Source organism: Phoenix dactylifera, chromosome 1 (genome assembly GCF_051530095.1).
Source record: "Phoenix dactylifera cultivar Ajwa chromosome 1, Ajwa_hap1_PhDact_Kaust_v1.1, whole genome shotgun sequence".
Classification (NCBI taxonomy): Eukaryota; Viridiplantae; Streptophyta; class Magnoliopsida; order Arecales; family Arecaceae; genus Phoenix; species Phoenix dactylifera.
The window spans coordinates 41,243,510-41,315,598 of NC_143190.1; the positions used below are offsets into that span (position 1 = coordinate 41,243,510).

General features: G+C 42.7%; 1 protein-coding gene and 2 pseudogenes across 12 annotated transcripts; 2 read left to right on the forward strand and 1 right to left on the reverse strand.

Moving 5' to 3' along the window:
* Window positions 1-7,687: 7,687 nt before the first annotated feature.
* LOC103699904 (G-type lectin S-receptor-like serine/threonine-protein kinase At2g19130 pseudogene) lies at window positions 7,688-43,616 on the forward strand (annotated as a pseudogene). 9 transcript variants are annotated; one of them, XR_015967354.2, is made up of 4 exons: window positions 7,688-10,261; window positions 11,156-13,372; window positions 13,540-13,780; window positions 15,147-26,559. The product of XR_015967354.2 is annotated as a G-type lectin S-receptor-like serine/threonine-protein kinase At2g19130 pseudogene, transcript variant X6 (transcript). The 9 variants fall into 9 exon arrangements; XR_005509338.3 differs by lacking the exons at window positions 13,540-13,780; window positions 15,147-26,559 and adding an exon at window positions 41,897-43,616; XR_015967356.2 differs by lacking the exons at window positions 13,540-13,780; window positions 15,147-26,559 and adding an exon at window positions 42,641-43,616.
* On the reverse strand, window positions 24,864-25,343 carry LOC148715274 (uncharacterized). Its single transcript, XM_088702672.1, has one exon. It carries the CDS (start codon window positions 25,341-25,343, stop codon window positions 24,864-24,866), a length of 480 nt encoding a protein of 159 aa, XP_088558798.1.
* LOC103710727 (G-type lectin S-receptor-like serine/threonine-protein kinase At2g19130 pseudogene) lies at window positions 28,491-43,161 on the forward strand (annotated as a pseudogene). 2 transcript variants are annotated; one of them, XR_015967347.2, is made up of 2 exons: window positions 28,491-41,470; window positions 41,616-43,161. The product of XR_015967347.2 is annotated as a G-type lectin S-receptor-like serine/threonine-protein kinase At2g19130 pseudogene, transcript variant X1 (transcript). The 2 variants fall into 2 exon arrangements; XR_015967348.2 differs by having other exon boundaries at window positions 42,641-43,161.
* Window positions 43,617-72,089: the final 28,473 nt, after the last annotated feature.

The window sequence follows — 72,089 nt, forward strand, 5'->3', positions numbered from 1 at the left end:
AACGTGCAAAACAAGGTCGCGATTCAAAGACTCTATCCTCCAAAGGAAAGAGGCAAGCTCAAGCTCCGGCCAACAGTCACCAGTGATGAGGCAGGAACAGCTACAGACTTCTCCAGTTGCACCAAAGAAGCTCTAGACACCATCTTCTCTTCCGCCATCCTAGGGCTCTGAGGAAGTTTGCCAAACAATTATTCCCTGCCCTTCTCATCCACCAGTGGAGCAACTGTATTAGATTGGAGAGCGAGCAGGTTCTCAAGCCATTGGGTATTATTGTATTAATTTTAATGGATCCAGAACTTGACAGTTTCAATCTATCCATTTAGTTGGTTATTTAATTATGACCAATAATTATCATTTTGGCTTCATCATAGACTTCCACTTCAATTGTTAAATTCCAAATTTAAGTAGATCGATTGTTGGTGCTTTATTTCTAAGTTGATGGCCACCACCAGGAGTTGGTTCTCTCTCCATGTCTTTTCTTCTTCTCTCTCAGTAACCACCTCTCTATTGTTGATGATACTCTCTCTTGCGGCCAATTCCTTTCATAAAACCAAATCATAATCTCCACTGAAGGCATCTGTGTGGGAGGACCCATGCAGGCATATATTTATTCTCACATCAACTAGATTCTGGATACTTATACAAGACCAAAAAACCTAAATAATACTTTCTGGCTAGTCTTTTTGGGTGAGGTCCTGATCATTACAAATAGTATCAGAGCGTATCTAGCTTGTAGCCCATGTGGACTAGAAAACACTGCAGCATGGGTCCATTGGAATTCGTAATGATTTAGAGCCTCATCCAAAAAAGCTAAACAGGATATATTATTTAAGTTCCTTGATCCTGTATAAATACTCATGATCTATCCATTAAATAGCCGATGTAGGACTAAACATATGGCTGCATGAGTCCTCACATACTACCCTTGTTTAAGCCCTAGCGAGGACTGTGAGCTAGATTTCTTCACACCAATAAGCCACAAAACTTCTATATAGGCATGTGTTATAAAAGGAGGCTTGAAAGAATGGTCTTTTGGGTAGAGACCGATCTTAAGCTCTTCACTTTTAGAGCTAAAGGTATCCCAAGATGGAAATTTTGTCCTCTTGAATGAGGTACAAACTGTAATCTGGTCATCAAATTTAAACTCCATTGCTATAGACTTAACAACTGCAATGCTGCTTGACTCTTTGAAACTTTGCTCTGATGAAACCGGTTAGACTCCACTTCTGTAGTTTGGCAGAGCTTCGATCACCAACTGACACATGGCTCCCTGGAGGACAAATTGGTTGGAACAAGCTTACCGGGGAGTGCATAACGTCACTTCATGAAATAATCCAGAAGATCCAGCTCCTGGGCCTTACTCTTATGGCTTCGACCCTAATGGAAAAAATCAGTTGGTTCAGTTATGGAATGGTTCTAAAATGTACCGGATTAGTAGAGAATGGAATGGCCATTCTTCAGCTTAGTCCCTGAAATGACGAGGAACAAAGTCTTCTTGAGCTTAGTATTCTTTTTAAGGAATGAAGTCTTCAACTACATCTATTTTGAGAGTGAGATCTGCATAACTTGCATCCTTTTTGATACTAAGCACCATCACCAGATTTGTGGTGGATGTATCAGGGCAAGGATTACAGTGGTCGTGGTTGAATAATAATAGTGCAGGCTAGGTTCTCATTTGGTCTCAACCAAAACTCCATGGTGATGTTTATTCTCTTAGTGGTTTCTTCAGTATCGGTGATGATAATGATGTGCTCCTCTATAGATGTCTACAAGGTTTTGAGCCTGCATCTCTAGAAGACTGGAATTCAGGATAATGAAATAGAGAGTGTCAGAAAAACCAAATTGTGATGTTGTGATCATAAGTTTATGATGAGTTAACTCAAAAAAAAAGAAGAGAAAGAGAGAAAGAGATTGTGATGATTTTGATCTACCACACAATGGCCCAAGAACTGGAAGCTTGCGGTAATGGGAGCGCCGAGGCTTTCCAATTAGCTCGTTTTTTTTTTTTTTGGTGAAATCCAATTAACTTGCTTGAACAGCTCCTTTTGCACTTCTTATGCTTATAATAGACATGGGTGTTCAACTTGGAATGAAGATCTCCAGAGTCTGCGCAGCCATCAGATATAGCAATAGCATGGTGGACTGTATTTATCCTAGCCTTGCAGCTTCTGAGCTACCAAGTTCTAAGAATAGGAAGGGAACAATTACAGGCGAAGTTATTGGTGCAGGACTTGTCATTGTTTTGAGCATTGTTTTGGTGCTAATTTGGAGCTACCAAAGCAGAGGACTAATTGGAGTATCTAAGGCAGTTGAAGATGGTTCTATGATGGTCTTTAGATACAGAGCCTTACAGACAATGACCAAGAACTTCTCTGAGAGATCGGGGGGAGAAAGTTTCGGTTTTGTCTATAAAGGAGCATTGCCTGATTCTACTGCCATTGCTGTAAAAAAGCTCACAGGCCTTATTATTGGAAGATAGAAGAAAAATTTACAAGAGTGAGAAGGGGGAGGGAGAGAAGAGGAGAATGAAAGCAAGTATATGCATCACATTTCCCTGGGAACTCAGTTTCAACAAGGGAGATAGACTACTCGTAAGTCTTCTATGACTATCCACAATTCTTTCTGACCAAAGATTTCCCCCATGAGCAAGGAGAAACCAATTCTGACTGAAGTTGGCACAATGAGAAAACAATTCAAACATAGCATCACTTTATATCATGATGTGGCTTTGTATGCATGACTTTGACATGGTAAAGATGATGTGTAAGGGAGGGATCTAAAGTAGCTCCTTGTTTTCATTAGCCCTTTGTGCAGGTGTATATTAGCAATCGAGTCATGGTGAGCTTCCTTAATCGTTGTAGAATTACAACCGTATATTATCTATTTTGTAAGTCTGGATATGGAAGGTTGAACTATTTTAGAGATATCAATATCTGCTATTATAAGGACTATTCTTGTTGAAATAAGCTTGTTTTAAGCACAAATACTTAGTGCGGTACTTGTTCTATAATTAATAACAAAAGAGCATCCTAAGTTACAGTTAGAGATGCACCATCCATGTTGTTACTGTTAATCATCATAAAAGTTCAAAAAAAAAAAGGCATGTCATGCCTCACTCAAGAAAATTCAATTGAATGCTGACCATTTGTAGAGTTGACCTGTTTGTCATAAACTCTACACAGTCAGCTCGCACTAGATGAGACTGGACTATTATTTTTGTGGTTGATATTCCATTTCCTTGCATTCTTTTGAGGAAATTTTTTCTTGAAATATTTATGTTATAGTTTTGAACCGTATTTACCTCTATCTTCAGTCAAAACTTTGATTCAATTGTAGTGAAATTTTAAATATATTCGTTAAAGCTTTTTTTTTTTAATGCATTTCAGTTTGGACTATCATACAAAATCCATTGATTTTAGCAACAGGCACAAAAGAAATGAAATACTTCAAAGCATAAAGGAAACAACACACCTCTTGAAACTTTCTGGACCCGTGAGCGTGAATTTAACGCCTGAATTCAGTCAGGCAATTCGTCGAACGGCCAATGCTCGTCTTTAAAACAGTTCCCTCTTGAGCTTTGCTTTGTTGAGCTGGTTCTTGGGCGGTCGCTGACAAGACGCCTTGCGGCTCTGAAAACAAGGCTCTGGACTGCCCCGAAGTCATAAAGAACGGAACCAGACCATAAAATCCCGATTGGTTCGAGCCTGTTAGGAAATCAAGAGCCTGTTAGGAAATCAAGACCGCTGATACCCTCCTCGGTTAATCCCCCCATAATAATAATAATAATAATATATTGGATAACTGAAAAGTTTATTTCATTTCCATAAAAAGGTAAGTGATGATAATGTCAATATTTTTAGACTCTAATAAGTGTCTGTAATATAGGTTTAAATTTGTAGTAACATTTATATAATATTTGTAAAAGATAAACTGCACCATACGCAAGGAGTAAATATAAAAATATTAATTGCATTAATAGTAAAAGAAAAATAATAAAAGATCAGTTATTGAGTATTAATAAAGACTCAAAACCATGACTGACTATTCCTAATGCTTCTAATGCACATAGCATATACTAAGCCCTAAAATATGAACCAGTAGAGGGTGCTTCTTGGGCTCCTTTCATGAGGACTCCCATTCTCATTTTATAAAGCGCACATCAAAGTTGACTTCATGGCATTCCAGCATATAATTCGCTATTTTAATTTTTTATACCAAGTGTTATTCTTTTAACACACGAGGTCAGAACTCTTCCACATGCGCAGGCCTCACTTCCAAGATTCCCTAGTGTAGCTTTCTTTTTTTTTTCTTTTTTAATTGTGCATCCTCGAATGCACTAGCTAATGTTATATTTTTTGTTATTTTAAGCGGAGGAAAGTCATCAATAAGTTTTTGAAAGATATCTTCGTTTTAAAAAAATTAACAAAAACTGAAAAAGACAAAATATCCTAGCTATTTCAACCACCAAGAGTAGCTTTTCACAGACTTCCATGCACCCACTTTTTGGTTGGGCCTAGCATCTAAATCTCTCAAATGATCAATAGTTACTTGGGAGACTCCTCAAAGGTTCATATCTCTATGATGTTTTTCCTTGGGCTAGGGCTTTAGAGGGCCTATTTTTCAGGTCAAGTTATGTTAATTAGAAGTTCCCTTTTTGCAGCATAAAATTCCTGTTTTAAATCATAAAAATACACAAATGATAGCTCCATCAATTTTTTTTTTCTTTTTTTCAGTAAGATGGCCTGAATGCATTGTCCTAGAATAAATACAGCTAGCATCCATATGAGTATTGACTCATAGAAGTTGGCTCTACAGTGATTAGCCAAAAAAAGACCATCCAATCTATCGTTGTATTTATCTTTCTAGCAATCATCCTCCTCATATCCTACAGTACAAAGTGAGAGAACTCAGAATCTGTCTGTAGGTTGGACAACCAGCTGATGACATCCTTGATTTCGCCATTAGGACTATGTGAAGGGCTCATCCATCAGATCCTCCATGAATTCCAAGGGTCCACACACTTTAAGTCTCGACAAAGATAAATATACATTATTAACATTTTCATGCACTTACGTGTCCTGTGGTTGGCCGTGTGCAGAAAATATCTTGCTAAAGTATACGTCTGAGAACAGTGTGCATTAATTTTCATAATCAATAGCTTCACCTGCTAAGAAATCCTTTGTAATAAATAGATATCTTTCAAATCATAAATTTGGATCTACCATTATCGTAACAGCTATGAGTTGTCACCACGAGAAAAGGTGGTGGCCGTAGATCTTTTCTCTGCCCTCGTGGGAGTATGACCAAAATCACAAGTTTGTTTTTTGATACAGCCGAACTTTATTTTGGTGTGTCCAAGGACCAAGGCTTTGGCCTAGATAAAGAGAGGCGAATATAAAATTCTCTTTTTTAAAAAAATATATATATATATTCATAAAAAAATTAATTAGAAGGAAAGATATGGAGTTTTTCGACAAACATATAAATGGAAAATTTTATAAAGAATTTGAATGACTGAAAATGGCAAAATATTTGATAAATAAAAGTTATGGATGATCAAGATTTTTGTAATAATTTTCAGAAAACATTATACTGCTGTAGCTCTTCATTTTTTTGACCCAGAGTGATGCCGACGTCTCACCAACAAGAAATGCTAGGCGCTGTCCGATCACCATCCAACGGTCCTTACTGGACAAGACTTCCGTACTCCGCGGTTCCCACGTCGTGATCACCGTCAAACTGAGAGCTGTCCAATGTTCTCACCTTTGCCTCCTCGGCGTCCATAAATGCGGCATTTACGACACGCCAAGACCGGTAACTGACCAAACTCTAAAAGACCCAAGGAAAAGGTGCGCTGAAAGAACCACGAGCGGATCCCGGGCTGCTGGTGCTGGTCGCGGTCACGGGTTTTGTTTTGTGTTTACTATGGCCAGTCCATGGAGGAGAAATTTTATATTTGTTGGAAGATCTCTTAATATGCGGTGAGGTGGATGTCTTTGTCGGCATCGGTGTCTTTCCACTTACCGTTTCCTTCGCGAACCTTTTTCTTTTACCAGATGTAAAGTTACAAAAATGTCCTCATCATTGGCAAGGTCGTTGGAAGGTACTGATTTCTCCACGTCTGGGCGCCGTTTGCCTACGTTCTTTTCTCGCTCACAAAAATTAAAGTTTTATAGTCTACTAAAAATCAGTGGAAGTAGTGCATTTTTCTTTTTTCAGCTTCTAGGTCGCTGGATCTACTGTTTGGTATCCATCGCTCTCCCAAAAGAGATCCAAGTTTCAATTCTAGAGCAAGATAGCTACTGCATTTCTCAGGAAAGAAAAAGAATGTACGTCTCTTTTTATAAATTAAATTTTAGTTTTAATACTTAACATCTCCTACAAAAAATTCAATGGTAAAAATTAGACAATTTGAATTTGTATTGTACATGATTGCTCATCATTATCGCAGATACATGTATGATTGAAGGAGAAATTTCAAGCATAATTTTTCCAATATGCTATCTTTTTTCAGATTATACATTATTTAGTTATTCATGTTTATTGATTTTCTCTACTCGAGCCGTCTTATCTTGTATTTTTCATATTCCACTCTAATACTATTAAAATATATAAAAAAATAAAATTGGTGGATCCTATTATATGTGGTAGCACTATAAATATTATAGCTGCCATGGACATCTAGAAAATTAAGAGATCGATTTGGATTTGCACAAGCAACGGTTATAGATGTCTAGAATATGATTTATTTCATTGCAAACAATGATAAATCTTTAGTTCAATAAAAACCATTTATATAACTTACTTGCCAAGTGGGTGCTAAATAATTAAAGATTTCATTTACCTACGTACACCATTTGATGATTTTCTACATCCAAACATTTACAATTTATAAAAATTAAGATAGATATATGCAACAATTACTATTTTGGTGCCTTCCATAAAGAATTTTGTTATAATAACTAAATACAGTAGTAATTTATATGAATAACCAATGACACTATAATTTTAGTTGCTCAATAATCCCAAACAAAATTATTAAGATTTTAGGTATTTTCTTCTAACGGGTTTGTCTCTCAAATTAACGCATACAAATATTTATAAATAGAAAGAATTGAATGGTAATGGGTTATTTTGGCTCGTTGGGATATACCTGCATGATGTTTGCATTGCTAACATATCTCAAGAGGCCATTTTTTTTTGTTAACTATTAAGCAGTAAATTTCACTCATAATCTTAATCTCTTAGCATTGCTAAATTTAACATGATTTCAAAAGAACTTCCAATTATGTTCTCGCACATAGTGGATTTGAAATCATTAGTTTAGGTCACTTCAATATGGAATTGTTGAAATCCTTTAAAACCAACTCTCACGGAGTACAATGTTATTCAGGCACTAAGCTTCAACTCTTGCTCCAATTCACTTTGTGGACATCTTTTTCGAATTTATTTTTATTTGAGAAATTATTCACTCAGTACATTACTCCGTCGGAGATGCTCTCATCCTCCGAACTCCTGCAACTTAATCGGGTGGGTATTCAGGTCAAAACACTTAAAACAACCAAAAACAAAGCGTCATCTTTAGTACTTTGGCACCATGACTCGGTCATATTCTAAGTCGTGACGTAAATTAAATCATTTATCAAATTAAAATAAAAAATATCATTTTTCCTAAGTATTTCTACTTCCTCCCTGCATCCTTTCAGTTCTATGCCTGTTTTCCATCTCATAGCGTTGCAGCCATGGCTCTTCCCAAAACTCCGTCTCCCTTTCCTTCCCCTTCCTCCTCTCTCCTCATGTTTCTCCCCTTCTTAGCTCTCCAAACCCCTCTCTCCTTCTCAGCTGACACCATCTCTGCCAACTCCCCCATCTCAGGGGAGCAGCAGCTAACCTCCAAAGGAGGCAACTTTGTTCTGGGCTTCTTCTCTCCAAGTAGCTCCTCCAAATACTACATAGGCATCTGGTACAAAAAAGTCTCACAGCAAACCCCCGTCTGGGTAGCCAACAGAGAAACCCCTGTCTCAGACAAGACCAAATCCGAGCTCAGGCTCTCTGCCGATGGAAACTTGGTTCTCCTCAACCAGTCCAAAGCCCAAATCTGGTCCACTAACGCCAGCATCTCTGCCAAATCCACTGTAGCGGTTCTCCGAGACACTGGAAACCTTGTGCTTGCAGATGGCTCCAACTCCTCCAGGATCTTGTGGCAGAGCATCGACCACCCCACCGATACCTGGCTCCCCGGAGGCAAGCTCGGCCTGAACAAGGTGACTAAACAGAACCAGCGCCTCATCTCCTGGAGGAGCTCAGCTGACCCAGCTCCTGGGATCTTCTCCCTTGAGCTCGACCCCAATGGAAGCAGCCAGTACTTCATTCAGTGGAATAAGTCTGTCCAGTACTGGACTAGCGGGACTTGGAATGGAAATATCTTTAGTAAGGTGCCGGAGATGACGGCGAATTATATCTACGACTTCAAATACGTTACCGATAGTGACGAAAGCTACTTCACTTACTCTGTTAAAGATCCCTCGATCATCTCGAGGTTTATAATGGACACCTCGGGGCAGATCAAGCAGTTGACATGGGTGGAAGAATCCCAGGAATGGATACTGTTCTGGTCCCAGCCGAGGGCGCAGTGCGAAGTGTACTCCCTCTGCGGGCCGTTCGGGAGCTGCAGCGAGAGCAGCGGGACATTCTGCAAATGCGTCAAGGGTTTTGTGGCGCGAAACCAGACCGAATGGGATTTGCTGGATCGAACAGGGGGTTGCGTGAGGACGACTCCATTGCAGTGCAGTAGCAACAGCTCGACGAATGTCGAGAAAGATAAGTTTTATCCGATGGATGGTATGAAGTTGCCAGATAATGCTCAGAATTTAGATGCTGGGAGTGCTGAAGATTGTGAATCAGCCTGTTTGAACAATTGCTCTTGTACTGCTTACACATTTAATGGTGGGTGCTCCGTGTGGCACGGGGATTTGATCAATCTACAGGAGCAATACAATGGAACGAATGGAGGAACTCTTTACCTTCGGCTGGCTGCTTCGGAGCTGCCGGACTCCACGAGCAAGAAGGGAACGGTCGTCGGGGCCGTCGCCGGTGCGGTTGCGGGCTTGGTAGTTTGTGTGGTTATCGTATGGGTGCTGATCTGGAGGCGCCGGAAGACGCGGATGATTCGTGCTGCGAAAGCAGTAGGGAGAGTTCTGGTGCCATTCAGATACAGCGACCTGCAGCATTTCACCAAGAACTTCTCGGAGAAATTGGGAGGAGGAGGTTTCGGTTCGGTGTTCAAGGGGTTCTTGCCAGATTCGACCGCCATAGCTGTAAAGAAGCTTGAAGGCCTTCGTCAGGGAGAGAAGCAGTTCCGGTCCGAGGTGAGCACGATTGGAACGGTGCAGCATGTGAACCTGGTTCGACTTCTTGGGTTTTGCTCCGAAGGCGCCAAAAGGTTGCTGGTTTATGAGTTCATGTTAAAGGGTTCTCTGGATACCCAGCTGTTCAAGAACAATTCCATGGTCTTGGACTGGAACACGAGGTACCGAATTGCTCTTGGAACTGCTAGAGGATTGGCTTATCTCCACGAGAAGTGCAGGGACTGCATTATACACTGCGATATAAAGCCAGAAAACATTCTACTGGATGCATCCTTTGTTCCAAAAGTGGCAGACTTCGGTCTGGCAAAGCTTGTAGGCCGGGATTTCAGCCGAGTATTGACTACGATGAGAGGAACGAGAGGCTATCTCGCACCTGAATGGATAACTGGGGTAGCCATCACTGCCAAAGCTGATGTCTACAGCTACGGGATGATGCTTTTGGAAATTATATCTGGCAGGAGAAACTCAGAGCAGACAGAGGAGGGGAAAGCTGCATTTTTTCCTGCATTAGCTGCGAACAGTCTCGCGCAAGGGGATGTCGGAAGCTTGGCAGATCATAGATTGGGCGATGATGTGAGCATTGAAGAGCTTGAAAGAGCTTGCAAAGTTGCTTATTGGTGCATTCAGGATGATGAAAGTGCCAGGCCAACGATGGGCCAGGTTGTTCAAATTTTAGAGGGATTTCTAGAAATTAACATACCTCCTATTCCAAGATCACTTAAAGTTCTTGCGGAAAGCCCGGAGAACATAAATTTCTTCTCAGACTTGTCATCGAATCAAAGTTCCCAGACACGGAGTACCACTTCTATCGGCTCTCAAGTTAAAAGCACAGCATCAAGGAGTTCTAATGTATGAAGATGCCCAAGACTTTCCTAGCTCCGCATACCATCTAAGTGAGTCCATTTTGTATTTTTCCAGTAGTATCGCAAAGTAGTAGCTTCATGCCGCGTCTATAAAGTGATGAATGTTCTTTTAACATAGGTAATTGGTATACTAATAATGGTCACAGTGTCATCTACTCAGATGTGAAGTTCAACACCCTTCATGTCCTCGTGTAATTGAGTGAAGAATAACTTAAATCCTCGTATTTTGCATATAATTGAAGTCGGAGTATTGCCCATGCATATTCCATTATCTTTCATTTACCATAGCTTGGCATATGTTATCTGGTTTTGATTGCTGTAGGCAGTCTTGGCTGATTTATGGAAGCTGGAAATTGCAGGATGGCATGCACAAATTCTTTTGATAAATCATTTTAGTATTTGTATGCATTTATCTCTCTCATTTCATTCATTGAATAGTCAGCCACCATCATTTCCATGTTCTTTGCAAATTTACAATAAAATGCTACTGAATGTTGTAGACTGCATGCATAATTGCCCTCGGGAGCTATGCTATGTTTGCTTAATTTGCTTGTTAGCTTTGCTGGATTGCTATCAGTGAATTTAGACTTGCTATGTTCGTATGAGATACATTCAGAGTTTTTTTTGAACTTCTGCTCTCAGAATCGTAATAATCTAACCTGCTCATACAACTTCCTACTAATATTATGTTTCCATCTAACGCTATTGGAACTGGAGAAAATAAGTGAAGCATCTGGGCTATTTGAAGAGAGCGCAGCAGCATAATTTTGCAAAAATAGATCCACTATCTGGACTATTGCTCTCTGCAATGCTCTTCCCCTGATCTCTTCTTGGAATGTTTTATACTCCTCCAAAAATAGATCAGAGTTTCTGAATCTTTTTGCTGCCCTGCAAACCTTGATGTAACATTTTTCTGTTTTTTAGGTCATTGTTGCTCTCAATGAACCTTAAAACCTGTTTCTCCAGCAACTTGTGTTTCTTCTTTGGTGCTTGTAAATCGTTCTTAATTTACCTAATGAAGTAAAAGAAAAGGTGAAGGATAAGATGAAGCAGTTGGCATGGGTGGAAGAATACCAGACATGGATACTGTTCTGGTCCCAGCGGAGAATGCAATGCCAAATTTTACGCTCTCCGTGGGCCGTTGGAGAGCTGCGATGAGTTCATCTTGCTATTATGCAACTGTATCAAGGAGTTCAGAATCAGTGTTGCGACAATAGCTTTGCCAATGTGGAGAAAGATAAGTTCCAGGGAAGTTGATAGCCGGTCCCCCCCGTTGGTCGGACTCTTTAACTTTCAATCTCCGTAGGCTCGGACCTTATATCCAGTTCAAGTTTCAATATTTCTGTAACTCCCAGTCCCTCATCTCATAGTACCTCTCCACCTAGTTTTCAAGAAGGCAACGACGATGGGTTCTCAAGCTCCGCCCCTCTACCTGGTCTTCTTGCCATTCCTTGTGAGTGGTCAAAATTTAGATGTTGAAAGTGTTGTTGATTGTGCTTATTTGAAGGTGTAATAATTTAGAACTTCACCCAAGAAAAGCTAGCTAAAGGATATTATTTAAGTTCTTTGATCCTATATAGATATCCAAAATCCACTCGGTGCATAACCAATGTGAAAATAAACATATGTCTACATGGGTTCTCATATACTTTCTCCATTTAAGCTCTTCTTGATGAGAGGAGGGCTATCTACTTCTCTCAAGCTCAAAATTAATAATGAACCATCTAAATTGAATATTGACCCTGTTGCTCATGATCTATATAACTAAAAATAGTTAGAAATGACATGTTTTGGTAGTTTATAGCGCCTTGAGTGGGTGCAAAAATGAATGGTTAAAATGATGTAAGACTCTTATTTTGCTATGATTGAAGAATCAGAATCAATGGATTTTCAATTTATAGATGTTCTAACATGTGCAGATCATGATAAATAAGATGGATTTCTCATGCAAATGGTTTATCATATGCTTTAATATACTAGTACAATAAAAGCCATCCATTTTTGTGTCTACATGATGCATAAGTTAGAAATCATTAAAAATATATGATATTTAGTTTCTACAGATTTTTTGTAGCATAGATAATAAGTAATAGTGTGGATCTTTGATTTGAATATACTGTAGATAGCTTTTTCTTTTAAGAGAAGCATAGCTCGTTTTTATATAGGGAGAGAGGGAGAAAGCATTGGGACTATTACTTATTTTTTCCCTTTCTTTTTTTCCCCTTATAGTTGTTAAACTTGACATATTAATGCCGGCCTATTTGCTAATAGATTTAATTAAGTTTTTTTTTGAGTAAACTAACTATATAAACTCTTAAGGTCAAGTACTTTATGGACATTCTAATAAAAAAAAGTGCTTCATCAACATGATATATATATGCTGCAACTAATGTATTTGGTACAATTATAAATTACCTAGGCTGTCATTTTGAATCATTTAGAAACTTCAGTCTACAATCATTTATGTTTCTCAAAATCTAATCAAAATTGATTATGTTCTTGCACGTCGATTGAATTACTAGCATCCTAAGAAAACTTAAATAGTAGTAACCATAAAAAAAAATTATGTCAGAACTTTTGTGAAGCAGTACAGACAAAGTAGCAAGGCAATGAAAAAATAATTTAATAAGCAAGACTTTTCACAAGGACAGGCGTTATGGGTGCACAACGATCTACCGTTCGATTACCGACAAGGGAGAAACCGACGGCAACTGTCATCCGCTCGCGGAACTTCCGGAAGAACTAAAATAATTTATATGTTTGATCTCATGCTGGGATCCCACCACGTTGGGCTCTCAGGCGGTGAAGGAGCGACCTTTCTGGGTTCCTCCTCCCTCTTTCGAGCTAGGGTTAGTTTTTTTTCTTCCCCCCCTCTTCTTGGAGAATTTCGATCGGCACGGAAGGGTGAGGGGGAGAAGAGGATGCCGCACCGGCACTCTAAGAACAATAACGACGTCCCGTTCTTCACATACGACGGAAGCTCGGGTACGGGACGCAGTTAGAGCGCCTTGGGAAGGACTCGATCAAGCCCTTCGACGCCTGCTGCCTCTGCTTGAAGCCCTTCATCGACCCCCTCTGCTGCCAGAAGGGCCACGTCTTCTGCAAGGAATGCATCCTCGCCCAGACGAAGGACATCAGGAGGTGCCCTAACTCTCACTTGTCTTCTTCTCTCTGATTCTTGGTGTTCTGACCCCGATTACTGTTTTTTTTTATCCTCTTTCGTTGATCTGTTTTGCGCTTTTCATCTAATTGGAGATTCTAGGGTCAAGATTGAATCATTTGAAAATTTTGATGCCGGGTTGTGGTAGGTCTCTGAAAGAGCCCATGTTCTTTCGGGCCTCGGCCGGCCTCTGGGCCACGGCACGCGCTCGACACGCGTGACAGGGGAGGGAGACTCCCGATCGGAGTTCAACATTAAGGGTCTCTTCCCCTCTCCTTGGGCATCACCTTTGGGAGTTCAACATTAGAGGCTTGGATCTCTAAGATTTCCGTGGGAGGAACATGGGGATTTCGCAGCCGAGCCGGCTGGAGGAGCTCGCCGGAGGCAAGGTGAGCTACCTCTCCTTCTTTTTTCCGGTCTTTCGGCCACCGTCCCCCTTGAGGCCAGCCGGCAATCCGCCGAATTGATGTTTAACAGGACCCCCCTGTTTTGCTTCTTATTCTTCCATTTAGCCGGCCGACGCCAGGCGTAGTGCGCCGCCGGCACCGCCATGGGCTGTCAACCACGGGGCGTCACCGACCATGGGTGGCTGCCCGCTGCCGAACACTTCCCTCCAATCGGGAAGAAGGAAGAAAGTGAGAGAGAAGGAGAGCCTCTCAGTTCTCTACTCATTCCTTGTCTTTCTCTCTCCTCTCTCTAGTTTCTCTCTTTCTGCTGGTAATTTCTCAGTGTAGCTTGATTTGGAGAGATCATTGGTTGTGAGGGCTGTTGGATAGTCCTGAGTTGCCATATGATGGTGGACCCTTTAGTCGATTAGTAGTGGGTTCTGGGTTGTTGGACACCTCGGATAATTTTTAATATTGATTCAGTTCTGTAGGGAACAATCCTTCGAACAAGAGGACGTTGAGCAGTATTCTGCGCACCCTGTCACAAGTTGAAAATGTGAAACTATAGCAGTCCCTATCATAGGCTGGAAATGTGATATCTTGGCAGGCCTAATCACAAGTTGGAAATGTGACCGAGATTTGGCCCAAAGTCGAAAAGATAATTGATCTCGATCAAGTTAAAAAGAAATAAAATAAAAAAATATTGAAAATACTAATAAAGATTTATGAGATATCGTATGATATATCACACTTGAGTAGCTGGATTTCTATTGATATTTGATGTATATATTTATACTAATTATTTAAGCACTATTGATAGCTCGTTTGTGATTTCGTAATGTGTGCAACGATTTCTTGCTATTTTCAAACTTATATTATTGTATTGGTGTGGATATATGGGAATTTTTACTGGGCAGTGAAGCTCACCACCCCTTCTTTTTTTTTTGGAGTCGCAAGATGTATAGTTTCAGATGGGTTAGGCATGGAGTTTGAGTATCGAAGTTGTTAGTTAGTTTATTTTTCTTTGATACCAATGAATGTTTGAAGATCTTTTAACTGAACCAGCTTGATTAGTTGGATATGTTGGATTTATTTATTTGAAATAATTGATTTATTGTGGAGCTATCAGATTTTTGTTTATCTTAGGCCTTGCATAATCTTTAGGGCATTGCTCTAGGGCTCATGCGGTCACGTGGTCGACCCAGGTGTTGGATTTGGGGCATGATATAGTGGTATCAGAATTTAAGGTTTAGGTATTCTAGGGTTTAGGTTCGGATGAGTGTGAGTGGGAAAAAACATCTAATGACTTGTTAAAATACACTCTGGATTTCTTTAAGCAATCTTAAGATACTGAAAATAACTCGTGCAGGTTGATATGGTGCGAGGGAGTGGATGTGGGTGTATTAGGAGGCCGACCCGCTTTGCTGATGGCTCCATTGCTTGGACGCCCTCCAAACAGCAACAAGGTGCTCCACTCTCGCCGGCTAGGAGTATGCATCCTCAGGAATACCCCAACCAGCCCGTTAGTAGTGCTCCAAAGATGGAAACTCCAAGGGCGAAAACTCCAAGGACGGAAACCTTGGGCAAACCAAAAATTCAGCCTAGAAAACCACTGAGTGCTTCTCAGCTGATGCAAGCAATGATACAACAAGAAGCTGCTTCTCAATCAAACATGGTAAGAATGATGGAGATGCAGCAACAACAGCATTTCATGAAATAACAGCAATGTAGCAGCAATAATTTATTCAATAGCAGCAATAATTTATGCAACAGCAGTTGCAGCAGCAACAGTTGATGCATCAGCAGCAGGTGTTTCCTCAGCATTAGTAGGAGGCTGTGATTCGACAGGAACATTATGTTAGTTTGACAAAATTTAAAAAATTTACACCTTCAGCTTTTAATTGCACTTCTGACCCTTTAGAGGTTGAGACCTAGTTGAATGAGATGGAAAAAGTTTTCAATGCCCTGAGATCCCCTGATGGGGATAGGGTCACTTTTGCTATATTTATGTTGCTGGGGTAAGCAGATACTTGGTGGAATGTGGAAAGTGGAAAGATGGGACAAAATGCTACATCTTTGACTTAGGAAGGATTTAAGAAGATTTTTCGTATGTTTTCTGGAGCATGAGATGATAGGAGTTTCAAGAATTTACTCGATTAGAGCAGGGGAACATGACGGTCGTTGAATATGTTGCAAAGTTTGAGGAGCTATCTAGGTATGCTCCTGGACAGGTGGAGAATGAAGGTGAATGAGCTGAGAAGTTTGAAAATGGATTTACACCCTGAATCAGACAACAGGTATCCACCTTTGAGTTTTCTTCTTACAAGGATGTGGTTAATAAAGCTTTAGTGGTTGAAAGGGGCTTGAATGACACTCAAGAAGAGAGGAAAAGGATTATGAAAAAGAGGAACAAACAAGATGGTTTTCAAAATAAGCACGGCAAGAATACTGAATCAATGCCCAAGAAATGAACTACTGCGGATAATAAACAAGTGCTTTAGGGCTCATGCGGCCATGTTACGTGGTCGACCTAGGTGTTGGGTTCAGGGCGTGACAGTCTCATCAACAAGTGAATTTGATCTGCCTCAAATCTGGTAATTTAGGGCGGATTAATTTGATTGGTGGGTTTGTTTGACCCTTTCTTGTGGCGATGTTGTATATGTTGCTCTACAAATTGGGATTTTGGGAAGTCTTTGGTATACTGTTCGTCTTTGTCTCGTGCTATGTTTTGCGATGGATTAGTTTGGTTGATGGGTGGGTTTGATCTCTTTATTTGCAGTATTTGTACAGAGATCTGCCTTTTACAGGACTTATTGATCAATCAGGATTCATATAGCGGAGGCCAAGTAATTCAGAGAAGGCTTGATTGTAATAGCTTTGAAGTCAATCTCAATTTGCAAATTTGGAAATAGTTCTGGGTGTAAAATTCATATCTGGCAAGAGCATAAAATTGCTGGAAATATAAAATAATAGGGTTTATAAATGCAACAATCGTGTGTTTGCTGAATCGGGTGTTATAAAATATTCTGTGACTGGGCAGATAAGCTCACTCCTCATCCTGCTTCGTAATTCTTATTCTTAATTGGACATGCTTTCGATTATTATAAAAGTTCTCACTAGTTTGTTCCAAGAATTGTCTTTTATTATTTTTACTTTATAAATAACAGAATACTTGTGACCAACACAAGAATTTAAAAAGATAATAAGCATGATGAAGAGAGCAAACTCTGTTTGTGATCTCAAAAAAAAAAAGAAAAGAAGAAAATTGCCTGCAAAATGAAATTCATTTCTAGAATAAAATATAAGCAATTACCATTTCTGCTTGCTATGCTTCTTGTGTGCAAACCAAACACATGATCGCTTCACCTTATGCTGATAGACCATCTAGACTTGCCAATATGGTTTAAAACCTTTCTTAGATTTTTTTTATGGGATAATTTGACTGTTTCAACTCATTCATCTGAACACGTTGGCCTTTGCCTGAACTAAAATATTTTGTTTGAACCCGAAAATGACTTTCTAGTATCAGATTGATTTCAAACCAGTATTGATTTGAATTGTTTTGGATACCAAGCTTGCTGAAACAGGCACTATGGATGAAAAATCATGCTTCCTTTGCATCAGTCTTAGACTTCTTAGATATTTCTTTTTTAGTTTTCACGTAAGAAAAGTTTTTACTTTATGTAAGCTACTTTTCAGTGTGTGGGAAACCTAGAATATACTTTCCATGAATCTGAATTCAACCCTTACATTGAGTATTTGTTGAAGAAAAATGGGGCAGTAGTTCGAGTTGCATTATTGAAAATTAATAATTTTCAGTACTAGTAATATAAACAAGTTTATGGTGGTGTGCATGATCAGAAGATGTGAAACAAGAAAAGCATTTGACGATACGTAAAAATCATAAGCAAAGGCTACTCCTTTGAAGGCTTGCATGATTTGGAAAAGCGGGAAAACATTCCAAGAAACCTTACTGATCTGTAAGAGGAGTTAGAGCAGGAGGTGATTCAGGTTGTGGGTTTGGGAAAGCAGGCCCCTTAAAAAATTTTGGAAAATGAAGTTCTTATGAAGTGGGTGTGGGAATGACTTTAGTAAGAGACCTTAAAGTAGAAATTTCTGGTTACCAAAGGAAAAAAAGGAGTTTTCTTTTCTTGATCATACCTCTGGTTGTGTAAAATGATACCATTTGACTTTCCTGACAAGATTATCTGTGCTATTAAATATGATTGGTCAAACCCCCGGGTCATCCTGAATATCCACCACTTAGTTACTTTTGCTGTGTATGATCACTTGAACTAGAAATTTACTGAACGCATGTCCTTATTATTGATGTATATTATTTTTCTATTTGCAATTATTTTCTATTTGCTCTATGGCGGGCTGGCGGTTGGTTTTGTTGACTTCTTTTTTGTGTTTTTTTTTGGGGTATGCGCGCATGCGTGTGGTTGAGTCAAAGAGAGGTTACTTACCAAAGTTGGTGGTGAACTTTTCTTTTCTGGAGTGGAAAGGAGTAAGAACCCGCTCTATAAGGGTGGACGGCAAAGAGATTTTTATAATATATGTTATACAGCACATTTTAAGGGGTGGATATTGGCTTTTATGGTTTAATGGCAGTGTTTTGTCCTGTGGAAGGGATGCGGGCTTTAGTTTTCTAATGTGCTTATTGGCTCATAGGGGGCTTTGTTGCACTAATGCAAGAATTTGGAACTCAGCACCACATTATTCTGGATTTTGGTTAATCATGGACCTAGTCTCCTCTAAGCTATAGAGCTCGGAAGTTGGTCCAGTGGAACATGTGTGACTGTCCTTTTCTTTTCTTTTCCTTTTAAAATTGCAGTGATTACTCTGTCTCTGCTCATGGTCTTTTTAATTTTGATCTAGTTAAATAGGGAGAGGCAACGACGGAGCATCCTAGAAATGATGGGGGAAATGTGATGGCCTGCTATTTTGGTCTAATGTGCCGGCCCATTAGCATCTGCTTGGTCGACCACGATCGACTGATCGTGCCGAGCTCGGTGGCTAGGGTTTGTAACCCGAGCAAGCGAGGGGGAGAAAGGGGAAGAGAAATGGCGCCTCACCGTCGGCAGTGGTTGGCGCGAAGGACCTACGCGGCAGCCTCGAGGACGGGATCGGCAACGACCTCTCCGGGATGCGGTGGTCGCAATCGGAGCCCTAGCTCTGGTGCTCTTTCAGCATCCCGCGTCCCACAACCTCTGCGGCGGTGCCTGCGAAGCTCAAGACTATCCGCTCCATCGGCATGTTCCCTCCATCCCCGACTATGAGTCTGCCTCCGCCGCCCTTATCCAGGAGCATTAGGACGCCATCCTCGCCAAGATTGAGACCTCCAACGCTATGTCCTACGACGACCTCCTGGGCTCCTCCCCTGGTACTCTCGCCGGATGGACTCCGCCAGCCTCTGGCGATTCATCGTATCCTGCCATAGGGACCTCCCCATCCTCAGAAAGGAGATCGCCCAGGCCGTCGCCAGATCGGTGGACCCTGCCTGGCTTGTGGTCGACGCCGTGGGGGACTTCTTGGACCACCAGACGAGCAGCGGCGACGTCGACCGGTGCTGCGCCTTGGGGATGCTGCTGTGGCGCTCTTTGATTTCTAGGGGAGGAAGGTGCTGAAGGTGTCGGAGAGCATGAGGGAGAAGGCGGCGGCAGTGGCAGAGTCGTGGGAAAAAAAAAAGAGAAACTTGGAGGAAACAAAGATTGGAATAGGTGAGATGGGGAAGGAGGAGCCCGGTAAAATGGACTCTGATGCATCGGTTGAAATGGTGGACAAGAGAGTTGCCTCAGAAATTAACTGAGAAGGGGGCGATGGTGCGGCGGAAGCTGCCGCTGGAGCCCCTAAAATTCTGTGTTTTTAGGGTGAAGCCAGTTTGGTCCAGCTCCATAGCTGCTGTGGTTTTGGGGTTTCTGATGCTGGGAAGGAGATTGTATAAGATGAAGTATGAGAGCAGAAGCATTCCACTCAAGGTCAGCATCGATGACAAGAAGGCAAACCATTTCAAGATCCATGCTGGACGTATTAATGAAGCATTCTCAGTGGGGAGCCGTGTTCCCATCTCCACTCCCAGCTGGTGGTGTGAACCCATGGCCTGTGGCGGGCTTTCAATGAGTTGATAAGACCAAATGAGTGGAAGCAATGTACTTTGCAATGGCAGTGGAAAGTAGCAATGTACTTTTCAGATACATTATTGGCATAGGAGGTGTGGGTTGGTAGCATTATAGCTACGATTGGATTGCGATACAGGTAAGATCTATATACTTGGTTAACATTATATATATATATATATATATATATATATATATATATATATATATATGTTACTGATTTGCATTGCTAGATTTGCATCATGATTTACATTGATAGATTTGATTTGGCATGTGTTGGTATATTTTATATAATTTTCAGTACGAATATACTTATATGGTAGTATATCTATTAGATATTGGAAACATGAATATATGAATAATATTATCTTGAATTTGAGAGAAATGCACTGTGTAAGTAGAAATTGATTTGACAAGAGTAACTTGTAAGTCAGATGGATAAGATATGGTTTGGACTAACCTCGTCATGGGATAGCCTCTATGAGCTTATGCATAGGATAGTCTCCACAGGCTTAAACGTGGGATAGCATTCATAAGCTTACGCATGGGATAACCTCCACGAACTTATGCATGGGATAGCGTATACGAGCTTACGCATGGTATTTTGTCAGTCTTGGGCAGGGTCGTGATCTTGGTTAGTCCAAAATTGAAAAAATATTGTTATGAAATCTCAAAATCAAGTTAATGATAAACGGATGATATGACATAAGAAATTATTGTTAAACAACTAGTTAATTAAGATATGTATGTATGTATGTATGTATATGCTTCTTTGATAAGATGATAATGAGAGGGCTTATGTGCATGTTAATTCTACGAGTTTTTCGAGTATTGATATAGCATTTATTTTATTTGGTATTCTTCATTTAATTATTTTTCTATTACTTATGGTATGGCAGTTTGGGATTCTTACTGGGCTGAAAAAGCTTAGATCCTTTCTTACATTTTTTTCAGAGTTGCAGGTTGCATAGTACTTGGCTATGGTTGAGATCACAGGTGGAAGGGATGAATAGATAGAGCATCCTTGTTTCTGGTTGGATGAATGAATCTGCTAATTTTGTACAAGTTTTTTTACTTGTTATGAAACGAGATCATTTTTTTGTTCATGGATATTGAGGTTGTAATAAGTTTTTCAGGCCTAGCATATTCTCTAGGGTCCTATCCTAGGGACTGTGCGGTCATGTCACGAAGCTGGCTAGGGTGTGTGGTTTGGGGCGTGACAAAAATGGTATCAGAGTATAGGTTTAAGATCACTAGGGATTGTTATAAAAATATATTGAAGCTTAAGGTTATGATCACTAGGGACATGACAAAAGTTGCAAAAACAAATTCAGTGCTTTGGTGTAAGATCATTAGGCATTGTGATAAAATATGTGCATTGGGTTTGGTATATGATGAGTACAGAAGGACTGGATGATTTGTCTCTGATCATGATAAGAGAGGTTTGACCTAAGATCAGTGTAAGAAGGTTAACCATGGCATACCAGTTATACCGTATCATGTTCATATGTTGTTTAAATGACTTAGAAGTTCAAACTTGATATGGGTTTAGATGTGATAGTACTTTTAGTTTGCTGCCAATTATTAGAGTAAAATTTGTACATAGATTTTTCATAGTGATGGAGTACGCTAAGAAAGGTTTGGAGGTTAATAAAGTTAATTCTACTTGTGGTGATATTGGCTCAAAGACTTCTAACCCATTGAAAATGGAGTAAATCTCTTTGGAAGAAAGATCGATCTAGATTGTCTAATCAAATTGCTAAAGAAATTCAGGATTAACCCACTTTAAATTAAATCTAAATGTTTTGGGTTCTAAAAAGGTTGTGAAGATCATGCGGTGATCTTAAACTTAAATAATGGCTTGAGGGTGGGTTATAGTAGGTATACTCTATATAAATTGAGGACAAGGAGATTTAGAGATCCACGCACATAGTGGGGGTGTGATGGTCGAGGGGCATCCGTCGGCGTGGCCGCATCAGGTGCGGCAGCATGCTATCTATGGTGCTATCTAGGCGAGTGCTTTGGGTGCTTGCCTTCGCATGTGCGCCAATGCCGGAACGATGCTTTGAGCATGGATGCTAGGCATGGTTGGCTCGTCACCATGTTGGAGGACCCATGCTATGTGCATGCACTGCTCCACTACCGGTGGCAAGCATGGCCAGTGCAGATTCATGCGGGCAAGCCACAGTGGGGCAGGGCTAGTCGTGGCCCACACAGCAGTTGGTGTGAGATCCTCACTCATGGCACTAATGGTTGGCAGGGGCGGCCCAATACATCTGAGGGCCTAAGGCGAATTCAGTAAATAGGGCCTCTTTTTTTAAAATAATAAATTTTTTTAATAAATATAAAATACTTAAAAAAATGTTATGGAAATAGATTGCTGTCAAGTACACTATTTCAACAAAGATGCATGAATCTAATAAAGGTAGACAAAAAGCCTCTTCAATTGGACAGGAATGCCGGTCTGTTTGAGGGGAGGAGGATGTCACCGAGGATGGTGGTGGATAGAGCAGTGACACATGCGAAGGAGGTTTTGATGGCTGCCGATGTGTTTTCTTCTGGGACGGCTAGGGACACCTGGGGTACTCGTCACGCTGTTTTAGCGCCCCGATTTGCCCTTATTTCTTGGGTACCCTCACCCCTTGGCTATATCAAAGTTAACTTCGACGGCAGTAGGTTAGTGGATGGTGTGACTGGAGGGGTTGGTTTTGTGATCAGGGACCATTTTGGTAGGATGATAGCTGCAGGAGGTCGCCGTACGTCGGGACTTACGATAGTGGGGGCTGAGCTGAGGGCAGCCTGGGAGGGTATATCCTATGCGAGGTTGGTACTTGGTGCCGAGCGGGTGTACCTCGAGGGAGATTCCTCCATGGTGATTGATTGGGTCCGAGGGGCGGATAGGTTTGGTGATGGTCATCCCCTTATCCGGGAGATTCGCAGGATGGCTCAGATGTTGGGCGGCTTTCGGGCAGCACACGCGTTTAGGGAGGCAAACAGTGCAGCAGACTGGGTCACCTCCTATGTCGCCCGACATTCCGGGGATGTTATTTGGACGTCTGCTTTAGATGTTCCCTATCCTTTGTATTTTTTACTTTCCCGTGATTTGGCAGGATGTACTTACGTTCGAGTTATATGATATGAGTAGCCGTTTTCACCAAAAAAAAAAAAAGCCTCTTCAGTTTAATATAATTCTTGAATGAAAATATTAAAAAAAATACTTAAAAAAAAAGGCCCATGAAACTGTTCTTGGCAATACTATTTACCATGTGAAGCAAGAGCAGAATAGGAAAAGGTCATCCCATGGCGCTTCACGGTCAAAGAATTTGTTCAGAAAGGAACCTCTCTATAAGAGAAAGTAGGGTCATTATGGAAAATTCACTCCATCTAATTAATAAAAGTCCCATCCCACCACTCCCCTTCAAGTGAGTACCCAAGCAGCCACTGCAACATCACGGCACAGCAGCCATTCAACCCCCCTCCCTCCTTCTCTTTCTCTACCCTTCTTTCTTTTGCTAAAGACCATCTCTCCCTTCAAGTGAGCACCGAAGCTGCAACTGCAACATCACGGCACAGCAGCCATTCAACCCCTCCCTCCTTTTCTCTCTCTACCACCCAAGAGGGGAGACGAAACTGAGAGGAGAAAATTAAAAGAATCTCCACCCTCCAAGAAGTCCATCTCCAATCCCCCTATCTTTCTTCCTGATGGCCCAGCTGGATCAGGAGTAATGACTTGTGAGGGAAGGAAACCCAAGACCAAAACCAAAAAAGAGAAGGGATGAAAGATAAGAGTGGCTTCAGGCGTGTATCAAGCCAACCAAATCCCTCCTCTCTCTCACTCTCTCTCCACCCAAAACAAAACTACTGTCCCCAACTTCCCCAATTGCCCCTCTGCAGGCCAAGAAACCCTCCACCTCCCTTCCATCAAGGGGGAAGACTCGTAGCCAGCTTCTGCTCCCGGAGGCCTTCAATTGGCCCGAGGCCTTAGGCGACCGCCTTGGTCGCCTAGGGCTCGGGCCGGCCCTGATGGTTGGCATGGGTTGGTGCTTGGGGTTGTGCCAGCCTACAAGAGAAGGCATGAATCGGAGGCATGCCTTGGCTAGGCACCATTGTGGGCATGGAGTTTGGCTCACATTAGTGGCGAGCAGACTTGCAGCTAGAGTATGGCTCCAGGATTATAAGCCATGAACGTGGCACTTGCGGGTTCAGTGATTTGATGGTCCACAGGTGCCGATGGTTTTAGCAAGTATGGGGCTCGAGTGGCTAGGCACTAGCTACAAGATGCGGCATAGATATGAACATGACTGGATCTGGCTCGGACAAGAGGCATTGGTGCTGGCTGTGCTGGGGCGTGCGTACACCAGGCACATATTTGTGCGTACACCAGGCAATGACACATTGGAGGAAAGCATAGGCACATGGTGTATAGGCCATTGGCGCAGGAGGTGTTTAGGCCAAAGATGGCAAGGCCACAGGAGCAAGCCCCAAGCGGGCAGGCTTTGGGCATGCTAGATGCGGGTGTGCAAGGTGCAAGACTTAGGCTCGAACAGGCGAAAGTCAGGTGCCTAGGCATAGCACGCTAACTTGGGGGCTCCTAGGCAGAGGCCAAGCTTTAGGTGGCTAATTGATTTGGGTGCACCAGCAAATAGGCCACAGCTGCGCTTAGGCGCGTAGACTGTAGAGGTCTGCGGACTCGCAGGCCGCATGTTTGCACCATCTTTGCTGAACTCTTGCTCATCCATTGACAATTTCGTGCTGAAATAGTTTAGAGACTGAGATCTCATGTGGGGTGATTTGATGTTTCTCTCATTCCTGGTATCACTGAAGTCTGCACTAACTTTATTTTGACTTGTGTTTGATCTCTTGGTATCTTGGAAATGCTTATTGCTGAATGATTTTTCTTCCCAGTCGCCTGCATCCTTCAAACATGAATCCACTGTTTTTTTTTTTTTTTTGGTGAAAACGGCAATTCATATAGGTCTAACCTGAATACATCCTGCCAAGTCAAAAGAAAGTAAAGAGTACAAAGGGGGCGGAAGCTCTGCTATGGATGTCCACAAGAACTCCCCGGAATGTCGTGCAACATAGGAGGCGACCCAGTCTGCAGCCCTGTTCGCCTCTCGAAAAGCATGCGCAACCTGATGCTCGCCTAGCTCAGCAACCAGCTTGCGAGTGTCGCAAATGAGTGGGTGGCCATCCCCATACCGGTCTGCACTCCGTATCCACTCGATCACCGTCGATGAATCTCCCTCAATGTACACCCGCTCAGCACCGAGCACCCGTCTCGTATAGGTAATCCCCTCCCAGGCATCTCGAAGCTCTGCCCCAACTACAGTAAGACCTGGTGTATGACGGCCCCCTGCTGCAACCAAGCTGCCACGGTGGTCTCTGATCACAAAACCAACCCCTCCAGACCTCCCATCTGCCGCCACACTGCCATCAAAATTCATCTTGAGAAAACCAGGGGGTGGGGGCATCCAAGAAATAAAAGCAAACCTGGGCGCTGTAATAGCGAAGCGAGTGCCCCAGATGTCCCTGGCCGTCCCAAGAGAACCCATAGCAGCGCATGAGATCACCTCTCTAGCCTGAAGCACTGCTCTAACCACCACCAACCTCGGTGAGGACCTCCTGCCCTCAGCGCATGAATCCACTGTTTCCCAGGCTGCTGAAAGTACGCGTAGTGGATCCCGGATGCTGGTGTCCGTCGTGGTCTCGGGTTTCATTTTATATTTATTTTTTCTAGTCTTTGGAGGAGTATTTTATATTTCTTCGAAGATCGTTTGGTATACGGTGAGGCCGTCGTCTTTGACGGCATCGGTATCACTCGTCGTCGTACTTCTCATTTCAAAGGTCGTATCTCCTTCCTGTTGGGAACCCGCCCATGCCGCTGATATTTCAAAAATTTTCAGATGGCAGCGGAATCGGCATGCACGGGTTCGACGTTCATCGCATGAACGCTTGTTTCGAGACCTTTCGTAATTAGGTAAGAATTAAAACTTTTAGAACTAATAGGAAGATCAAATCTTCACCTTGCGCGGGTAGATGATCACCGCGAATCTGAATTCGTGGTTTTGGAAGAGGGTTCGTTTGAAGCCGTTCAAACGTCCGGCCTCTACGGGTATCCACACGAAGTAGAGAACCGATCAAAGCTTTCTTGTCTTCCCGGGGTGCTAGCTCCCTTGCAAAGACTCCTTTGATGGCTGATCTCTTCTCTTTCTTTCAACTCTTGAAAGTGCTTGAGAGGAGGAAGAAGAAGAAGGAACTCAAGGAAGAAGAACACAGCTTCTGCAGCCTTCTTTCTTTTCCCTGCGTTGGAAGAAGGATTGGAGGAGGAAGGGACCCGTCAAGCACCTTCTTTTCTTTTCCTTGCTGTCGGCTGAAACAAGGGAGGGAGAGGGTGGCCACGGCACCAAGGGAAGAGAGGAATCCAAAAATACCTAGGGCGCCGGCCCCTAGTCCTCTTCTTAAAGGGATTGGAGCTCCTAACATTTAGGAGTTCCATGACAACTTACCTAAGAAGGGGCGCCGGCCCTAGCTCCTCATGTCGCCCTAGCCAAGTGGAGAGGGGCTGATGTCCCTCTTACTTGGTTAACCTAATCCTCTTCCAAAGAGGATTAGGTGCCTCTCTCATGGTTTAATCCTAATCTAATTAGGATTAGCCAATTTTGGGTTCAATCTATACTAGTCCTAATCCAATTAGGACTTGGATGAACCATGACTCAATTGAACTCTTCAATCCTAATCCAATTAGGAGTCATGTTGATTCATTAGATTAATAATTAATTTGGACTTAAGGAATCCTAATCCAATTAGGATTTGTTTAATTTTAGTCCTGATCCAATTAGGACTCTACTTGAATCCGAAGTCCTAATCCAATTAGGATTTCTAGGAATCCTACTCCAAGTAGGAATCCAATTTTTAATTCAAAACTCCTAATCTCATTAGGATTGAGGAATCCTATTCCAAATAGGAATCCCAGTCCTACTCCAACTAGGATTCCCAGTCCTAATCCAATTAGGACTCTAGGAATCCTACCCGAAGTAGGACTCTTGTTTCAAGTCCAATTAATTAATTTCCTTTGTTCCTTTTTCAACTTCTTATCAATCAAATTGATTTCTTGTGATTCCTAATCACGATTTCAACCATCGGATCGGTCAATACTTCTAGTGTGTGTGACCCCATAGGTTCTATTCTGACTGGTAGTGAGATATATTGTGATCTCTATCACTATATCATTGAAAACTCCTTTCAATGGGTTGGAACGATTCCAACTCAACTCATTAGGGTTTATCGATCATCAAGATAATCCCTATGAGTCCCACCATCCACCAGTGACACCTAGCAGCATGTAGTGGCTACCCAGCAGAATAGAATGATGAACCTCTAGGTGCAGTTAAACATGTGATACAGTCCTACTATCGTGGATCCCTACAGGACGGAGGTCATGGACAACTCGTCAAACCCCATCGTCTGTCATATGTCAAGATTTATTCGACTCGAGTTCGATAGTGAAAAACTCTTTCTCCACTGTGCATACTGCCCCGGCCGAGGTCTTACGAACTCAGTCTTATAAATCACATAGGATCTCTCCTTATCTATCAAGGTCGATAGATTCCATATAGGTGCATACCCTACTCCTACAGTGAACTTACTGCAGCCAATCTACACTGCATGGACCCATATGGCTAGAGACCATGTATGTGTGCAGTCAAACTACAATAACCTCACTGTGAGTAGCCGAAGCGCCGCAGGTCAAAGGACCAGTCACACTACTGCAACATCAAGCAAGTCACTGACGAGTGGATAGACATCCAAGTGACTTCTTGTATTGGTCACGCTCAGTACCCTTGTTCTCTAACAAGCACCTGCACTATCACTTCAGTGTTCCTACACTGTGGACTCAAGTCTCGTCCATCCAGAAGGAGAGTGATCTGTGCACTGATCGGATCGATCACCGTCCTCGTGATGATCCTTTGATCAGGAGCATTTAGAAATTAATCACCAATGATACATGGCTCAAATTCTCAACTCTTGAGAATATGTATCATCATCTTATTAATTTCTTGGACGATTCATAGACACATAAACAATATGAATGAAAAAGATGCCTTTTATTTATTCAATAATAAATAGTCAAGTACAAAATTATGTCCCTAGAATCAACAATGTGTCAGCCAAATTGGCTTCTAGGGCATACATCTAACAATCTCCCACTTGCACTAAAGCCAATTGGTCATATATCTTAGGCCCATCTTCTCAAGGTGGGCTTCAGTCTTTTGCTGACTCAGCTGCTTAGTGAAAGGGTCTGCCACGTTATCCGCGGAGTCTACTCTCTGCACCTCTACATATTTCTTCTCCACATAGTCGCGTATGAGGTGAAAGCGCCGCTCTATATGCTTAGACTTCTGATGAGACCTTGGCTCCTTAGCAAGGGCTATGGCGCCATTGTTATCGCAGTAGAGTGTTATGGCATCTGATGTCATCACATCCAGCTCTGCAATGAATTTCTTGAACCAGAAGCCTTCCTTAGCAGCTTCAGAGGCGGCGATGTATTCGGCTTCCATAGTAGAATCAGCAATGATCGGTTGTTTAGAACTCTTCCAATTCACCGTACCACCATTGCACAAGAACACGTATCCAGATGTTGACTTCCTGTCATCGACATCAGTCATGAAGTCTGAATCTGTGTACCCTTCTACCTTTAACTCTGATGATCCTCCAAAAACCAAGAATAAATCTTTAGTTCTTCTCAAGTACTTAAGAATATTCTTCACAGCTGTCCAGTGTTCTTCACCTGGATTCGACTGATATCTGCTTGTGACACTCACAGCAAGAGCTATATCAGGTCGTGTACATAGCATGGCATACATGAGGCTTCCTATTGCCGATGCATAAGGAATCTTGCTCATGCGTTGAATCTCCTCAGATGTGTTGGGGCACATCTTCTTGGAGAGATGAATTCCATGCCTTAGGGGTAAGAGACCCCTCTTGGAGTTTTCTATGCTGAACCTCTTCAGCACCTCCTCTATGTACATCTTCTGTGAAAGGCCAAGCATCCTTTTAGATCTATCTCTATAGACCTTTATTCCCAAAATATAGGATGCTTCCCCAAGGTCTTTCATGGAGAATTCTTTTGACAACCAGACCTTGACCGAGGTTAGCATGGGAATATCATTCCCAATCAGGAGAATGTCATCTACGTACAGTACGAGAAAAATGACAGCACTCCCACTAACCTTTTTATAAACACATGGTTCCTCTTCGTTTTTGATGAAATCAAACGTTTTGATTGCATCATCGAAACGAGTGTTCCAACTCCGAGATGCTTGCTTTAGTCCATAGATGGACCTTTGCAGCTTGCAGACCTTGTGATCTCCATCACTGGAAGTGAAACCCAAAGGCTGTTCCATATAGATATCTTCATCAAGATATCCATTCAGGAAAGCAGTTTTCATATCCATCTGCCAGATTTCATAATCATGAAATGCTGCAATGGCAAGCAATGTCCGGATGGATTTTAGCATGGCTACAGGTGAAAAGGTCTCCTGATAGTCAATACCTTCGCGCTGACTATACCCTTTCGCCACAAGCCTTGCCTTATAGGTCTCTACCTCTCCATCCGAACCTATCTTCCTCTTGTAGATCCATTTGCATCCAATAGGTACAATACCTTCTGGTGGATCTACTAAGGTCCAGACTTGGTTGGAATGCATGGAGTCTAACTCTGACTTCATAGCTTCCAGCCATTTCTCGGAATCGATATCAGATATCGCCTCGTTGTAGGTTTTGGGATCCTGTATGTGATCCCTATCTCCCACTAGGAACATTTCCTCAGTATCCTCTTCAAGTATACCTAAGTATCTATCGGGAGGATGGGAGACTCTACTAGATCTACGAGGTGGTTGAGGGACATCGTGTACTGGCTCCTTATGAATAGGTTCTTTAGGATCCATGACTCGTTGCTTTTCAGAGACTTTCTCTTCAAGCTCAATTTTCCTCCCACTGCCTCTATCAAGGATAAACTGATTTTCCAAGAAGATGGCATGACAGCTCACAAACACATTGTGATCCTCTGAGACGTAAAAATTGTATCCTAATGACTCTTTAGGATATCCTATAAAACGAGCACTTATGGTCCTAGCCTCTAACTTGTCCGCCTGTAGTCGCTTGACGTGGGCCGGACATCCCCAAATCTTAGATGACCCAGACTTGGTTTCTTACCATGCCATATCTCATACGGTGTGGTAGGAACGGATTTAGAGGGAACTCTATTCAATAAATAAATCGCTGTGAGTAAGGCATCTCCCCAAAGGAACATAGGTAAATCAGTGAAGCTCATCATGGACCTGACCATATCCAACAGGGTCCGATTTCTCCTCTCTGACACCCCGTTGAGTTGAGGTGTACCCGGAGGTGTCCATTGTGAGACTATGCCGTTTTCTTTGAGATAGTCCCGGAATTCCCCACTAAGGTATTCTCCTCCCCGATCTGATCGAAGAGCCTTAAGAGGTTTTCCAGTTTGTTTTTCTACTTCATTTTTGAACTCTTTGAACTTTTCAAAGGATTCAGACTTGTGTCTCATAAGATACACATACCCATACCGTGAATAATCATCGGTAAAGGTAATGAAGTAAGAATAACGTCCCCTGGCTAGCACATCGAATGGGCCACATACATCTGTATGTACTAGGGTAAGTATTTCAGTGGTCCTCTCCCCATGTCCTACAAAGGGCAGTCTAGCCATTTTTCCTTGAAGACAGTACTCGCAAACTGGATATGACTCGGAAGTCAATGAGCCTAAGAGCCCATCTTTATCCATTTTGTTCATTCTATCTTCTCCAATATGGCCAAGTCTGAGGTGCCACAAATATCTTTGGTTTATCTCATCTCTGGATCTTTTGGATCCTTTGGCACTCACATCTTGCTCGGTAACATTCACAGATACATCCATATGTAAACGATAGAGACTGTCAATCATAAAACCACGTGCGACTATTTTATTTCTTAAATAAATAGAACAGCAGTCTTTGTCAAATGTAAAAACATGACCTTCCTGTGCTAGACATGAAACAGAAATCAAATTTCTGCTAGCAACAGGTACATAATAGCAGTCTCTAAGTTTTAAACTAAATCCAGACGGTAGTCGTAGATGGTAGGTGCCCACAGCCACAGCAGCAACTTTTGCCCCGTTGCCAACCCGAAGGGTTACCGCACCTTCTGCCAGCCTTCTACTTTCCTTTAGACCCTGCATGGTAGTGCACAAATGAGCACTAGAACCAGAATCTATAACCCAACTGAAAGTAGAAGAAACCGTTAGATTAGTTTCAATTATGAGCAAGTCTATACCTTCTGAAGGTGTGTCACCTTTCTTGTTCTTCAGGCTCTCGAGGTATGAAGGACAGTTTCTCTTCCAGTGGCCTTCGACATTACAGTGGAAACATTTTCCTTTGTCGTTAGCCTTTTTCTTTTGAATTTCCTTCTTTGGCTTCTTGTCTTTCTTCTGCTTCTTAGCAGGCTTCTTTTTCTTCCAAGTAGACTTTCTCTTGGAACCAGAAGTCAACTCAGCAGCGAGGACATTGCCCCTTGAACCTTTCAAGGCTCCCTCAGCAGTTACCAACATGTTGATTAGTTCAGTCTTAGTGCATTCAATCTTATTCATGTGGTAGTTTACTATAAACTGACCAAATGAATCAGGAAGTGACTGTAGGATCAAATCCACTTGCAATTCCTTGTGCATGTCCATACCGAGCTTCTCAAGCTCCTCTAGGTCCTTGATCATGGTCAGACCGTGATCATGGACAGACTGCCCTTCGCGCATCTTCGCTTTGAAAAGCCTCTTGGACACTTCAAAACGAGCTGTGCGACTCTGCTCACCATACAACTCTTGTAGGTGTGCCAGTATGTCCCTAGCAGTCTTTATATTTTCATGCTGGCATTGGAGTTCATTAGACATAGATGCCATCATATAGCATTTTACTCTAATGTCATCATCCAACCACTTTTTATGCATCTCACGCTGAACATCAGTGGGACGTGCTGGTAATGTGGGGATATTTGAATCGAGTATATAGCCTATCTTCTCACATTCCAAAACTATTTTGAGATTTCTAAGCCAGTCCTTGTAATTGGTTCCAGTCAGTCGGTTGGTCTCAAGAATACGGGTCAAAGGGTTTGAAGCCGACATTGTATCTGCAGAGAGTAAAGATTCTAGTTAGACTCTTGTACTTGATCCTAATCTGTCATAAGGTCTTTTAGAACAAATATGACTCCCACTATTTTCTCGAATTCCTCACTCCCCTGGTAGGAAAACGGAAATCCCACACGACTAGGGTTTCTAGTGGGTACTGCGGTCCCACCAATTTACATGCCACCTCACCTAACAGTTATTGGTGACACATAGATGGATGAGTGTACAACTCTTGTACAATGCTTCTCAAGCATGTTGCAGTGTAACTTGGTCTCTAAGCCATGAAGACCTCACCTAACAGTTATTGGTCTCATTTCTTAGTTAAGTCAGACCCACTGTATAACCGTAGGAATAAAGTCGTCATTGGGTCCTCACCTAACAGTTATTGGTGCCCAACCCCACCTTTACCCTACAACATCTCATGTCTATAGAGAGGTCCAGCCCCCCAATGCAACTTGACCACTGTATCCAGCCGAGACAAGTCAACATCAGAAAGGCCTTAGCAGCTCTACTACAGTGGAAGACCTATTGACTTAATATTGGTTAATCAGGTCTTAGTGTTTGCAACTTGAGCCTTTCATAAGAGGTAATCGAACAATTGGCCAGGTAAGCAGGTGGGAGGCTCCCCTTACTCAGAGAGTAAGGTCCTAATTAAGTAACCACCTTTCATGCTTTCCTAGACACCAATTAGATCAATTAATCTAATATGACTTGCTCATGTCGGTTCACTCTCGACTTGATTGAGGAGGTTTTGATTTAGGTCTCAATTGGGTTTGCTACATCACATGTAGACCTATCTACCCGACTCTCATTCACATCACATGCAAACGGCGCATTGCAGGCAGTTATAATCGCGGCAATAATTAAAGCTAAACTTTAACTAGGTGATGATCATGGATTCTAATTAGGTCGTATTACAAGCACATGCACATCAATCGATCAAGTGGTCTTCAACTCTTGAATTGGATCCAAGCCTCCTTGATTCGATCCTTGATCAACCCTTGATCCCATCGCCATCAACCGCTTGGATCACCTTTCATCTCATGCCTCGTCTTCGACTTGATCGTTGATGTACATCACATCACAGAAATACAACCAGATGTAAAATAAAAATAAAAATAATTTACATCTCCTTTTAGGAGGCACGCAGGCCTCTCAAAACATCAAATAAGATGCTTGCAAGCATCTGAAAAATTACATGACATCGCAGATCACATCGCAGGTCATTACATTTGATACCAAAAGGGGTTGAATCCTATGATCATCACTGTATGCTACAATTATAATTTTCAGATCTGAAACTTAACTGATTATATCATGACATAGGTCGCTGATCATGCTAATCATGATTCTAAACTTTGTAATCCCATTAACAATGCAATTAGAATCATCTTTTTATCACATAAAAATCAGCATGCAAAAATCAGCACCCCTGAAAAATCTGCATGCAGAATTTTTCAGCATGCATGATCATTCAATTTTCAGATCTAATAAGCCTTTAGATATTTAATTCTTACCTTAATCTACGAAGCCTAGGCTCTGATACCACTGTTGGGAACCCGCCCATGCCGCTGATATTTCAAAAATTTTCAGATGGCAGCGGAATCGGCATGCACGGGTTCGACGTTCATCGCATGAACGCTTGTTTCGAGACCTTTCGTAATTAGGTAAGAATTAAAACTTTTAGAACTAATAGGAAGATCAAATCTTCACCTTGCGCGGGTAGATGATCACCGCGAATCTGAATTCGTGGTTTTGGAAGAGGGTTCGTTTGAAGCCGTTCAAACGTCCGGCCTCTACGGGTATCCACACGAAGTAGAGAACCGATCAAAGCTTTCTTGTCTTCCCGGGGTGCTAGCTCCCTTGCAAAGACTCCTTCGATGGCTGATCTCTTCTCTTTCTTTCAACTCTTGAAAGTGCTTGAGAGGAGGAAGAAGAAGAAGGAACTCAAGGAAGAACACAGCTTCTGCAGCCTTCTTTCTTTTCCCTGCGTTGGAAGAAGGATTGGAGGAGGAAGGGACCCGTCAAGCACCTTCTTTTCTTTTCCTTGCTGTCGGCTGAAACAAGGGAGGGAGAGGGTGGCCACGGCACCAAGGGAAGAGAGGAATCCAAAAATACCTAGGGCGCCGGCCCCTAGTCCTCTTCTTAAAGGGATTGGAGCTCCTAACATTTAGGAGTTCCATGACAACTTACCTAAGAAGGGGCGCCGGCCCTAGCTCCTCATGTCGCCCTAGCCAAGTGGAGAGGGGTTGATGTCCCTCTTACTTGGTTAACCTAATCCTCTTCCAAAGAGGATTAGGTGCCTCTCTCATGGTTTAATCCTAATCTAATTAGGATTAGCCAATTTTGGGTTCAATCTATACTAGTCCTAATCCAATTAGGACTTGGATGAACCATGACTCAATTGAACTCTTCAATCCTAATCCAATTAGGAGTCATGTTGATTCATTAGATTAATAATTAATTTGGACTTAAGGAATCCTAATCCAATTAGGATTTGTTTAATTTTAGTCCTGATCCAATTAGGACTCTACTTGAATCCGAAGTCCTAATCCAATTAGGATTTCTAGGAATCCTACTCCAAGTAGGAATCCAATTTTTAATTCAAAACTCCTAATCTCATTAGGATTGAGGAATCCTATTCCAAATAGGAATCCCAGTCCTACTCCAACTAGGATTCCCAGTCCTAATCCAATTAGGACTCTAGGAATCCTACCCGAAGTAGGACTCTTGTTTCAAGTCCAATTAATTAATTCCCTTTGTTCCTTTTTCAACTTCTTATCAATCAAATTGATTTCTTGTGATTCCTAATCACGATTTCAACCATCGGATCGGTCAATACTTCTAGTGTGTGTGACCCCATAGGTTCTATTCTGACTGGTAGTGAGATATATTGTGATCTCTATCACTATATCATTGAAAACTCCTTTCAATGGGTTGGAACGATTCCAACTCAACTCATTAGGGTTTATCGATCATCAAGATAATCCCTATGAGTCCCACCATCCACCAGTGACACCTAGCAGCATGTAGTGGCTACCCAGCAGAATAGAATGATGAACCTCTAGGTGCAGTTAAACATGTGATACAGTCCTACTATCGTGGATCCCTACAGGACGGAGGTCATGGACAACTCGTCAAACCCCATCGTCTGTCATATGTCAAGATTTATTCGACTCGAGTTCGATAGTGAAAAACTCTTTCTCCACTGTGCATACTGCCCCGGCCGAGGTCTTACGAACTCAGTCTTATAAATCACATAGGATCTCTCCTTATCTATCAAGGTCGATAGATTCCATATAGGTGCATACCCCACTCCTACAGTGAACTTACTGCAGCCAATCTACACTGCATGGACCCATATGGCTAGAGACCATGTATGTGTGCAGTCAAACTACAATAACCTCACTGTGAGTAGCCGAAGCGCCGCAGGTCAAAGGACCAGTCACACTACTGCAACATCAAGCAAGTCACTGACGAGTGGATAGACATCCAAGTGACTTCTTGTATTGGTCACGCTCAGTACCCTTGTTCTCTAACAAGCACCTGCACTATCACTTCAGTGTCCCTACACTGTGGACTCAAGTCTCGTCCATCCAGAAGGAGAGTGATCTGTGCACTGATCGGATCGATCACCGTCCTCGTGATGATCCTTTGATCAGGAGCATTTAGAAATTAATCACCAATGATACATGGCTCAAATTCTCAACTCTTGAGAATATGTATCATCATCTTATTAATTTCTTGGACGATTCATAGACACATAAACAATATGAATGAAAAAGATGCCTTTTATTTATTCAATAATAAATAGTCAAGTACAAAATTATGTCCCTAGAATCAACAATGTGTCAGCCAAATTGGCTTCTAGGGCATACATCTAACACTTCCTTCCCGAAGCTTTTACTTTTATCAGAGGCTAAAGTGACGAAATGGTCCTTATAGTTAGCAAGGTCTTAGGAACAGGACGTTACCGGTCTTGCCAGCTGTTTGGGCGCCGTGTTTGCTTGCAATCTTCTATCTCACAAAAATAAAAAAATTATAGTCTATGAAAGATTAGTGGAAGCAAAGCTTTTTTTTTTTTTTTTTTTTCGAGTCACTATCTCGATAGATCTGCTGGTTGGGATCCATTGCTCCCTCAAGAGAGATCCCAGGTTCAATTCTAGAGCAAGATAGCTACTGTCTTCCTGAGGAAAGAAAAAGAAATTCTCTTTTTATAAATTAAATTTTAGTTTTAATACTTGACATGTTCTGTAGAAGATTAAATTGTAAAAATTAAGCAGATTGAATATGTGTTCTATATGACTGACTGCTGATCATTGTCACAGACACGTGTATGATTGCAGGAGAGATTTCAAGCATAATTTTTCTAATATACTATCTTTTTTGGAATAGTGCACTATCTACTCATCCATACACTACAAGAAACTTGGACATTAGCGACGCTTTTTTTGGCTATTAGCGACGCTTAAAAGCGTCGGTAGAAACCATCCCGACGCTTTTCAAAGCGTCGGTAAAGCGTCGCCTATGTTACAGTGGAAAAAATATTTTCCGACGCTTTTAAAAGCGTCGCTAATTCCAATTTAGCGACGCTTTAAAGTGTCGCTATTACTCGACGCTTTAAAGCGTCGCGAATTCCCGACGCTTTAAAGCGTCGCGAATTCCAATTTGCAAAAAAAATACCATTTGCGGTCTGCATCTTTTCCTCCTCTATTCAGAAATACAAACAACCTCCCCGATCGGTACCTTCATTCCATCCGTGGTTGGGTTTGGCTATATAAAAAGTTTTTTTTTTCAGATCCGCCGATGTGGGACTAAAATAAGATAATTTTTTGGCTTCCGACGACGCTTTTAATGACGCTTTTAAGCGTCGTTATTTAACAACGCTAAAAAGCGTCGTTAAAAGTGTCGTTAATTACATATTAACTTCGACGACGCTTTTAAGCGTCGTCATTAGCCGATGCTTTTAAAAAGCGTCGGCAAATGTTGACGGAAAAATTTTTTTGCCGACGCTTGGAATAAGCGTCGGCAAATAAGAGTCGGTAATGTTCTTTTTTTTGGGTAGTGATACTTGTTGAGATTCTCTAATTGAGCCTTGTTATCTTGTACTTTTCATATTCCCCTCAAGTACTATTAAAATATAAAATATAGGTAAAAATTAAAATTGGTGCACCACATCAGATGTGGTAGCACTAGAAATGTGCAATGGATACTCAGAAGATTATGAGATCAACTTCATTTGCACTTGCTGTGATTGTAGATGTCTAGAACATAATATATTGCTATGAATAACTAACAACACAATAATTTTAGGGATGCTCAATAATCACAAGCAAAATTATTAATATTTTAGGTATTTATTTCTAAAAGGAATGGCTCACATAGCAACTTAATGCATAAAATACTTATAAGTAGGAGGAATTGAGTGGTACCAGGTTACTCGGCTTGTTAAGATATACTTGATGTTTGGATTTTCAACACATCTCGAGAGGTTTTATTTTTTGTTGTTAACCATTAAACAGTAAATTTCACTCATAATCTTAAGCTATTAACGTTACAAGATTCAACATGATCTAGAACAAGCGAACTTCTAATTCTGATCTTGCGCATAATGGATTTGAAATCATTAATTTAGGTTCAGCTTCAATACGTTATTGTTGAAATCCTCAAAAACCAACACTGTCCAAGTACAATGCCAGGTAGGCATTGCGCTTGAACCCCTGCACCAATTCACTTGGTAGTCTTTTTTAAATTTATTTTAACTTGAGAAATAAATTGCTCTATATATACTTCGGCCCAATATACTCTTATCCTCCGAACTCCTGCAACTTAGTCAAGTGGGTATTATAGCCTAAACACTTGAAACAAAAAGAAGGGATATCTTTAGTAATTTGGCGCCATGACTCGTTCAAAGTCTAATGAGTCGGAGTTGCGAGTCAATACAATCATTTGTCCAATTTTTTAAAAATATATCATTTTACCAAACACTCCTATTTTATCTAAAAGAGCTTTTGGAGGGCCAGAAAGTACTTTTTGGCTCTTCAAAAGTTCCTCAAATAGTACCTTAGTCAAGTGGCTACTTCAGTCTAAATACTTGAAACAAAAAGAAGTGATATTTTTAGTAATCTGGCACCATGACTTGGTCAAAGTCTAATGAGTCGGAGTTGCGAGTCAATAAAATCATTTGTCATATTTTTTTAAAAAAATATCATTTTTCCTGAGTATTTCTACTTCCTCCCCTTTCCCTCATCTATGCCTGTTTTCCATCTCACAGCGTTGCAGCCATGGCTCTTCCCAAAACCCCGTCTCCCTTTCCTTCCCCTTCCTTCTCTCTCCTCCTGTTCCTCCTCGTCTTAGCTTTCCAAACCCCTCTCTCCTTCTTAGTTGACACCATCTCAGCCAACTCCTCCATCTCAATGGACTGGCAGCTAACCTCCAAAGGAGGCAACTTCGTTCTGGGCTTCTTCTCTCCAAGTAACTCCTCCAAATACTACATAGGCATCTGGTACAAAAAAGTTTCACAGCAAACCTCCGTCTGGGTAGCGAACAGAGAAACCCCTGTCTCAGACAAGACCAGATCCGAGCTCAGGATCTCCGACGATGGAAACTTGGTTCTCCTCAACGAGTCCAAAGCCCAAATCTGGTCCACTAACGCCAGCATCTCCGCCAACTCCACTGTAGCGGTTCTCCAAGACACTGGAAACCTTGTGCTTGCAGATGGCTCCAACTCCTCCAGGATCTTGTGGCAGAGCATCGACCACCCCATCGATACCTGGCTCCCCGAAGGGAAGCTCGGTCTGAACAAGGTGACTAAACAGAACCAGCGCCTCATCTCCTGGAGGAGCTCAGCTGACCCAGCCCCTGGGATCTTCTCCCTTGAGCTCGACCCCAATGGAAGCAGCCAGTACATCATTCAGTGGAATAAGTCTGTCACGTACTGGACTAGTGGGACTTGGTATGGAAATATGTTTAGTAAGGCGCCGGAGATGACGGCGAATTATAACTACGACTTCAAATACGTTACCGATGATGACGAGAGCTATTTCACTTACTCTGTTAAATATCCCTCGGTCATCTCGGGGTTTAAAATGGACATCTCGGGGCGGATCCAGCCGTTGACATGGATCGAAGATTCCCCAGAATGGAACCAGCCGAGAGCGCTGTGCGAAGTGTATTCTCTCTGCGGGCCGTTCGGGAGCTGCAGCGAGAGCTGTGGGACATTCTGCAAATGCGTCAAGGGTTTCGTGGCGCGGAACCAGACCGAATGGGATTTGCTGGGTCGAACAGGGGGTTGCGTGAGGAGAACTCCATTACAGTGCAGCAGCAACAACTCGGCGAATGTCGGGAAAGATAAGTTTTATCCGATGGATGGTATGAGGTTGCCAGAAAATGCTCAGAATTTAGATGCTGGGAGTGCTGAAGATTGTGCATCAGCCTGTTTGAATAATTGCTCTTGTACCGCTTACTCATTTAGTAATGGATGTTCCGTGTGGTACGGGGATTTGATCAATCTACAGGAGCAAGACGATGAACCGTATGGAGAAACCCTTTACCTTCGGCTGGCTGCCTCGGAGCTGGCTGCTTCGGAGCTGCCGGACTCCACGAGCAAGAAGGGAACGGTCGTCGGGGCCATCGCCGGTGCGGTTGCGGGCTTGGTAGTTTGTGTGGTTATCGTATGGGTGCTGATCTGGAGGTGCGGGAAGAGGCGGAGGATTCATGCTGTTAAAGCAGTAGGGAGAGTTCTGGTGCCATTCAGATACAGCGACCTGCAGCATTTCACCAAGAACTTCTCGGAGAAATTGGGAGGAGGAGGTTTCGGTTCGGTGTTCAAGGGGTTCTTGCCAGATTCGACCGCCATAGCTGTAAAGAAGCTTGAAGGCCTTCGTCAGGGAGAGAAGCAGTTCCGGTCCGAGGTGAGAACGATTGGAATGGTGCAGCATGTGAACGTGGTTCGGCTTCTTGGGTTTTGCTCCGAAGGCGCCAAAAGGTTGCTGGTTTATGAGTTCATGGCAAAGGGTTCTCTGGATACCCAGCTGTTCCAGAACAATTTCATGGTCTTGGACTGGAACACTAGGCGCCGAATTGCTCTTGGAACTGCTAGAGGATTGGCTTATCTCCACGAGAAGTGCAGGGACTGCATTATACACTGCGATATAAAGCCAGAAAACATTCTACTGGATGCGTCCTTCGTTCCAAAAGTGGCAGACTTCGGTTTGGCAAAGCTTGTAGGCCGGGATTTCAGCCGAGTATTGACTACGATGAGAGGAACAAGAGGCTATCTCGCACCTGAATGGCTAACTGGGGTAGCCATCACTGCCAAAGCTGATGTATACAGCTACGGGATGATGCTTTTGGAAATTATATCTGGCAGAAGAAACTTAGAGCAGACAGAGGAAGGGAAAGCTGCATTTTTTCCTGCATTGGCTGCAATCAGACTCGTGCAAGGGGATGTCCAAAGCTTGGTAGATCATAGATTGGGTGATGCTGTGAGTATTGAAGAGCTCGAAAGAGCTTGCAAAGTTGCTTACTGGTGCATTCAGGATGATGAAAGATCCAGGCCAACGATGGGACAGGTTGTTCAAACTTTAGAGGGCTTTCTAGAAATGAACATGCCTCCTATTCCAAGATCACTTCAAATTCTTGCGGAAAGCCCGGAGAACATAAATTTCTTCTCAGACTTGTCATCGAATCAAAGTTCCCAGACACGGAGTACCACTTCTATCGGCTCTCAAGTTAAAAGCACAGCATCAAGGAGTTCTAATGTGTGAAGATGCCCAAGACTTTCCAAGCTCCGCATACCATCAAAGTGAGTCCACTTTGTATTTTTCCAATAGTATCACAAAGTTGTAGCTTCATTCCACGTCTATGAAGTGTTTAATGTTCTTGTAGCATAAGTAATTGGTATACTAATGATGGTCAAGGTGTCATGTACTCAGATGTGAAGTTACACACCCTTCTTGTCCTCGTGTAATTGAGTGAAGAATAACTTAAATCCTCGTATTTTCCATATAACTGAAGTCCGATCAGTATTGCCCATGCATATTCCATTATCTTTAATTTACCATAGCTTGGCATATGTTATCTGGTTAGTTTTTTTCTTTTCCCCCCTCTTCTTGGAGAATTTCAATCGGCACGGAAGGGTGAGGGGGAGAAGGGGATGCCGCACCGGCACTCGAAGAACAGCAACGACCTCCCGTTCTTCAGATACGACGAGAAGCGGAAGCTCGGGACGCAGTGAGAGCGCCTTGGGAAGGACTCGATCAAGCCCTTCGACGCCTGCTGCCTCTGCTTGAAGCCCTTCATCGACCCCCTCTGCTGCCAGAAGGGCCACGTCTTCTGCAAGGAATGCATCCTCGAGTGCCTCCTCGCCCAGAAGAAGGACATCAAAAGGTGCCCTAACTCTCCCTTGTCTTCTTCTCTCTGATTCTTGCTATTCTGATCCTGATTGCTGCCTTTTTTTTATCCTCTTTCGTTGATCTGTTTTGCCCTTTTTATATAATTGAGATTCTAGGGTCAAGATCGAATCTCTTGAAAGTTTTGATGTAGGGTTGTGGTAGGTCTCATTGACAAGTGAATTTGATCTGCCTCAAATCTGCTAATTTGGGAAAATTAGGGCGGATTGGTTTGATTGGTGGGTTGGTTTGACCTCTCTTTTGGCGATGTTGTATATATTGCTCCGCAATTTCGGACTTTGGAAAGTCTTTGGTGTACTGTTCATCTTTGTCTTGTGTTATGTTTCGGGATGGAGTAGTTTGGTTGATGGGTGGGTTTAATCTCTTTTTTTGTAGTATTTGTACATAGATCTGCCTTTTATAGGAATTATTCATCAATGAGGATTCATATAGCGGAGGCCAGGTAATTCAGACAAGGTTTGATTGTAATAGCTTTGAAGGCCATCTCTCAATTTGCAAAATTGGGAGTAGTTCTGGGTGTGAAAATTTCATATCTGGCGAGAAAGTTTCAGCATAAAAATGCTGGAAATATAAAATATTAGGGTTTATAAATGTAATAATTGTGTGTTTGCTGAGACGGTGATTATAACATATTCTGTGCTCGAGCAGATAAGCTCACTCCTCATCCTCCTTTGTAATTCTTATTCTTATTTGGACATGCTTTTTAAAATTTTTTCTGGGATAATTTGACTGTTTCAACTCTTTCATCTGAACACATTGGCCTTTGCTTGAACTAAAATATTTTGTTTGAACCCAAATATGACTACCTAGTATCAGATTTATTTCAGACCAGTATTGATTTGAAATGTTTTGGATACCACGCTTGCTGAAACAGGCATAGGGATGAAAAATCGTGCTTCCTTCTCATCAGTCTTAGACTCTTTAGATATTTCTTTTCTGTTTTCACATAAGAAAAGTTTTTAGTTTATCTAAGTTACTTTTCAGCTTGTTGGAAACCTAGAATATGCTTTTATGAATCTGAATTCAACTCTTATATTGACTATTTGTTGAAGAGAAATGGGTGGCAGTAGTTTGAGTTGCATTATTGAAAATCAATAATTTTCAATACTGTTTATATAAACAAGTTTATGGTGGCGTGCATAATCAGAAGACACGAAACAAGAAAAGCATTGACGATACATAAAAATTATAAGCAATGGCTACTCCTTTGAAGGCCGACATGATTTGGACAAGGGGGAAAACATTCCAAGAAACCTTACATATCTGTAAGAGGAGTCAGAGCAGGAGGCAATCCATTGTACCGGAGAAGCAATGAACAGAAGAAGCCCAAGTCTCTGGAAAGGAGTGCAAGGAATTAAAGGAACTTAATTTGCTTGGAGAAAGGAGGGACTGGGTTCGCAGGACATGGGGATCGTTTGGAAGCAACGGAGTTTAAACATTTGGGTAGTGGCACAGGGTTGGGGCTGGTGAGGCCAGCTGTGAAGACTTGAATCTAAGACAAGGAAACCATGGATTAGACAAGTTTTTGTTCTGCTAGCTGTACTTCAGTGGAATGTCTTTTGTATGATAGTTGAGTGGATGAATGTAGGATAAAGCGCCTCGATCTCTTGTACCAAATATGCATGGTTTTATAAATATGTTTTTTTTTTTTTTTCCTTCCCTTAAAAAGAGCCATGGAATTCATAGATCTCTCTTGCTTGAATAAGGAATTTTTTACTTCTCTAAAAATTCTTCAATGAATCCCATCCCACTTTTCGTAGCTAAGCTCTCTCCAGTAGCCCAGCCCACCTCTCCCCTTGCCTTGGGTTTTTTCTTATTTGGTGTGCACGTGCACCTGCACCTGCACAGCAGGTGCAAAATACTAGCATCTCCATCAAATGAACTTTTGCGAAAGATGATCAAAATGAGTTGATTAGATAAACGTGGCATGCTCGCCTGTAAAACTCAGTCGATTCCTTTTAGGGTTAACCGGACTTTGAATGAGCAAGCTCATTGTTGGCTTGTGCCTCTCTTCAATATCGTAGATGCTGGAAGCAGCAACCTTACAGGCTTCCGTTCAATGGTGATAAGCTACGAGCACAGTCTTCACTGTTGCCCAGTCTCGTGCGTGTCCCTGCACTCTATACTAGCTCGCTTCCACCATCTCAAGTAAAATAGGGAGAGGCAACGATGGAGCATACTTGAAGTGACGGGGGAAAGGTAATAGCCACCTATTTTGGTCTAATGGGCCTGGCCTCTTTAGGCTGGCCCATTAGCGTCTGCTTGGGCGACCACGATCGACCGATCGTGCCGAGCTCGGTGGATAGGGCTTGTAACCCGAGCAGGGGAGAGACAGAGAGGGGGAGAGAGATGGCGCCTCACCGTCGGCAGTGGTTGGGGCGAAGGACCTACGCGGCAGCCCCGAGGACGGGATCGGCAACGACCTCGCCGGGATGCGGTGGTCGCAGTCGGAGCCCTAGCTCTGGTGCTCTTTCAGCGTCCCGCGCCCCGCAGCCGCTGCGGCTCGCCCGCGAAGCTCAAGACTAGCCGCTCCATCGCCCGGCATGTTCCCCTCCATCCCCGACTATAAGTCCGCCTCCGCCGCCCTTATCCAGGAGCACCAGGACGTCGTCCTCGCCGAGATCGAGACCTCCAACGCTAAGTCCCACGACGACCTCCCGGGGCTCCTCCCCTGGTACTCCAGCCGGATGGACTCCGCCGGCCTCTGGCGATTCGTCGTATCCCGCCACAGGGACCTCCCCATCCTCAGGAAGGAGATCGCCCCGGCCGTCGCCGGATCGGTGGACCCAGCCTGGCTTGTGGTCGACGCCGTGGCGGACTTCTTGGACTACCAGACGAGCGGCGGCGGCATCGACCGGTGCTGGGCCCTGGGGATGCTGCTGCAGGCGCTCTTTGATTCCGAGGGGAGGAAGGTGCCGAAGGTGTCGGAGAGCACCGGGGAGATGGCGGCGGTAGTGGCAGAAGCGTGGGGAAAAGTAAAAAAAGAGAAGCTTGGAGGAAAAAAAAGATTGGAGGAGGTGTGATGGGGAAGGAGGAGCCTGGTAAAATGGACTCTGATGCGTCGGTGGAAATGGTGGACAAGAGAATTGCTTCAGAAATTAACTGTCTCGGTTAGTGGAGGAGAGAAGAGGGCGATGGTGCGGTGGAAGCTGCCGCTGGAGCTCCAAAAATTCTGTGTTTTAAGGGTGAAGCCAGTTTGGTCCAGCTCCATAGCTGCTGTGGTTTTGGGGTTTCTGATGGTGCGAAGGAGATTGTATAAGATGAAGCATAAGAGCAGAAGCATTCCACTCAAGGTCAGCATCGATGAGAAGAAGGCAAACCAGTTCAATATCCATGCTGCACGTATCAATGAAGATGAGGTGTGTTCCTATCATGAGAGCTTCACTCCCAGCTGGTGCTGTGACCCCATGGCCTGTGGCGGGCTTTCAATGAGTTGATAAGACAAAATGAGTGGAAGCAATGAACTCTGCAATGGCAGTGGAGAGTAGCAATCACTACAAAAGAATGGACATTTTCCGGCGCTTTCTAGGGTCTTTCTCGACGCTTATAAGCGTCGGTAGATCTCCTGGCCACGCTCCCCAAAGCGTGGGTAAGACGTCGGGCAGCCGGGCAGGTGGGCGTGGGCTCGGTTTAGGCCGACGCGTCAAGAAAGCGTCGTCGACCTATGCCGACGCTTTTAAGCGTCGTTCATCGCGGACGTAACCGACGCGTAAAAGCGTCGGCGAAAAGGTTGGTTACTGTGGGACTAGGCCGATGCTTAAAAGCGTCGTTAAAGGCGTGCCAGTTTACGTGCCAGTTGCTTTTTCCGACGCTTAAAAGCGTCGGCATTAAATTTTTTTTTAAAAAAAAAATTTGTAAAAGTAATTTTTAAATACTATGTGTACATTAAATTCTAACAAAACAAATACACTGAATCACATATATAACAAAATACAAGTCACAAACAAGAACTTTGATTACATTCATATTATCATATTTGATTACATTGTACTTCAAAAACATTCTAAAAACATAAAAGTCAAATTCCTAAGTACACAATCTACGATATGTATCAAGGGTCGGCATCATCATCTCTACGAGTAGATGAAGTATCATCAACCTACAAGAAAAAAAAATATTTTAGAAACTAAAAATACGAAAGTCATCACGTTCATACAAGAATACATTATAATTACATAAAATATTCAAATAGATTTAGTTATGTACCGGAGGAGCAAATCTCTGCAAAAAGGATGAAATATGGTCAAGCTGGTCCTGCAAAGATTGTAACTTCAACTCTTGGCTTTGCTTCAACTCCGCCATATCAGTCATATGACTCTGCCTCATCTCCTCTATCCTTGTCTCATATGACTGCTTTATCTGTGCCATCTCTGTCTTCAAACTACAAACCTCTGCAGTGCTAGTACCTTGTCTGGCATCTTGGGTATATCGGCTCACTGCAGATAGCTGAGTGGGGGTAACTCCGACACCGTAACCCCTCATGCGACCATAACATTCTGGGCCCATCAATTCAGCATACACCTGAGCCTCGACGCGACTGGCCGCGTCGGATGATGATGACTCTCCGACACGCTCTAAAATAAGATTTGTAGCTCTTTCCTATATCTCTCTCTAAAAAAAAAGTCACATTAATATTTTAAAAGAAGTAAAATTAATAAAAAAATTGTGATCACATAAAAAATGAATACATACAACTATATTTCTCGACTCGTCCTGGACAAAGCTGTCATCTCGGTGGGTGTGGGTCATCTTATAAAACTCTACCTCACCAGGCTCCCTTCCATGCTCTACTATCTACACATACGGAAAGTATATTGGCAAACTATATATTATGATACGTGCTATATGTTAGTAAAATTTCAAATAGTTTCAAAAGAACTTACGAATTCATTTCTACGTCTCGCATAACTCTTCGAGCCTGAAGTATGAGGAACTGCTTGAGATGCTCGTGCAGCTCTACCAATATTAGAATATGTCTGACAAAATAAAAGCACACAGTATAATATGATTCAATGTATATATTTGCAATCTATATTAATAATAAATATAATATAAAATATTGAAACAATATACGTGACCTGTCCTTTTTCAGAAAACCAGTAGTGAACAAGCTCCCTCCACTGCTGAGGGTATACATCAGGAGGAGTCACACGAGCAACCTCCTCCTCTGTCATACCCTCGTGCTTGAAGTCCGTCTTCAATTTTGTTTTATATTCTTTCCATTTGTGGTTGAGGGACTTTAGCACCCAATCATGGCTCTCTGAAGGGAGTACAAACTTACCCTACAACAAGATACAGAATGTTATAATAATATTAAACCTCAAATACATTATTAGTATAGAAGGGGTGGATTGATTTAGATTGTGATAGAGGGAAGAATCTATACCTAGTTACCATTATGTATATATACATATTATTGGTTTGCACTGCTGAAATTTGCACCGTGATTTGTATTGCTAGATTTAATTTGGCATGTGATGGTATATTTTATAAATTTTTTAGTATGAATATACTTGCATGATACTATATGTATCAGATACTGGAAACATGAATACATGAACAGTATTATCCTGAATTTGAGAGAAATGTACTGTGTAAGTAGAAATTGATTTGACAAGTGTGGCTCCTAAAAGTGGAGCAGATCGATATCTAGTTTCATACGACCCTGCCAGCAAATAATAGTAGTTGGCATATGACCCTGCCAGTAGGTAATAGTAATGGGCATACGATCCTGCCAACAGATAATAGTAGTTGGTGTACTACTATGCTAACGGGTAATAGTAGTTAGCGTACGACCCTACTAGCGGAGAATAATATATAGTTGGTGTTTGTCGATTACGACCCTATTACGAATATAATAATGACCATAATATTTAGTCTGAGAGTAATAATTTGATTATTGACATAGTTAAATAATAAATAATTTATGGTTTTATTTATGCTATACACCAGAACTATATTTTATGAATGATTTTTGCATACATGATTGGCTTTATGACTTATTTTAATATACTGTACTATAAAATATTTTATTTTATAATATCTATTATTTTTTAAACGATGCATTAACATACAAAAACTTATATTTGATTTAGTTAGATAGTGGAAGTTTACTTACTGAGCTATATCGCTCATATACCTCTATTTTTTTCTCTATCCAGACAAAAGTTTACTTACTGAGCTATATCGCTCATATACCTCTATTTTTTTTCTCTATCCAAACAAATAAGGCTGATAGAAATGAAGGATGGTCCAATCTTGGAGTTCGCGTTAGTAAGCTTGATGATTTATATAGCATAGCAGAACTTTAGTTCTTCAGTTGATTATTAAATTATAGTTAGTGATTTTCTAAATAGTAAAGATCATGGGTTTTGTTTTTATGTCTGAATTTAGACGCTCTAAACTAATATTAGTTTTATTTAATAAATGATAAAATTAGATTCTTATTGATTCTATTATTTTTGAGATAGATCTGAAAGTTAAATATAATGTTGGTTTTATGTTATCGTGGGTCGTATCTTTTGATAGCACGAACATATTATACTTTAGACCTGAGGCACGACAAATCATATTTTGATCTAAGGCACAACAATTAAAGTCTGCACTAACTTTATTTTGACTTAGTGTTTAATCTCTCGGTATCTCGGCAATGCACGTTGCTGAATGATTTTTTTTTTTTTTTGCTTTGACAGGTTCTTCATACAATGTGCGTATGAATACACCCAAGAATCGCGGAGTGCCAGTGGTAGCTCCCCCTTTCTTGACCACAAAGTGTATCCTGAGTGATGGGCCACGTAGGCAACCACCCAATCAGCCACCCTGTTGCCTCTCTGAATGCATGTTTGGTCTCGAAGGTAGGGGTGGCAATCGGGTTGGGTCAGATCATAAATGGATGGGGTCACATGCAGGTCGAGTCAGAAAATCATAAACCTGAACCCAATCTATTTATTAAACAGGTCAGAAATTACAGCCTGAATCGGTCATGTTTAATAAAAAGGTAACCCAACCTGATCCGTTTAACCTATTTAATAAATAGGTAACCTGTTTGCCCAACCCGATCCGTCCTGTTTAACCTGTTTGCCTAATCCAACTCGTTTAACTTGTTTAGATCTGTTTAACCTGCCCAACCCAACCTGTTTAACCTGCCCAACCCGACTTGTTTAGACCTGTTTAGATCCGGTTAACCTATTTAGACCTGTTTAGACCCGGTTAACCCGTTTAACCTGTTTAGACCTGTTTAACCTGCCCAACAGTTAAACAGGTTAAACGGTTTAAACGGGTCAGACATCTAAAACTCGTATCCGACCCAATTAATAAATAGGTTAAACGGATTGACCTGTTTACGACCCGATCCTGTTTAGACCAAACCCAAACCTGTTTATGGCGGGTCGAACATGGGTCGGGTTGGCGGATCTGGTCATATTTTGCCACCCCTACTCGAATGCCACCCCATCCTTCATCATCATTTCAATGTTCCGGATTAGGGGGTGGTCCGTGCTCTCACCACTCGGACCCCTCCGAATCCATCCAATGACTGTGGCCGAATCGTCCTTCAGGATGATCGAGCCGGCCTGCAGCACCTTCTGCTCATGGTGAAGACCTGCCCAGGCAGCTCGCAACTCCACCTCCGGAACTGATATGTCGAACAACTGCAGCCGCCCGCTGCCACTATCTTGGAGTGAGGGTCCCGTATAATAAAGCCTGCACTGCCTTGCATACCTCCATCCAGTACTGACCTGTCAAAGTTGACCTTGAGAAAGCTCGGGGATGGGGGCTCCCAAGTGAAAAACACTGTCCGAGGAGCTGCCTGAGCAAAGAGGGAACTCCAGGTGTCCCGAGCTATCAAGAGTATATTTGAAGAGAGGGTGGGTTTGAACTCCATCGCCAGTACTCGAGCGATCTCCGCAACAAACCTTGGTGACATCCTGCGGTCGTCGAAGGTGCGAGCGTTCTTTGCCAGCCAAATCTGATGGGCTGTGCAAGTCGCTCTGATGGCTTCCTGACATGTCTAAGGACTGGCCAACCACTGTCGTATTATCTGTAGGAAAAGTGGCCTTTCACGCCAATCCTCCTCCGGGATCCCTGTCCACTGCCATGTCAATCTCGCCCATGTGCACTGGAATAGCACATGGTCCACTGACTCCTCTGCACCGCCAGCCCCGCACTCCACAGGGATCCCCAAACCACGCCTGCTCAGCACTGCTCTCATCAGTAGGCGGTCCTATGTCACTTTCCATAAGAAGAGTGCTGCCCTCGGATGGAGCACGGACCTCCAGATCCAAGTGCAGTCCGGCCTCCGCTGGATAACCCCAGATAGGTCTCCCAGTCTAACACTGGCCCTGCATGAGGTACCCCAAACACTAACGTCTAGCCTCTCAAATTCTGGTACTGGAAGGGACCAGATCCTCTCAGCAAGGTATACCGTGAACAATTATCGTAGTCTGGTTTCATCCCACTCTGCCCCCCATGGTGCTAGGAGGTCGCACACCCGAAGCCCCTCTGCTGCCTCAGTATCCACCATGGTCGGCCAGCACCTCAAGAAAAGGGTATCCACCCACGGATCACCAGTCACATCGATGCTCCATCTATTGCCTATCAGCCACCTGGTGTTTGCCGACACAGTTGGCAAGTACCTCCCAATCTCGCACCACATGAAGGAGATTCGGTGGCCACTCTGCGCCACCTATGAGCTCCCTCAACCATATCTGGCTGCCATCACTCGACTCTAGAGCCCGTGTGGCTCCAACAAGAACCGAGCTGCATGCCGACCAATAAAAGCCTCACACCTCTCCAGAAGGGACTGCACTCCAAACCGCCCTCGTTGATGGGAAGGCAGACATGTTCCCAGGCCACCAGATGCACCCCATAGCCTCCACCATGAGACCCCCACAAGAAGCTCCAGAGAAGACGCTCAATCCTCAACAGAGTTGTCTTTGATACCACAGTGTTGGCCATGAGATATACCGGCATGGACCCAAATACTGATCTGACCAGTGTCAGTCCCCCCATCATGGATAGAGATGACGCCCTCCATCCCTCCAACTTGCTCAGGACCCGCTGTGCCAACCCCGAGCACTCTGCCACCCGTAGTCTTCGACCTGTGATGGGAACTCTCAGGTAGATCAGTGTCCCCTCCTGCTCTGGTATCTGCAGTATCCTCCGGATCTCTTGTTTAACTTTGCTCTCCGTACTAGGGCCGAACTGAATGGTTGACTTCAGAAAGTTCACTCTCTATCCAGACGCCGCGCAGTAACCTGCCAGCACCCTACGAAGGACCCGTGCATCAGAAACCCGCGCCCTAGTCAGGAGAAGATAATTGTCAGCAAAGAGTAAGTGAAAAATAGGTCCAGCCTCCAATCCTGGAACATAGGCCTCCAGCTCCCGGCTGGTGCACACACCCTACAAAGGACGGGACAAGATGTCAGAACAGATAATGAACAAGTAAGGGGATAAGGGACATCCCTGATGCAGCCCCATGGTGGACTCGAAGAAAGATGACTGTGTGCTGTTGACCAAGATAGAAAACTTTGGCCCTCGAACATACCCCAGGACCCATCCAATCCACCGCCTGTGGAAGCCGTAAGCCTCCAGTGCCTACCGAAGAAAGCTCCATCTGATCCTGTCATAAGCCCTCTCCATATCCAGCTTGACTGCCATCAAGCTTTGCCGCTTCAGTGCTTGCTGAAGATCCCACATCATCTCCTGGGCCAACATAACGTTGTGGGAGATGTTTCTACCAGCTACAAAAGCCCCTGCTCTTGGCTGATGATGCCTGGCAATAGGGGCTTCATCCTGCCCACCATTATTCTCGCCACAACCTTGTACAAGGTTGTGCACAAACTAATGGGCCTGAAGTGATCAGGCTCTACCGCCTCCTAACGCTTCGGAATGAGCATGATGAAGGTGGCCTTCCAATCCTCAGGTATCGCTGCCTGGGTGAAGAAGCACTGCACATCAACCACAGCTCCCCGAATGATACCCCAATGCTGCCGAAGAAAAAAAGGGGGAACCCGTCAGATCTCGGGGCCTTGTCTGCTGCCAGAGCCCAGACAGACTCCTACACCTCCCATGCTGACACCGGCCGAACCAGGGCTACATTCTTGTCATCATCAATACCTACATCTGCCCTCGGAAGGTGGTCACCATCATCAGAGTCTCCATCCTCCGTCCTTTTGGCGCAGAAAAAAGTCAAGTAAGACCTGTCTGACGGCAGGCTCACCCTCCACCCGGTGGCCAGACCCATCTCGCAATGAGTGGTTCATGCTCCACTGTCTCCGGATAACCGTCGTCCGATGAAAGAACCTAGTATTACGATCACCCTTACTTACCCACTGGACCCGAGATTTCTGTCGCCAGAAGATCTCATGCTTCCGTAGTAGCGAGTGGTGGATCGCTAAAAGCCTCCGAAGGTCGACCATGTCATCCACCAGGAGCTCGCCTCCTAAGTCTTCTTTTCCTTACAACTCAGCAATTGTAGTCTCCACCCCCTCCAATCTTTGAAAAATGTTGCCCATAACCTCGCGATTCCAACGGCGAAGATGCCTCTTGGTCATTTCTAGTTTGCGCGAGACCCATTGCATTGCATTCCCCGCATCGGGACACGCCACGCGTCGTGGACAATATCCCAAGAATGGAGGTACGATAGCCAAACCTTTTCAAAGCGAAAGGGACTACGATGATAAGATCCCGATGAAGTGGAGATCAGCAAGGGACAGTGGTCCGATTCAATCCGGGGTCAATGACTCACTCGACATGTAGGAAATGGAAGGAGCCAATCTGGGGATGCAAAGGCCCTATCTAATCGCTCCCAAACCCTGGTGCTGCCGGATTGATTGTTGCACCAGGTAAACCATGGTCCTAAGAAACCTAAGTCCACCTAGCCGTTCTGCGACACAAAGTCACGAAACTTCCTCCTATCCACTCTATCCGTGAAGACTGCACCTCCTCTCTTGTCACTCTCACTTTGGATACAATTGAAGTCACCAACTACCACCGTCGGATACCCTAGGCAGCCAGGTTGGTGATCTCCTATTAGAGGGCTCTCCTAACCTTGTGATCCGTGCTCGCGTACACACCACACAACACCTACAGATCAGCATCAGGTTCCGATACAATCATAATTACCTGTTGAGAGCAGTTGTGAAAAACATCAACTGTCGCCACCCCTCGCCTCCACAAGACCAAAATGCCACCAGACAACCCCTAGGAATCGACTGCATAGGTCTCCCAGCCCCTCCCCAGGCACCGCCTCAGTCGGCCAAGCCCATCGCCAGATAATCGTGTTTCACAAAGAAAATAGATCTATCACGACCCCCGCCCCGTTCCGGCGGGCCGCCACGATAGTCCTAGGGTGCGGGTAGGTATAAGGCCACCAGCCACCACGTAGAACCCTATTACCTATCAATCAATAATAATTTCTGAAAATTTGGCATGATGCATGCACAAAATGATCACCTTTTCTATAGTGATCTATCAGGATTATCTCAATACATACAACAGCACTATCTATCAGAGCAACAATCACATAATCTGTCACATAATGAACCTGGACAATATATATCAATACATCATCACAGGCATATAACTCATCTGTATAAAAATCTGGTTTTCATTCCATCCATGGTCAAACCCATATCCACAACAGAATCTGTGACTGTAACTATACACTATATACAACAGAAGGTTTATAATACACCAAAATGTATAAACCTCTTTCTACATTATACTATGGAGCGGCACAGCTAGCAGGTAATTTCTAATCCTGCTCCTCTCTATACAGCACCTGCCCTGCAATCAAAAACACCAAACTGGGGAGTGAGTATATGAATACTCAGTGAGTGGAGTAGAGAGTATTATGCACATGAGACAAGATATAATCATGGCTCGAGGTGAAATCACAAGAGCATATGAGCAGTCATCAAGAACAGGATACATACAACTCAACATAAGAATTATGGAGTAAATCATCACAATCACAATCAACTCATTGGGAGCATATATAGAATAATCAAATAAACATGAATGATACATCATGAATATGCTCAATAGATCATAATACTGAAATATGCAAATCGGGATGTCAATATGTGAAGTCATCATTAGACAGTTGTCAAGAGGTGGGTCTTACGCCCCAGGCAAACCACAACAACTTCCTACTGTCACATGCATATGCAGGATAAGACAAATAGATTATAACACTGAAATATGCAAATCAAGGTGTCAATATGCGAAGTCATCACTAGACAGCTGTCGGGAGGTAAGTCTTACGCCCCAGGCGAACCTCAACAACTTCCTACTGTCACATGCATATGCAGGATAAGAAAAATAGATTATAATGCTGAAATATGCAAATCGAGTTGTCAATATCCGAAGTCATCACTAGACAGTTGTCGGGAGGTAGGTTTTACGCCCCAGGCGAACCACAATAACTTCCTACTGTCACATGCATATGCAGGATAAGATACCATACTGATAATGTAAATGCTGGCCAGTATCCAGAACAGAAATCCATAGAAACATCTCACATTTGTATACTATATGGCACCTCGCGGAAATTCTACATCCGCGGAAAGCCATACTGTACCTCGCGGGGTCTTACTATGCCCGGCGGCAAGCAGAATATAAGTCGTAGGATTGGCCGATCCTATGCCTAGGGCCGTGTCCCCCTAGGAAGGGACTGGGCTCCTCCCACCCAGAGGGCTATTATATACACACAGGCCGATGTCTAACCCCATCGCCTGTAGGTGTCCTGTAGATACTGCCAAGCCATGCATAATGCCATAATGCACCCTCCCAATACTCTACTAAAAAGGAGCATAATCAAGACTACCACTCACTCGACTTCGACCCAATCATAAACTAACATCAGGGTTGGGAGTGAGGGGTCAAGAGAGTGCAATGCAACTCAATATACCACAAAAAGGAGCTCTACAAGTCTTTGAAATAGAGAAAATAAAATTAATTTACAAAAAAAGTCATTTCACAACTCGGAACCAATTTAACTACTCATAAAGGAGTATAATCAAGACTACCACTCACAAGTCTTTGAAATAGAGGAAATGAAATCAATTTACAAAAAAAATCATTTCACAATTCTGAATCAATTTAATTATTCATCTACCCCTCGTAATTCCTCTCAATGTTCCCTCAAATGCATGTACAGAATAATTAAGCATGGAGAACAAAACATAGAGGAATCTACCACAATAATCAATCAATAAGCTCAGGTGGAATCAAATCACACTTGGCAACATTCATGAAAATGAATAAGAAATGTGCTCATGGTGCAAAGTACAATCTCCCACTCATCTGTCAATCCGGCACAGCCCTGATACGCCTCCAAAAATCTACAGCAGGTAGTGGAGAACTTCTTCCTCTTGTTCCCTAGCTTCTTGCCCAACTGTGACATGCATTTATAATACATTTAGTTTTGTATCAAGGGCCATAATCTACGTGCCAATTATAATATAGGGAACTTTAATTGATTCAACTCCCCCATTTTCTAAATCTTTTCTTTTCTTTTTCTTTTACTTTTTCTATTAATTAACTCATTTATGTGTACTAGGGATTCCCTTGCATGAGTACAAGGTCCCCCTTAGCCTAATCTAGGCTTAATACCCTATTACGGCATGAAATCCCTTATTTTCCCCTCCCGGATGAACAGTAACCCATACCGACAGCTGGTCACTTCATCTCGAGTTTGATCCACTTTTCAAACTCCAAATTTTATGAAATTTTTATCTAACATTCTACACTCATGGAGAATTCCAAAAAGGTAACATGTATTACTATCGGAGGCCGTTTGATCCCCAAAACAATTCGCTGAAGTTGAAACTTTGACACAGTTTTTCCGTAGTGCCGGAAAAACTTGTCGAAATCCAATTCTTCCTCTTTTAACCACCTCTACAACCCTTATGTGACCCCTCTAGACTACATCCACCCTTTGTATAGCCTAATTTTATTAAAAGACTAGGTAGGGATGGGTATTTACCTTTTTCTCTTCGGAAAATCGAGGTCTTTGCATAGAGGGGAAGGAGATCTATGCTTTTTTCTTCAGTTGGCAGCGCAACCGGGGCTCCCTTCCCTTCTTCTTTCTTCTTCTTCTTTCTCTTTTTTTTCCTTTCTCTCTGTCGCTTGAGACTCGTCCCTCTCCTCTCTGTTTCATTCCACGTCTGAGCCACCAAAACCCATTTAAGTCATATCAAAACATCAAAATTTTCCATTTTGCCCCTAACACTTCAACATATCTACTGTTATGTCATTAACTTTTGATTCCTTCCAATTTTACCCTTACCACTTCAACGCATCTACAACTATACCATTATCTTTTGATTTCTTCCAATTTTATCCCTTATATCAATTTTAAAGGACTATTCTATCCCTTTTTATATTAAAATTTTTTTGGGGTTATTACATCCTCCCTCTTATATAAAATTCGTCCTCGAATTTAAAAGAGTAAATTACCTGATTACTCAAAGAGGTGAGGGTACTTGCTCTTCATACTTTGCTCCTACTCCCAAGTGCATTCTTCAACATTGTGCCGGTGCCATTGGACCTTCACCATACATATTTTCTTATTTCTTAGCTTTCTGATCTGAGTATCAAGGATAGCTACAGGAAGCTCTTCATAAGAAAGGTCTTCCTCTACTGTAACTTCTTGCACTGACAGCACATGGGATGGATCTGGCCCATACTTTCGGAGCATAGATACATGAAACACTGGATGCACATGGCTGAGGTTTGGAGGCAGTGCTAATCTGTAAGATATAGTGCCAACCTTATCTAATATCTCAAAGGGGCCAATGTATCTGGGACTAAGCTTGCCTCTCTTTCCAAACCTCATTACCCCTTTCATAGGAGAGATTTTTAGGAACACATGGTCCCCCGTGCCAAATTACACATCTCTTCTTCTGATATTTGCGTAGCTCTTCTGCCTACTAAACACTGTCCTCAACCTTTCCTGTATCACTAACACCTTTTCTGATCAGTGCATCTACCACAATATTAGCTTTTTCCGGATGTGAGTAGAGCAGCAATACTACCAGAAGCTTTTCAGCTCGGTGTATCTATCTCAACATTAGCTTTTTCCGAGGAGTATTGTATAGACAAAGCATAATTTTTATCAATTCCAATCATCTTCTCTGTCTCATATTGAGTTCCTTCTAGGTAAAAAGGTATTTTAGACTTTTATGATCCGTATACACCTCAAACTTCCATCTTTCTTTTTTACAAACAATACTAGAGCTCCCCAAGGTGACATTCTAAGTCAAATAAAGCTTTTATCAAGCAAATCTTGCAACCATTTCTTTAATTCTTTTATTTCAGTTGGAGCCATTCTATAGGGGATTTTTGAAGGTTGGTGTGGTATTGGGAGTCAAATTAATTGCAAATTCAATCTCTCTATCCGGTGGCAAATCAGAAAGATCTTCCGAAAAAACATCAGGGTATTCATTCATTACTAGAATATCCTCCAATTTGGTCTCCTTTCAAGTAACCATTACACAGGCTAAATAAGTCTTACACTCCTTTCTTAATGCTTTCCTAACTTTCAGGGCAAAAATTAAATGTATTGATGAATTACATTGCACAGGTGCATCGCTTTGAAAGAAGAACCCTGGTTCTTCAAATATCTAAAATATCACTCTTTTACTGTAGCAATCAATATGAGTGTGGTACTGAGACATCCAGCCTATTTCCAAAATAATGTCAAAGTCTTGCATGTCAAATTATATAAGATTTGTCACTAACTCTCCTACCCCTATTTGAATTATGCAATTCTTGCACTAATGTCAACAATTACTATTTTCTATAGGGGTGTAGGAACATACAATGGTTCTTCTAGTTTCTCAAGTATGTAGTATAATTATCTAGAAAAACTAACTGTAATAAAGGAATGCATAGAGCCAGAATCGAACAAAATAGAGGCATCAACCAAGCTGACTGGTAATGTACCTATCACCACCTGATCATTGGCACTGGCATCTTGGTGGGTCAGTGCAAAACTCAAGTATTGCTTCTTGGCCTCTGGTCACCAGGTACAGGAGGTCTGAGCTCATTCCTTCCTTATATGGGCAATCACGTGCCAGGTGTCCAGTCCGTCCACAACTATAACAAGCTTCCGCTCTCCTCATATAGGGCCCACTATGGGATCTGTTAGATGTATGCCCTAAAAGCCAATCTGGCTGACATATTGTTAATTCTAGGAACATAATTTTGTACTTGACTATTTATTATTGAATAAATAAAAGGCATCTTTTTTATTCATATTATTTATGTGTCTATGAATCGTCCAAGAATTAATAAGATGATGATGCATATTCTTAAGAGTTAAGAATTTGAGCCATGCATCATTGGTGATTAATTTTTGAATGCTCCTAATCAATGGATCATCACGAGGATGGTGATCGATCCGATCAGTGCACACATTGCTTTCCTTATGGATGGACGAGACTCGAGTCCGCAGTGTGGCGACACTGAAGTAATAGTGCAGGTGCTTGTTAAGAACAAGGGTACTGAGCGTGACCAAGACAAGAAGTCACTTGGATGTCTATCCACTCGTCAGTGACTTGCTTGATGTTGCAGTAGTATGACTGGTCCTTTGACCTGCGATGCTTCAGCTACTCACAGTGAGATTATTGTAGTTTGACTGCATATATACATGGTCTCTAGCCATATGGGTCCATGCAGTGTAGATTGGCTGCAGTAGGTTCATTATAGGAGTAGGGTATGCACCTATAAGGAATCTATCGACCTTGATAGATAAGGAGAGATCCTATGTGATTTATAAAACTGAGTTCGTAAGACCTCGGCTGGGGCAGATTGTATAGTGGAGAAAGAGTTTTCCACTCTCGAGCTTAAGTCGAATAAATCTTGACATATGACAGACGATGGAGTTTGACGAGTTGTCCATGACCTCCGTCCTGTAGGGATCCACGATAGTAGGACTGTATCATATGATAACTGCACCTAGAGGTTCACCATTCTATTCTGCTGGGTAGCCACTACATGCTGTTAGGTGTCACTGGTGGATGGTGGGACTCATAGGGATTGTCTCGATGATCGATAAATCCTAATGAGTAGAGTTGGAATCGTTCCGACCCATTGAAAGGGTTTTTCAATGATATTATGATAGAGATCACAATATATCTCACTACCAGTCAGAATTGAACCTATGGGGTCACACACACTAGAGGCATTGACTGATCTGATGGTTGAATAGTGATTATGAATCACGAGTAATCAATTCGATTGATAATAAGTAGAAGAAGGAACAAAGGGAATTAATTAATTGGACTTAAATACAAATCCTACTTGGAGTAGGATTCCTGCAGTCCTAATTGGATTAGGACTGGAAGTCCTACTTGGAGTAGGACTGGGATTCCTACTTGGAGTAGGATTCCTACAATCCTAATTGAATTAGGATTTTGAATTCAATTTGGATTCCTACTTAGAATAGGATTCCTAGAAGTCCTAATTGGATTAGAACTTCGGATTCAAATTAGAGTCCTAATTGGATTAGGATTAAAATTAAATAAGTCCTAATTGGATTAGGATTTCTTAAGTTCTAATTAATTATTAATCTAATGAATTAACAAGACTCCTAATTGGATTAGGATTGAAGAGTTCAATTGAGTCATAGTTGATTTGAGTTCTAATTGGATTAGGACTTACCTAGATTAAACCCAAATGGTTCATGACTTGGTTAAAGCCAAATGTGATTATGACTAAACCAAATAGGGGCCTCTTAATCCTCCTTAGAGGAGGACTAGGGCAACACAAGAGGGAGGGGCTCACGCCCCTCCTCCTTTTCTTCTTTGGTGCGGCACAACAGGAGGGGCCGGCGCCCCTCTTGGAAGTTAATCAAGGAGCTCCTACAAAGTAGGAGCTCCACATGTTATTTAAGAGGCGTGGGGGCTGCATTAGGGCATAGAAGCCCTCTCCCCTCCAAGCCGTGGCCTCCCTCTCCTCTTCCTTGGTTCAGCCGCAAGCAAGGGAAAAGAAAAGAAAGGTGTTGGCGGCATCCCTCTTCTCCCTCTCTTGGTTTCCAACGCAAGCAAAGGAAAGGGCTGCAAGCAAGCATTGGATCTTCATCCATCTTCATCCTTCTTCTTCCTCCTCCCAAGCACAATTAAGAGTTGATTAAAAGGAAAGAAATCAACCATCAAAAGAAGTCTCTACAAGGGAGCTAGCACCCCGGGGAGACAAAAAAGCTTTGATCGGATTTCTGCTTCGTGTGGATACCCGTAGAGGCCGGACACTTGAATGGCTTCAAGCGAACCTTCTTCCAAAACCACGATCATCAGTTTGCGGTGATCATCTACCCGCACAAAGGTGAAGATCTGATCTTTCTAATGTTTCAAAAGTTTTTAATTCTTATCTAACTACGAACGGTTTTTGAACAACGTTCATGCGATGAACGGTTGATCCCGCACATGCCTGTTTCGCTGCATCTGAATTTTTTAAAAATTTTTCTGCGGCATGGGCGGATTCTAACAGTGGTATCAGAGCATAGGCATCATAGATTAAGGTAAGGATTAATTATCTAAAGGCATCTTAGATCTGAAATTTAAAAGGTTATGCATGCTGAAAATTTTCTGCATGCAGATTTTTCAGGGGTGCTGATTTTTGCATGCTGATTTTTATGTGATAAAATGATGATTCTAATTGCATTGTTAATGAGATTACAAAGTTTAGAATCATGATTAGCATGATCAGCAACCTATGTCATAATATAATCAATTAAGTTTCAGATCTGAAAAGTATAATTGCTGCATGTGGTGATGATCATAGGATTCAAACCCTTTTGGTATCAATTGTAAAGACCTGCGATGTGATCTGCAATGTCATGTAATTTTTCAGATGCTTACATGCATCTTATTTGATATTTTGAGAGGCCTGCGTGCCTCCTAAAAAGGAATGTAATTTATTATTTTTTTATTTTATATCTGGTTGTATTTCTGTGATGTGATGTGCATCAACGATCAAGTCGAAGATAGTGCATGAGATGAACGGCGATCTGAGCGGTTGATGGCGATTGGATCAAGAGTTGATCAAGGATCGAATCAAGGAGGCTTGGAACCAATTCAAGAGTTGAAGACCAGTTGATCGATTGACGTGCATGTGCTTGTAATATGACCTAATTAGAATCCATGATCATCACCTATTTAAAGTTTAGCTTTATTTATTGCTGCGATTATAACTGCCTGCGATGTGCCGTTTGCATGTGATGTGAATAAGAGTGGGGTAGATAGGTTTACATGTGATGTAGCAAACCCAATTGAGACCTAAATTAAAACCTCCTCAATCAAGTCGAGAGTGAACCAACATGAGCGAGTCATATTAGATTAATTGATCTAATTGGTGTCTAGGAAAGCATGAAAGGTGGTTACTTAATTAGGACCTTACTCTCTGAGTAAGGAAAGCCTCCCACCTGCTTACCTGGCCAATTGATTGATTACCTCTTATGAAGAGCTCAAGGTTGTAAACACTAAGACCTGATTAACCGATATTAAGTCCATAGGTCTTCCACTGTAGTAGAGTTGCTAAGGTCTTTCTGATGTTGATTTGTCTCGGTTGGACACAGTGGGCAAGTTGCATCGGGGGGCTGGACCTCTCTATAGACATGAGATGTTGTAGGGTAAAGGTGGGGTTGGGCACCAATAACTGTTAGGTGAGGACCCAATGACGACTTTATTTCTACGGTTATACGGTGGGTCTGACTTAACCAAGGAATGGGACCAATAACTGTTAGGTGAGGTCTTCATGACTTAGAGACCAAGTAGCACTGCAACATGCTTAAGAAGCATTGTACAAGAGTTGTACACTCATCTATTTATGTGTCACCAATAACTGTTAGGTGAGGTGGCATGTAAATTGGTGGGACCGCAGTACCCACTAGAAACCCTAGTCGTGTAAGTTTTTCGTTTTCCTACCAGAGGAGTGTGAGGAATTCGAGAAAATAGTGGGATGTACATTTGTTCTAAAAGACCCTAGAATAGATTAGGATCAAGTACAAAAGTCTAACTAGAATCTTTACTCTCTGCAGATCATAATGTCAGTCTCAAATTCTTTGACCCGTATTCTTGAGACCAACCGATTGACCGGTACCAATTATAGAGACTGGCTTAGAAATCTCAAAATTGTTCTGAGTTGCGAGAAAATAGGCTATGTGCTCGACAATGACATCCCCACATTACCAGCACGTCCGACTACTGATCAGCGTGTGACGCATGAAAAGTGGACAGACGATGACATTAGGGTCAAGTGCTATATCATGGCATCCATGTCCAATGAACTCCAATGCCAGCATGAGAATATGAAGACTGCTAGGGACATACTGGCACACCTGCAAGAGTTGTATGGTGAGCAGAGTCGCACAGCTCGTTTTGAAGTGTCCAAGAGGCTCTTCAAAGCAAAGATGCGCGAGGGGCAGTCTGTCCATGATCACGGTCTGACTATGATCAAGGACCTGGAGGAGCTTGAGAAGCTCGGTATGAACATGCACAAGAAATTGCAAGTAGATCTGATCCTTCAATTCCTTCCTGATTCATTTAGACAGTTTATAGTAAACTACCACATGAATAAGATTGAATGCACTAAGACTGAACTGTTAAACATGTTGGTAACTGCTGAGGGAGCCTTGAAAGGTTCAAGGGGCAATGTCCTTGGTGCTGAGCCGACTTCTGGTTCCAAGAGAAAGTCTACTTGGGAGAAAAAGAAGCCTGCAAAGAAGTAGAAGAAAGACAAGTAGCCAAAGAAGGAAGTTCATAAGAAAAAGGCTAATGACAAAGGAAAATGTTTCCACTGCAATGTCGACGGCCGCTGGAAGAGGAACTGTCCTTCATACCTCGAGAGCCTGAAGAACAAGAAGGCTGACACACCTTCAGAAGGTATAGACTTGCTCGTAATTGAAACTAATCTAACAGTTTCTTCTACTTCTAGTTGGGTTATAGATTCTGGTTCTAGTGCTCACTTGTGCACTACTATACAGGGTCTAAAGAAAAGTAGAAGGCTGGCGGAAGGTGCGGTAACCCTTCGGGTTGGCAACGGGGCAAAAGTTGCTGCTGTGGCTGTGGGCACCTACTATCTGCGACTACCGTCTGATTTTAGTTTATTACTTAGAGACTGCTATTATGTACCTGCTGCTAGCAGAAATTTAATTTTTGTTTCATGTCTAGCACAGGAAGGTCATGTTTTTACATTTGACAAAGACTGCTGTTCTATTTATTTCAGAAATAAAATAGTCGCACGTGGTTTTATGATTGACAGTCTCTATCATTTGCATATGGATGTATCTGTAAATGTATCTGAGCAAGAAGTGAGTGCCAAAGGATCCAAGAGATCCAGGAATGAGATAAACCAAAAATATTTGTGGCACCTCAGACTTGGCCATATTGGAGAAGACAGAATGAACAAAATGGATAAAGATGGACTCCTCGGCTCATTGAATTCCGAGTCATATCCAGTTTGCGAGTCCTGTCTTCAAGAAAAAATGGCTAGATTGCCCTTTGTAGGACATGGGGAGAGGACCACTGAAATACTTACCCTGGTACACACAGATGTGTGTGGCCCATTCGATGTGCAAGCTAGGGGACGTTATTCGTACTTCATTACCTTTACCGATGATTATTCACGGTATGGATATGTGTATCTTATGAGATACAAATCTGAATCTTTTAAAAAGTTCAAAGAGTTCAGAAATGAAGTAGAAAAACAAACTGGAAAACCCCTTAAGGCTCTTCGATCAGATCGAGGAGTAGAATACCTTAGTGGAAAATTCTGGGACTATCTCAAAGAGAATGGCATAGTCTCACAATGGACTCCTCCGGGTACACCTCAACTCAATGGGGTGTCAGAGAGAAGAAATCGGACTCTATTGGATATGGTTCGGTCCATGATGAGCTTCACTGATTTACCTATATTTTTTTGGGGAGATGCCTTACTTACCGCAATTTATCTACTGAATAGAGTTCCCTCTAAATCCGTTCCTACCACACCGTATGAGATATGGCATGGTAAGAAACGAAGTCTTGGTCATCTCAAGATTTGGGAATGTCCGGCCCATGTCAAGCGACTACAGGCGGACAAGCTAGAGGCTAGGATCATAAGTGCTCGTTTTATAGGATATCCTAAAGAGTCATTAGGATACAATTTTTACGTCTCAGAGGATCATAATGTGTTTGTGAGCCGTCATGCCATCTTCTTGGAAAACCAGTTTATCCTTGATAGAGGCAGTGGGAGGAAAATTGAGCTTGAAGAGAAAGTCTCTAAAGCAAAGTCATGGATCCTACCGAACCCATTAATACAGAGCCAGTACACGATGTCCCTCAACCACCTCGCAGATCTAGTAGGGTCTCCCATCCTCCCGATAGATACTTAGGTATGCTAGAAGAGGATACTAAGAAAATGTTTCTCATAGAAGATAGGGATCACATACAGGATCCCAAAACCTACGACGAGGCGATATCTGATATCGATTCCGAGAAATGGTTGGAAGCTATAAAATTAGAGTAGACTCCGCGGACAACGTGGCAGACCCATTCACTAAGCAGCTGAGTCAGCAAAAGACTGAAGCCCACCTTGAGAAGATGGGACTAAGATATATGACCAATTGGCTTTAGTGCAAGTAGGAGATTGTTAGATGTATGCCCTAGAAGCCAATCTGGCTGACACATTGTTAATTCTAGGGACATAATTTTGTACTAGACTATTTATTATTGAATAAATAAAAGGCATCTTTTTCATTCATATTGTTTATGTGTCTATGAATCGTCCAAGAATTAATAAGATGATGATGCATATTCTTAAGAGTTAAGAATTTGAGCCATGCATCATTGGTGATTAATTTCTGAATGCTCCTGATCAATGGATCATCACGAGGACGGTGATCGATCCGATCAGTGCACACATTGCTTTCCTTATGGATGGACGAGACTCGAGTCCACAGTGTGGCGACACTGAAGTAATAGTGCAGGTGCTTGTTAAGAATAAGGGTACTGAGCGTGACCAAGACAAGAAGTCACTTGAATGTCTATCCACTCGTCAGTGACTTGCTTGATGTTGCAGTAGTGTGACTGGTCCTTTGATCTGTGATGCTTCGGCTACTCACAGTGAGGTTATTGTAGTTTGACTGCATATATACATGGTCTCTAGCCATATGGGTCCATGCAGTGTAGATTAGCTACAGTAGGTTCACTGTAGGAGTAGGGTATGCACCTATAAGGAATCTATCGACCTTGATAGATAAGGAGAGATCCTATGATTTATAAGACTGAGTTCGTAAGACCTCGGCCGTAGCAGATTGTATAGTGGAGAAAGAGTTTTCCACTCTCGAGCTTAAGTAGAATAAATCTTGACATATGACAGACGATGGGGTTTGACGAGTTGTCCATGACCTCCGTCCTATAGGGATCTATGATAGTAGGACTGTATCATATGATAACTGCACCTAGAGGTTCACCATTCTATTTTTCTGGGTAGCCACTACATGCTGCTAGGTGTCACTGGTGGATGGTGGGACTCATAGGGATTGTCTCGATGATCGATAAACCTTAATGAGTAGAGTTGGAACCGTTCCGACCCATTGAAAGGTTTTTTCAATGATATTGTGATAGAGATCACAATATATCTCACTACCAGTCATAATTGAACCTATGGGGTCACACACACTAGAGGCATTGACCGATCTGATGGTTGAATAGTGATTATGAATCACGAGTAATCAATTCGATTGATAATAAGTAGAAGAAGGAACAAAGGGAATTAATTAATTGGACTTAAATACAAATCCTACTTGGAGTAGGAATTCTGCAGTCCTAATTGGATTAGGACTGGGAGTCCTACTTGGAGTAGGACTGTGATTCCTACTTGGAGTAGGATTCTTACAATCCTAATTGAATTAGGATTTTGAATTCAATTTGGATTCCTACTTAGAATAGGAGTCCTAGAAGTCCTAATTGGATTAGGACTTCGGATTCAAATTAGAGTCCTAATTGGATTAGGACAAAATTAAATAAGTCCTAATTGGATTAGGATTTCTTAAGTCCTAATTAATTATTAATCTAATGAATTAACAAGACTCCTAATTGGATTAGGATTGAAGAGTTCAATTGAGTCATAGTTGATTTGAGTTCTAATTGGATTAGGACTTATCTAGATTAAACCCAAATGGTTCATGATTTGGTTAAAGCCTAATGTGATTATGACTAAACCAAATAGGGGCCTCCTAATCCTCCTTAGAGGAGGACTAGGGCAACACAAGAGGGAGGGGCTCATGCCCCTCCTCATTTTCTTCTTTGGTGCGGCACAACAAGAGGGGCCGGCGCCCCTCTTGGAAGTTAATCAAGGAGCTCCTACAAAGTAGGAGCTCCACATGCTATTTAAGAGGAGGTGTGGGGGCTGCATTAGGGCATAGAAGCCCTCTCCCCTCCAAGCCGTGTCCTCCCTCTCCTCTTCCTTGGTTCAGCCGCAAGCAAGGGAAAAGAAAAGAAAGGTGTTGGCGGCATCCCTCTTCTCCCTCTCTTGGTTTCCAACGCAAGCAAGGGAAAGGGCTGCAAGCAAGCATTGGATCTTCATCCATCTTCATCCTTCTTCTTCCTCCTCCCAAGCACAATCAAGAGTTGATTAAAAGGAAAGAAATCAGCCATCAAAAGAAGTCTCTGTAAGGGAGCTAGCATCCCGGGAAGACAAGAAAGCTTTGATCGGATCTCTGCTTCGTGTGGATACCCGTAGAGGCCGGACACTTGAACGGCTTCAAGCGAACCTTCTTCCAAAACCACGATCATCAGTTTGCGGTGATCATCTACCCGCACAAAGGTGAAGATCTGATCTTCCTAATGTTTCAAAAGTTTTTAATCCTTATCTAACTACGAACGGTTTTTGAACAACGTTCATGCGATGAACGGTCGATCCCGCACATGCCACTTTCGCTGCATCTGAATTTTTTAAAAAAATTTCTGCGGCATGGGCGGGTTCTAACAGGATCTACTAGAGTAAGTGCGGGCCCTGGGCTTCTTTTGAATTGGAGTGCCCTGAAATCCCATGGCTTGCCACTATGAGTTCTAGCTGATCTAGATCTCATCAGGTCAGCCCTATCTTTATCAGATCTTTTTAATTCAGCCTCCACTTTCAAAGCTCTATCCAAAATATCCTTATAGCTGGAAATTATTTGTAAAGATGTTCGGAACCTGATCCTGTATCTAAGCCCTTGTTCTAATCGATTGGTTCTACTCATATCGTCCTCCATGAACTGGGGGCAAAATCGACTCAGCTCCTCGAACCAATTGGCATATATGTTCGGACTGAGATAGCGATAAAAACTCATTCTGTTTTATTTGTCTGACTGAGTCCAAAAAGTACTTAGCATAAAATACCCTCTTAAAATCTTCCCAGGTCATTCTGTCGACCTCATATGCTGTCTTCATAGCAGTCCACCAATAATCAGCACTCCCCCTTAGCATAGAGGTAGCTAATTTGACTTTTATCTCCTCGGAAAATTGGAGTAACTCATACATCTTCTCCATTTCTCGGATCCAGGTCTCAGCTGTCATGGGATTGAATCCACCATCAAACATCGGTGGATTCAGCCTACGAAACCTCTCGTAATAGGAATCCAACGGCTGTACAGATTGGGCAGCCAACTGCATCTGTTGCTGTTGCTCAAGCAGTTGTGCCATTAACTGGTACACTCCTGCCAGGTCTGCCTGGGTTGCTACGGAGTGTGGAGTGGTTTGTGAAATTGATTGGCTATCAGGGTCCGGGGAAGGTGCCCTTATTTCTCTTTCATCCTCCATGTTGTTTATGGCTACCTAGCAGTCAAGAATTTATGATGAGTTTGCATAAATTATCTCTTAACATAGCAAAAATAGCAAAACCATCAGAGAAATCACATAGTCATATCATAATTAATCTGAGAATCTACAGTATTCACCTTCTCTTATTAACACAAATCTTCATTATTGAAAAATCTAGTCTTCCATCACAGTCAATATTTTTGACCAATTTAAATTGACTCGATCCACTATACTTTCACTGCACGCTGATCAATATCCTCTGAATTTATTAATTGACTTTCTATCAAAATACAAATCTTGATTGTAAACTAAATGATATAAAATTTTGTCCCAAGTAGAGCCAAAAAAAAAGTACTCTTAAGTCTAATCACCAAATATATTTTACTAAATTGTAAATGACTCATAAAATAACATAAAGAAAAACCATATGCTCCATAGTATAATCCTACACTTAATCCTGACTCACCCTATTGCTCTGACAGGACTCTTCCTAACCTTTGCTCTGATACCACTTCTGTCACGACCCCCGCCCCGTTCCGACGGGCCGCCGCGACGGTCCTAGGGTGCGGGTAGGCATAAGGCCACCAGCCACCACGTAGAATCCTATTACCTATCAATCAATAATAATTTCTGAAAATTTTGGCATGATGCATGCACAAAATGATCACCTTTTCCATAGTGATCTATCAGGATTATCTCAATACATACAACAATACTACCTGTCAGAGCAGCAATCACATAATCTGTCACATAATGAACCTGGACAATATATATCAATACATCATCACAGGCATATAACTCATCTGTATAAAAATCTGGTTCCCATTCCATCCATGGTCAACCCCATATCCACAACAGGATCTGAGACTGTAACTATATACTATATACAACAGAATGTTTATAATACACCAAAATGTATAAACCTCTATCTACATTATACTATAGAGCGGCACAGCTAGCAGGTAATTTCTAATCTTGCTCCTCTCTATACAACACCTGCCCTGCAATCAAAAATACCAAACTGAAGAGTGAGTATATGAATACTCAGTGAGTGGAGTAGAGAGTACTATGCATATGAGACAAGATATAATCATGGCTCGAGGTGAAATCTCAAGAGCATATGGGCAGTCATCAAGAATAGGATACACACAACTCAACATAAGAATTATGGAGTAAATCATCACAATCACAATCAACTCATCGGGAGCATATATAGAATAATCAAATAAACATGAATGATACATCATGAATACGCTCAATAGATCATAATACTGAAATATGCAAATCGGGGTGTCAATATGCGAAGTCATCACTAGACAGTTGTCAAGAGGTGGGTCTTACGCCCCAGGCGAACCACAACAACTTCCTACTGTCACATACATATGCAGGATAAGACAAATAGATTATAACACTGAAATATGCAAATCGAGGTATCAATATGCGAAGTCATCACTAGACAGCTGTCGGGAGGTGGGTCTTACGCCCCAGGCGAACCTCAACAACTCCCTACTGTCACATGCATATGCAGGATAAGACAAATATATTATAACGCTGAAATATGTAAATCGAGGTGTCAATATTCGAAGTCATCACTAGACAGTTGTCGGAAGGTGGATTTTACGCCCTAGGCGAACCACAACAACTTCCTACTGTCACATGCATATGCAGGATAAGACACCATACTGATAATATAAATGCTGGCCAGTATCCAGAACAGAAATCTATAGAAACATCTCACATCTGTATACTATACGGCACCTCGCGGAAATTCTACATCCATGGAAAGCCATACTGCACCTCGCGGGGTCTTACTATGTTTGGTGGCAAGCAGAATATAAATTGTAGGATTGGCCGATCCTACACCTAGGGCTGTGTCCCCCCTAGGAAGGGACTGGGCTCTGCCCACCCAGAGAGCTACTATGTGCACACAGGCCGATGTCTAACCCTATCGACTATAGGTGTCCTGTAGATACTGCCAAGCCATGCATAATGCCATAATGCACCCTCCCAATACTCTACTAAAAAGGAGCATAATCAAGACTACTACTTACTCAACTCCGACCCAATCATAAACTAACATCAGAGTTGGGAGTGAGGGGTCAAGGGAGTGCAATGCAACTCAATATACAACAAAAAGGGGCTCTACAAGTCTTTGAAATAGAGGAAATGAAATCAATTTACAAAAGAAGTCATTTCACAACTAATAACCAATTTAACTACTCATAAAGGAGTATAATCAAGACTACCACTCACAAGTCTTTGAAATAGAGAAAATGAAATCAATTTACAAAAGAAGTCATTTCATAATTCGGAATCAATTTAATTACTCATCTACCCCTCGTAATTTCTCTCAATGTTCCCTCAAATGCATGTACAAAATAATTAAGCATGGAGAACAAAACATAGAAGAATCTACCACAACAATCAATCAATAAGCTCAGGTGGAATCAAGTCACACTTGGCAACATTCATGAAAATGAATAAGAAATATGCTCATGGTGCAAAGTACAAACTCCCACTCACCTGTCAATCCGGCACAGCCCTAATACGCCTCCAAAAATCTACAGCAGGCAGTGAAAAACTTTTTCCTCTTGTTTCCTAGCTTCTTGCCCAACTGTGACATGCATTTACAATACATTTAGTCTTGTATCAAGGGCCATAATCTACATGCCAATTATAATATAGGAAACTTTAATTGATTCAACTCCCCCGTTCCCTAAATCTTTTCTTTTTTTTTTCTTTTTTTTTTCTATTAATTAACTCATCATTTATGTGTACTAGAGATTTCCTTGCATGAGTACAAGGTCCCCCTTAGCCTAATCTAAGCTTAATACCCTATTACGGCATGAAATCCCTTATTTTCCCCTCCCGGATGAACAGTAACTTGTACCGACAGTCGGTCACTTCATTTCAGGTTTGATCCACTTTTCAAACTTCAAATTTTATGAAATTTTTACCTAACATTCTACACTCATGGGGGATTCCAAAGAGATAACATGTATTACTATCGGAGGCCGTTTGACTCCCAAAATAATTCGCTGAAGTTGGAACTTCGACACAGTTTTTTCGTAGTGCCGGAAAAACTTGTTGAAATCCAATTCTTCCTCTTTTAACCACCTCTACAACCCTTATCCGACCCCTCTAGACTACATCCACCCTTTGTATAGCCTAATTTTATTAAAAGATTAGGTAGATATGGATATTTACCTTTTTCTCTTTAGGAAATCGAGGTCTTTGCGTAGAGGGGAAGGAGATCTACGCTTTTTTCTTCAGTTGGCAGTGCAACCGGGGCTTCCTTCCCTTCTTCTTTCTTCTTCTTCTTTCTCCTTTTTTTTTCCTTTCTCTCTGTCGCTTGAGACTCCCCCCTCTCCTCTCTGTTTCATTCCATGTCTGAGCCACCAAACCCCATTTAAGTCACATCAAAACACCAAAATTTTCCATTTTGCCCCTAACACTTCAATATATCTACTGTTATGCCATTAACTTTTGATTTCTTCCAATTTTACCGTTACCACTTCAATGCATCTACAACTATGCCATTATCTTTTGATTCGTTCTAATTTTACCACTTATATTAGTTTTAAAGGACTATTCTATCCCTTTTTATATAAAAAAAATTTTGGGGTTATTACAAGATCTCTGGACAGTGGACCTGTACTAGCTGCTTAAAGGAAGACATGAAAGACGGCTTGGCCGCCTCCCTACAATTTCAGGCTAGAATCTTCATGGATCACAATCCACGTGGTTGGCCTCACACTCATTCTCCCCTGGGACTCAGGAACTGCCTCAAACTGGCAGCCAAGGCCGCCCTGCTGCTCATCCTCATCGCATACACCAGATGCGATACACATGACTGCTGCCCTGACGCATTGTATGATAGCTGGATGGTCCCCATCTGCCCTGCCAGCCATAGCTCTGCCCATGGAGCAGTCGCCACTGTCACCTGCATGCGTGAGTCCCTCACGGGGCGGCTCTTGTGGCGTCAGTGGCTCGGCCGGACCCTCCTCTAAGTGTGACACTGGATGGCCCCTAGCCTCGCACCCACCGAGGGCAGTCTCGAACTGCTCACCCAAGGCTAGGGTCGGAAAGCCAAACCAGAATACCCCATCTGGGCCTATCCCAAGGCCCTCATGTATGTCCCACGGCCGCGACTCACCCAACATGTCCCGCGTGAGGAGGATCTAACCTACAGGTAGGGAGGTCCCCCAGCCTGAATCCAGTCTCTGACAAGGTGGCCTGTACTGGAAAGTCCCTGCTGGCACCTCGGGGTCCAAGATCAAATCTCCCTGGGCCTGCAAGTCCCGCTCGGCCTGGGTCCCCAGGCCCGAGGCTGGCTGGGCTTGTGGGCCCCCCACGGACTGGGTCTATGGGCCCCCCAAGGTCTGGGCTCACGGACCCTACTCCTGTGGCCCGACTAGGGCCTGCGGACAGGCCTGGCCCGGCGCAACCAGGGCCCGCGGCCCTGTTGCAATTCCTCCCTGCGACCCTAGCTGGGCCCGCGCAGCCCACGTGCCACGAGCGTGTGGCTTGACCACGGCGCGCGGCGGCCCTTGGGCCGCGACCGCCGGCCCACATGCCCCGCGTCGGGCCCTGAAGGGCCAGGCGCGCTGGGCTGGCCCAGCAGTAGCCGACTGGGCCACCCTGCCTGGGCCCTGTAACGAGCTGAGGCCCGCAGGCGGCCTGGGCCGCTTGTTGGTGTGGGCGCTGGCGTCGCTCGCCTTGCTGGGCCCCGGGTCAGCCCGACTGGGATACGAGCTCACCCCCGGCTCGCGACCCTCACTCGGCTCCGGGTCCCCCGACTCGGCA

What these genes read in the sequence shown, in the direction of transcription:
- LOC148715274 (XM_088702672.1), bottom strand. Translation starts at nt 25,343, where the DNA reads ATGAATTTTGATGGCAGTGTGGCGGCAGATGGGAGGTCTGGAGGGGTT.